General features: G+C 42.2%; 1 pseudogene; it reads left to right on the forward strand.

The window, feature by feature from the left end:
* The first annotated feature begins 5,803 nt into the window (after positions 1-5,803).
* Positions 5,804-48,889, forward strand: LOC130101523 (uncharacterized protein K02A2.6-like; annotated as a pseudogene).
* Positions 48,890-72,089: the final 23,200 nt, after the last annotated feature.

Below are 72,089 nucleotides of genomic sequence, written 5' to 3' on the forward strand. Positions count from 1 at the left end.
GTGTTAGGGGTGTCGTGTCGCCAGAAACCCGTTTCGACAGACGCTTCCCTTACTGGCTGGGGCGCGGCCATGGCCGGCCGCATTGCTAGGGATCTGCTGCAGGACCATCATCATTCTTGGCATATAAATTGCCTAGAGATGTTGGCTGTGTTCAGGGCTCTGAGGAGCTTCCTCCCAGACATCAAGGGTTACCACGTCTTGATACGTTCGGACAATACATCAGTGGTAGCTTATCTGAACCGACAAGGGGGACTCAGATCGCGGCCTCTATTCAGATTGGCGCATCAGATTATTTAATGGTCCTAAGGGAAAATATTATCTATAATAGCAATATATGTCCCGGGGGTTCAGAATCAGGGAGCAGACATCCTGTCGAGACAGGGGCTGAGGCCCGGGGAATGGAGACTCCATCCAGAGGTGGTGGAGTTGATATGGCAGAGGTGTGGACCAATGGAAGTGGATCTGTTTGGGTCTCGAGGGACGTCCCACTGTCCACTTTGGTTCTCCCTCACTCATCTAGCCCTGCTGGGGTAGGGATGTGACGGTGAGGATTTTTTCACACCGGTTAATCGACGTGTTACAACACCGGTAATACCGGTATCACCGGCGGGGGCTTTTAAATCGCTAATTTAAAGGCACATGTAAAATGCGTGCATTGCACGGGGATGCATGCATAATGGTGGTCGTGCGGAGCAACACTGTTTTGTTATTGTGCGCTGAATTGCCGCTCATTTGAAAACGAAACTATTTTTTTACATCGCTTATAAAAAGCTGGTGCAGCAGTGTGCACTTCACTTTCACTTATATACATTAGCGTCGGTGGATTTGAACTTGTCTTTAACTCAGGCAATCTCTCACGACACATTAGAGCCACAAAACGGTAGGCCTATTGTTTAATTTTCTTTGACTGACCAAATTTGAAAGCTGAGACTTTGTTTCATATTAAATATTACCTGCTCGGTCCTGTCTGTCAGCACGTTGTCAGTGTCATATGGCTACGTGAGTTGCACGTATAAAATTAAGTTAACGAACAACCTTGATCCATCAGGAAACGCCATAGGTCGCTGAATTTCACTGCGCTTCATGAAGAGTTTTTCTTTTGCATGAAGAAGCCGTTCGCCGGAGATGTGTTAAAGATAGCAGTGTGCATTCATGATTATTAGGCTACCGGTTTAATAATCGTCCTGGCTCCGGGTCTGAGTGAGTCATTTACTCTCTTACCTTTGTTCTTTGATTAACTTTAATGACACTTTAAGACCAGCTGCTGACAGAGGGATCGACACACGTCCCATTTTCTCACAAATCTCTACGTTAATTTAAGACTTTATTTCAATCATTTAAGACTGCTCTTATGAGGAAACTGACATTTTGGCATAATTTGTGTGTGCTATGGTTTGTTCAAGCCCGAGAGAGAACTCGATACTGACGCGCGTCTTTTCTGTGGGTCGGGCGCGCGTGCGTGTGTGTGTAGGAAGGACAGCGTGGTCTCATTAGTCTTGTCGCGCTTACTATCATTCACATTAATAAGAGCGTGATCATACAACGGTAGTCAACGGGTGACAGAAAAAAACGGATACTGCGAAATTGCGTTAAATATATAAATATATGCCTATATATATATATTATACATATATATATATATATTTTTTTTCTGTGTTGCGGTGGACAGTGAGGAAACCGGTGTTGCGCCTGAACACCGTGTAACACCGGTAACACCGACTACCGTAGCAAGCCTATGCTGGGGTTGGATGCCATGGTACAGGCCTGGCCGAGACTTCGCCTGTACACGTTTCCCCCGATTGCTCTGCTCCCGGGAGTCCTGGAGAGGATCCGTCAGGGGGGCATCAGTCTTCTTCTGGTAGCCCCGTTTTGGCCGGCCAGAGTATGGTTTTCGGACTTAATTTCGCTCCGGAGGGCACTATATTCCATCCTCGTCTGGAGCTGTTGAAATTGTGGGTCTGGCCTCTGAGGGGGCTCAGTACCTAGATGCTGGTCTATCATCTGGGGTGGTCGAAACCATACTTATCTCTAGGGCTTCGTCTACTAGGAGATTATATGGCCTCAAGTGGAATGTTTTTCCACTTGGTGTAGAGAACTTGAGTTAGGCCCAGTTAACTGCCCAATGGCTTCAGTTCTGGTGTTTCTTCAAGATCGTTTATCTGCGAATCTCTCCCCATCCACACGTAGGGTGTACGTGGCTGCCATTGCGGTGTTCCATGCACCACTAAATGTTGGGCCTTTGGGGAGGCACCAACTGGTCATACTATTTCTCCATGGTATTTGGAAGATGAGACGGACAGTCAGGTCCAGGGTTCCTTCCTGGGACCTGGCGGTGGTTCTCGAAGGGCTATCCCTGGCTCCCTTCGAATACCTCCAGTCGGCTTTGCCTAGGACCTCACGTTCAAGACAGCCTTTCTCTTAGCTATTTCTTTAAAGAGACTGGGAGATCTCCAAGCCCTGGCATTATCGCCAGCTTGCGTGCACCTGAGACCCGCAGTGACAGCTGCTGTCAGACTCTAAAATGAAGAGTGACTGGAGTGACGCAAGTAGCTTTTGCAACAGAGCGGTCATTTGAAGTCGAGGACTTTTCTCCCCAACCTTCACCTGAAGTGGAGGAGTTTAAATTGTCTGTGGACACAGGGCCATATCAATTCGAGCCGCTAGCTCAAACTGCGGTCTTAACTCCCGCATCGTGATCGGCATCTGATGAGTTTTGTCGAGTTGATGTCAATAGCGCGCGCTCTCTGTAGGCATATATTCATATTGATATTTTGCCGCTATGTGAAAAAATCCAGCAAAATGCGCTGGCGCATTTGTGGACCCCAGAGGATTAACTTTAGCCTAACCATAAATTGTGATTAAAATATACATGATCACTCACATCAAGACGCCGCTGCGCGGTGGTGGAGTACATGTAGGAGGAGCAGTGTTTGGCACTGCGTCGCTTTTCAGCGCAAGCTGTGTGGAGAAGCCCATTTCCACCTCTATTCCGTTACCATCCTGACCACTGTACTAAATACAGATAAATCTACGCTAACTTGAAGCTATCCTACTAACTAACTAACTAGGCTACACAAAATAATCTAAATAACTATATAAATGCTATGCTAAATAGATGCTAAAATACTCTATCCTGATCGTTTTCAATACTCGCAATTCCAACTCCTGACTTGCTACAGTGGTTTTGACGAAACAAGATGGTTTTTATACTGCCAAGGGCGTGGTAGCTCGTACCAAGGGCGTGGTGAGCTTGAACCTGCTTACGTCAGCTCTCACCGCTTACATCACAAAGCACCGCAAACATCCAATAGGAAAATTCAACTGCACCGTTCAAACTGAAGCGGGCAGCACTCAGACGTTTTTACACCATATATTGTAGAATTAAAACACTTTATACCCAAATTTCAAAAAAGTTACTCGAATCAATGATCAGCACTAATAAAGCCCCATTCTTACAGATCATTAACTAAAAAAAGTTGGTTTAGGGTTTAGTTACCCTTTAAGTTCTACTTCCGCCCTCACTACCCTCAACTACTCTGACGTTCCCATGTTGAGTGAGCGATTGCAGTGCTCTTGTGCCTGCGAGAACCCGCCACCTGGAGAAACTGTCAGAGATTTCCATCCAAACTAGGGCTGCCCCCGACTAAAGATATTCCTAGTCGACTAACACTCCTGCATTTTAGCGATTAGTCGAATAATCGTTCATTTATGATATTAATAAAAACTTGCGTATATACAAGGAAAGGTATAGTCCAAGTTGAAGTTTAACACTTCCATATGACAGAAAATGCTAAAGCGTGATATTAGCGCGTTCAAAATGAAAATTAAGCGCTTAAAACAGAATAGTAAAGCGTTTAAAGTATACAGCGCTTGCGACACGTTATAGGCTAATTATAACATAAAAACAGCAATCAGACTGCCTGTGCATTTTAATAATATTATCAAAAATACAAACTGTAACAGTTACATGTAAAAAAAAAACAGTTTTGAATAAAATAAAATAAAATTCGTTCTTTAAAATAAATTAAATAAACTTATTAGTAACTTAGGCCTAGTACAAAACAAGGCAAAAAAAAAACCCAAAATAATACTGTAGCAAAAACGCTGTTTGGTATAAAAATACAGTGGAAAATTAAATTAATATAATTTGTATATTGTTCAAAAGGAAAATTAACAAAAACGAACAATTTAATAAATGCACGGCACATCGCAAAAAAACTTAGAATAAAAAAAGAAGGCGGCAAACAAATCAACAGCCTAAGTATTTGATTAAATTGTTTAGAACAACTAGGCTATATTTAAGACAAAATGTGGAACAAATAGGCTAATTTAAAGAACACTAATACAAATGAAAAATATCAGAGCAAAGCCGCAAACTGCCATTAAGACGACGGATGAGACAACAAATTGCAAACATCAGACTAATTTTTCTTACAGAATAAAAAACAACTTCTGCATTATATAAAAACGAATAAATAAAAATAATATTTTTATATTTATTTATTTGTATAGCTAGCCTACCCGTTATAAAAATACCCGTTTTTTATATAGCCTTACGGATAGCAAACAGAAACACTACAAAAAGGAAATTAAGCATTCTTACCTAAGCTTTCAATTCGATTTTTTTTTTTTTTTCATATTATGTGAGAGGAACACCAGCTTGTCATTGTTGGGAAGAAGGGAGCTTCTCGACTTGTTCACAATGAAGCCGGCCTTTGAAAAGATGCGCTCTGATGGAGTGGATGTGGAAGGGATACAGTGGAGGCGTTTAGCTGCTTTAGCGAGCTTTGGATATCGATGTTAAATTTTTTTGCCACCATGCCAATGGTCCCGAATCAACCTTTGTTTTATCTGCCAAGTACATTTTTAGTTCATCCTTCTCTTCTGCATGCTCCTCCTCATCAATGGCCATCAGCATGGATATCTCGGCCTGCTTTTCCTTTTTCGGTTCGGGCTCACCCTCCTCTGCAGGGCTAATGCTGTCATGATCACTTTCTGGCGCAGCTTTCTGTCAGATCCGACACTGTGGAGTACGCATCTTCTCGTTCGTGTTGGTCAAAGAATGACAAGCTCTTAAAACGTGAGTCTAAGACAGCAGCTTGTAGGCCTATATAAATGCTGGTCGCGATATTTTCCGTCAGTTTCCGTCTTTGATGTCATGTCATACACTGACTGCGCAGCCCCTGATTGCGTAATTTTTTCACGTGATTTTTTTTTTGCGACTAACCGACTAATGAAAATGTATTCGACCAAGCCCTCCTCATATCGACTAATATTTAGTCGACTATTTGGGGGCAGCCCTAATCCAAACCATGTAAGTTCACGTCGTCCATGACAGCAAGATGCCACATATGCCTCAGACATGTACAAGGGTAATTCCGACCCAGCACTAGGTGACCAGTTTCGCCTATGTGCGTCAAAGGTCACAGTGCATGCATTTGGTTGGGCGATGTCCACCTTAGTGTTCCAGGAGCACTCCAACTTGGGGTTCAACCTTGCGGCGATGAAGAATGCTGAGAAAGGACGCTTTCTCAGAGCCCCATCTTCTAAGGGCACCTATTCGCCAACACCACGGGGTGACTCTTGCAATAGAAGGCGATAGAATATCACGGTGCGACTCGGCCACCAGCATAAAGAGCAGTCCACCGAGGTCCCACACCCCGTCTGCCCACCGCCAATGTCCTTCGCCATTGGTGCTGCCTGCTCGCCTTTAAGCACTAAGAACCCAAAAAACAAATTCCTCTATTGTCGCTGACCGATACTATTGCGGGCCTTCAGATCAAGGTAGGTGTTTTAACGCCTTATGGCCACCGAATCAGGATGCAAGGCTTTCTATGTGGCAACACGCTGCCTCACCACGAAGCACCCACCACAGGTATGTCAAAAAATTGTTGCTTCTCTGTGCCCCTCAGGCAGTTTGGACGCGTGGCTAGTCCTTCCAACCCCATTGTGCTGGCTTCATAGAATAATCCGACTCGACTACCCGACTGCGCCCTGCCCAGGTTCGACGGCGTCCTTTTTCCCTCAATCTGAGGTGAAGAAACTTCCGTCCTTTACGCGAAGTTAGAGACTTTTTCTCCAACCAAGATGAAGAGAGGTTTTTACAGGCTTCATTCCATCATACCTTAGACAGGTGGTGGGTTGCAGCCAATCATAGACCTATCGAATCGGGTTCTATGTAACCTCCCATTCAAAAGGTTAATTCAGAAACGCATTTTGACATGCATTGCTGTGAGCAGCCAAGGTTTCTACACAAGCATCCAGGAAATTGTTAACAGAGAGAGATAGTTAGGAGTAAAAAAGCTGAATACGTAAGCAGTGCTTAACCGGTATAGTCCCAGCTGACATCAGCCTTGATCAGTCTCTGAAAATGGTGTGTCTAGACTTCATTTGTTGTGGTAACTCATTCTGAAAATACAGAAAGACGCCACACATACACAACACTTTGCTTCTGAACACTGGTCTGAGTTTCATCTAATCACAGGATTGAGCGGTTTGTTTACATACTCTCATGTAATTCAATACACCATAGTAGCCTTTGCTGTGAGTAATTTATCAGCGACCAAACTGCTCATAAATCATACTGCGGTCATGATACATTCATACATACATTTGTCATCTTGCTTTTTTATCTGCCAAATATCTGAATACTCCTCTTGCACATTTGTATGCCTTTATCAAGAACTGCCCTTGTGAAAAAGAAGTACACTTTAGCATACTTGTTCATTTTTATGGAACTAATATATGTGTGAACTGAACGTAATATTTTTGGATAAATAATTGACTGTAAATGGCAATTCAATTCAAATGTATTACAGTTTAAATGTATGTTAAATGCAATTAATTGAATATAGTTCTTTTTGGCCGACTTAAGTAGGACTTATAGACTAGAAGGACGTAGTACTGATTTTAACATTAAATTGTATAACTTTGTTACCGTGACAACATACATAAATCCCTAAAATGATCATAATGATAACAATAACAACTTTCCATATAGTCAACATCTTGTAACAAATGATGTCAATTTAGCTTAACTTTTACACAACCTTTCCTTACATATTCCTTTAAAAAGCGACAAATGATATTGATTTCAGCGGGATAGGCCCACTTTTTGTTATGGTTTTATAGGGTTTAATTCCTGAGTTGTATATCCTGTGACATTTGGATAATGCTGAAAATTCACTGGAGATAATAATGACAAAAGGAAGAGAAGTTTTTTCTAGAGAGGTCTTCCAAATATGGTAATATATAAAGGAAAGCTTCCTTTAAATCTAGACCTGGAAAGATCCCAATGTCAATATTTCCCGCACAAGAAAATTTAGCAAACTTTAACTTCCATGGTCCAGGACTCTTGCCCAAATAGATACTGTAGTTCTCCTTACCACACTTGAAATTATTATCTTTCTCTTCCTGCTCTTTCAACATCATTAAAAATATAAATCTATAATTATAACTTTCCAAACAGGCAAGTAATTACACAAAAGACACTGTCAAGCCTTTCTGGGCTATGGGTTTTGTCCAATAATAAGACTCCCTGAATATTGAATGATATTTCTATACCCAACGCAAGTTCTGTAATGTCCCATGATTTAGCCATAATTTATATAGCTAATGTTATAATTGCCATCCTCTGTCAATCTTTCATTGAGATGACAGTACACTCGGTTTACACTGCAGGTTTACTAAAAGCAACATCCTGTTTCTTGTTTAAGAACACTGGAGGTTAAAAATGTCTCTCAGCCAAGTTGCCTTATTAGTGTAGAACTTTCATCTTGAAGTCTTATCTGGGGACTTGCGTCCCAAGTACAAAATGATACAGCAGAATTCTGTCTTTGGTTTTAGGCCAATGCAAAGGAACAAAATGTGAACAGCAGCGACTGCTCCAGGGCATCCCAGCATGACAGAGGAAAGAAAGCCATTTTTATAGCATAATTAATGTATAAATGCATGCTTTGAAATGCATTCTTTAAGCTTAACCCGTTATGACGCATACATCCACCTCAATTTCAAGAAGTCATCCAAATCCCTGAACAGACACAAAAAGAAACGTTCCTTTAAACAGCACTTGCGCTTTTGAGTAATTGTAGTCATTTCCATTTACCACAGCAAGTTGTGACAACAAACCAGCCCACGTTTGGTCTTTTTCAGTTCGCCCACTCTCACAATGCTGTAATTAGTTCGAAATGGAGCCAGGAAGTCCATTTACAGCATATGGAAAATAATTGGTGGTGGTTACATTCCCTTGGGTGCCTGTCTTTGATTATCCAGGGGTAAGATGAGCCCACTAAATGAAGTGCCAACGACTCAAATCACCTGGCTACTTCAGTATGGCACCTCTTTTTCTTCTCACTGACAGAAAAATCTATGGCTGGTCACCACAAAACGATGTAATTTACGTCTCTTTTCAACCCATGGAGCCCGATGCAGAGTCGCTATAATTGGCTTAGTTTCCAAGTGTCATACACTGAGGGTGTGGAGAGAACATTGACCGGAGAGGGTTTATCTGACTTCGAGATACATTGTTAGCAAACCCTGAATCGTTGCTGCAGAAGTCCATTTTCTGCATTTAGAAGAGATAGCAATATACTCTTATCGTAGCCTCTATTTACATTAAACTAAAAACAGAACACTTTTTATGCATTTGGCCATTCATTTAGATGACAACAGTGTTTTGGGGGCCTGAAAATGCAAACTTTTTTGAAGATCTGCATTTATTTGATCAAAATACAATACAGTAATATTCTGAAATATTATTAAAAATAGTAAAAAAAAAAAAAAAAAAAAGGTTTTCTATTTGAATATATTTTGAAACATAATTTATTCCTGTGATGGCAAACCTGAATTTTCAGCATTATCCCTCCAGTCTTCAGTGTCACATGATCCTTCAGAAATCATTCTAATATGCTGATTAGATGCGTTAAGAAACATCGGTACACTGTAAAAAAAATTATATGATCTATAAGTTATGACATCATATATTTTTACATTGCTTTAACTCAGAAATGATTTATAAATTATACAAGACTCAACTAATTCCTTTGTCAGTTTAATGTTTAATGTTTGCACATTCTTTTGGGAAAAAGTTAAGCCTATAAATTAAAAGAAACAATAACAATGTGTCAATAAAGACAATAAGTGTCTTAGAAGAGCTTCTCTTATTGCTTTTGCAATTGGCTATTTTAAAGCCATTTAGAAATGATGGTTATTACAGATGCAAAACATCAAGAAAGGATATACTGGACTTATGCATCTAGGTAATAAGGACAGGACAAAATGTCCCCGGTATAATAACAAAATTAAACGTACAAATAGGCTCTATCATAATGGAGTAAAATTGCTGGCACAGAACCCGTGCCAATGTAAGACAGCAGGAACATATTAAACATCAACAAGATGTTCTGCGGACTCTCATGAGGCCCAGCTGAAGTGGCAACACATTTAGTTCAGGATTACAAAGTATGCAAGAAATGCAAATTTCCTCATTTCAGTGCTAAAGTAAAGGATTTGGAGCCATTTTTACTTTAGATTCCTAGAATACTTTTTATTCATAAGGCCCTCCAATAGCATGATAAAAAAAATCATCAAAATACTTTAAAATCCTTTTCATTTGGCCGCATAGCCTCAATTCCTTCATATTTATTGCAATATGTTATTTTTTATTTATTACTCCAACGGTTTCCTGCCACCGACTTAAGCATCGAGAACTAATTACCGTAAATTGTGCTCATTAATGTACCAGTGCATTAGTGTGACAATAATCTGACCCTCTCCTCCCCACTCTCACTCCAGTGTGCACAGTGTCCGCCGCTAATGTGAGATTCAACAGTCTTAAAATAGCGCAATTCTCAGAAGTAATTTGTGATCCTGATCTTCTGGAAGTGTGAGACTATTTAATGAGCATTTCTCTCTCACTTGTAAATATTGCTGCAGATCTCACAATGACATTAATGAAGGCATGATGAAGTAAAATACACATACAGTATATATTTCTGGGTAGATTACTCAGAAATTGCAGTCTGTTACTAATTACAAATCAATACAAATTATAACGGAAATTGTAGTTAGCAATGCAGTCAATTAGAATACACATTTTAGGTAATGTAGTCGGACTATTTTTGATTGTTTTTACATTATTTTTGACCTAACTCTAATGTTTATCACATAGATTTGAAAGAATTATTTTGTACCATATTGATCTAAAATTACAAACAGAAAGAAAGACTTTCCATTCTTTGTTATCAACAACATTAAACATCACATCACGTCAGGGTTTCCCAAACTGGGCTTTGTAATTAATTCAACAATCTGTCCACCCACCCTTTCTCCAGACCGCCAATCCTTGCAGGGTTGCAGGTCAATCATAACACTGTCAAATTAAAATAAATCAAACAATATAAATACAAACTGAATGTCACGTGACCATCAGAGAACCGTGAACATGCAAATGGACTGTTAAATTATTACTTTACTTTAGGTCAAATGTGTTTTGACGAAGTTTGGGAATCTCTAATGATCAGGAAAATTACATTACACAGCCAGAGTCTTTCAGGTTTTATATATTTTTGTCCAGATTTCCTGAATCAAGATTGAAGATCACAAAGTAACTGTAATCTGATTAGGAGTATGCATGCATGTATGTATGTATGTATGTATGTATGTGATGTACAGTATGTATGCATGCATGTATGTGTGTGATGTACATGCATGTATATATAATGCATACAACTATATAATATTTATGCATTTGTGCTTCATTTGGATTTGTGTGTATTCATGCCAGTGCACAAGACTGCAGTGGTCCTCTCCAAGGAGCTCGCTCTGCATTTGAGGAGCACATATTAATGACTGTGAAAATCACTTTACCCTTCACGAGCCCTGCATCATACAGAAGCAGAAACAATCCTCCATCCAGTCACAGCCGATTTAAGAGGCATCTCTGAGGAAATCAAATCGCATTCGGATGTTGACACTCACATTCTGCATTAATTGCAGGCATTAATAAAGACATAGGCGAGTGTGCGTCCATGCGTACGGTAATTAAAGAGCAGGTCTCAATCTTCTCTCGCTCACTCTGCGCAGTGCTACGGATAACCTCGTCTGCTACAAAAACATGACGGATGAAATATTGCATGAGGATTGCTCAGCTCACTCTAATATGAAGAAACGAGGACCTCGATGTGCCCTCTGCCATGTTCCACTATCGCTCCCCCTGTGGCTGCACACTTGTCCACCAACTGCAGCCAGTCAGATTAATCGTTGGCAACGCGGTCGCCCACGCGCAACTGGCAAAGTGGGTGGGCGACAGGTGTCATTTATAATGTATGGCTTCACCTGAGGGGGCGGCATGATTTCCAATTACTCCTCACACCTCTAGGGCCTCGCTGAGTAATTATGCAGGAGCCAATCCACTACAGAAACTTGGGCAGATAAAACTAAGGTCAACTTAACCAGAATTTGAAACAAATTTGCTGTCAGTTATTGAAATGTGCACTGGAAATTTTAAAGTCAGTATGCTAATGTATAGTGTCAATTAATTCTAAACAAAAAGTTGCAAAAACAGTGTTTCTTATAGTAAAAGCAGCTGTTAAAAACATTGTTAACTGTGAATCCTAAATTAAACACTTGCAATGCAAATTAAAGGGACATTTTCTGACGCTCATCATTTATGCATCTCTTTTCCATGTTGTCTTTTTTTCTATTGTAATATACTGGGTCACATTGTTTGGAATAATTAGGGGTTTTTTTTATGTTTGTGTCTCTTTTGCTCACCAATGCTGTATTTATTTGATCAAAATGCAGTAAATCAGTAATATTGTGAAAAAAATGTGAAAAAAATATTGCAATTTGAAATAATTGTTTTCTTACATTTTAACATGTAATTTGTTCCTGTGATGCAAAGCTGAATTTTCAGCATCATTACTCCAGTCTACAGTGTCACATGATCCTTCAGAAATCATACGCTGATTTACTGCTCAAGAAACATTTATTATTATTATCAATGTTGAAAACAGCTGTGCTTCTTAATTTTTTTGTAGAAACACCGTGATACATTATTTCAGAAATTTTTGATGAATTAGTTTAGAAAAAAAAATGTAAATCTTCATTATGAGTCCTAATCATAAATACAGTGCATATTCACAATAAAAGTTTAAATAAATATAAAAATAATGATTTAAACCAAGTTTTACTCCTGATATAAGCATTTGGATTAAATATGCCATTCTCATTAATGGAGTTAAACACTTAAATTACATGAAATCATTACTGAGAAGTTACAAAAATTTGGTATATTCAATCAATATAAATATTTGTAGTGGATGTGATGCTTTTGAACACTTTTCCTGTGGCATGCTGTGTTTTAATGTTTTAACTACGGAGATAATTGCTTATCATGCTAATAGCATTGTCTGAGAAAATATTTTCGTGGAAATAATGCACAACAAAGGCCTATCTGTCTCCATTAAAAATATAAATCAATTAAAAATACTATTTGGCCAGTGGAAAAGATTGAGAAAAACTTTCTGAAATGTATTTTATACTATTTGATTTATTTATTCAAAAACAAGGCAAGGATAACCTACTAAATGATTTTCATTAATGTAATGTGACGGCACATCCGTATTTCATATTTTCCTAATGTCTTGTACTGTTAAACATGTTATCACGTGGATGAATAATCATATGCAAATTATATGCAGATGAGGATATGCATAGTAAAACTAGGCGTTGTAAGCTCCATATATGGTTATTTCGGAGAGGAGACGCATGTGCACACAATCTTCCACTGACTGGGATTTATAAAGTTAATTCTGCGCAGGGTCTGGCGTACGCACGGTTTTATAAGTCTGAATATTTTGTGGCTTTCGGGCGCACGTACACTTTTTAATGTAAACACTTTTAGTTTACATTACATTTTGCTAACTTTATGACGCATTAGTATTATAAGAATCTTGTAGATTCTTTTTGTAAACACCCAATGAAATTAAACATTCAAATGCCCTGCTAGAAGACAATGAGTCGTAAAAACTCCCTCCAAAGGGGCAGCTTCGCATTGGCTCACACACCTCCAGAGGGTGTGACATCTTCACGCTTTAAAATCACTGATCATCAAGATTAGCTCTCTCTTGTCCTTTTCGCTTGTCCTCTCTGGTCCTCTTGGCCTCTTGCTCTCTTACTCTCTTGGTCCTTCTTGAGAAGTAACGTGAAGATGAGGCTGAACTAGAAGTCCCTCAAGGACTCCCAAGCTTGTGCCAGGCTGCGGCCTTGTCTTTCCATTCACCAAAGATCCTCTGACTACCACTGGTTCTCTCTCATCAAGACCACATCAGCAAAGATCAACCAGAGCCTCAACAAATTTCATCAGGACAGTTTAATTCAAATGGACGAGACATGCAAGTATCAAACTTAGTCTCATTATTTGATACATCAAGTATCCTTACCCCTTTTAAAGAAGGGCGTGTTAGAACTAAACTGATGGTTTGCTCAGGCTGTTGATCTGCTGAACATCAAACAATGCTATAACTTCTTGCTTTCCTGTATTCTGCTTCAGCTCTCTTTCCCTTGGTAAACTGTATGCATGTATGTATGTGTATGTTAGAGTAGTTTAAATGTTTAGTCTAGTTAGTAAAGTCTTTTTCATATCACACGTAAAGTTGTCCGTGTCTCAAGCTCATCTCTGGAGTCACTAATCATAGATCTTGACTACTTGATCTTAGTATTACTTAATAAGAAAGACATTTTCCATGCCCCAGAAATGTACATTTCTATTAATTAATTAATCACCAATATTGAGTGTTCACGGGATGAACCGAGTAATTGGTTGTAATGTTAATGTAGCTACATCAAGTTAACCCGATTAACTGATCCAAATATTCATAATCAATTATAACAAGTTGTGATTGATTATTAATATTTCATAGAGCTAGTTCGCTACACCGTGCATTGAGGACCTGTTCGCTTCATTAGCGGGAGGACAATGTTTCAGCAAATTGGACTGGTCACATGCTTACCTTCAAATGTGTGTCGAGGAGGACTCCAGGAAGTTCCTCACAATTTCCAAACAGAAAGGGCTATTCCATTACAATCGCCTTCCGTTCGGGATCGCTTCGGTGCCAGCCATATTCCAGAGAGCTATGGACCAAATATTACAAGGTCTGCCTAATGTCCATTGTTACCTGGATGACATTCTGGTTACCGGGCGGAATGAAGCTGAACACCTGGAAAACCTGGATGCAGTCCTTGGACGACTGGAGCAGTTTGGCTTGCATGCTGAAAAAGGGAAATGTGACTTCTTCAAGGACTCACTGGAATACCTGGTTCACATAATTGATGCGGAAGGTTTGCACAAGTCACCTAAAAAAGTAAGTGCAATTGTCAATGTGCCAATTCCATCAAACATCACACAGCTGAGATCATTTCTCGGCCTGTTAAACTATTACGGGAGATTCATGCCCAATCTGGCAAACATAGTGAATCCCCTGAACGCCCTGCTGTGTAAAGGGAAACGCTGGCAGTGGTCTGCAGAGTGCGATGCTGCCTTCAGAAAGGCAAACGAACAACTGGGGTCACAAAATGTCTTGACACACTATGACCCTCAGAACGCCATTCGGCTTGCATGCGACGCATCACCTTATGGCATTGGTGCTGTCATTTCCCACATGCTACCCAGCGGTGAAGAAAAGCCAATAGCCTTTGTGTCGTACACACTTAGCAAGGCAGAACATAATTATGCACAGATTGAGCTGAGGCTCTGGCCATAGTGTTTGGGGTCAGAAAATTCCACCAGTATCTCTACGGACGGAAATTCACGCTTTTCACAGATCACGCCCCCTTACTACGATCTTTGGACCGCAAAAAGGAATTCCGTCTATGGGGGCTGCGCGTATGCAAAGGTGGGCATTACTTTTGTCTGCGTACAACTATATAATAGAGTACAAAAGAGCTGAGCATAATACAAATGCTGATGGTCCTTTCCGTCTGCCGTTACAAGCAAAGCACAGTGAGAAAAAGGATGCCTAAGAGATGTTTTACCTCGGACAGATGGAGAAACTCCCTGTCAGTGCCACTGATATCCGAAGTGAGATTATGAGTGATCCAGCCTTGTCTACAGTCGTCGAAATGGTCATAAAAGTTGTCAACCTGACTGGTAATAATGAAGTCTCACCTTTCATCTCCAGACACAATGAGCTGTCCATCCAACACGGGTGCTTAATGCGAGGCATGAGGGTCGTTGTTCCCCTCAAGCAGCGTAAAAGAGTCCTGGAGGAACTGCACAATGGCCATCCAGGAATTGTCCGAATGAAAGCCATTGCGCGCAGTTATGTGTGGTGGCCTGGTATTGATGCTGACATAGAACTGTATGTAAAAATGTGACAGTCATGTCAACAAATACAGAAAATGCCATCCCAAGCACCCCTCCACCCATGGGAGTGGCTAAGCAAACCATGGGAGCGCATACATGTAGATTTTGCATGTGAGGGTCACATGTGCATAGTCGTGGTTGACGCACATTCGAAGTGGCGTGAGGTGCAGTTGATGACATCAACAACTGCAGAAAGAACAATTGAAGTTTTGTGGAATCTCTTCAGCCATTATGGACTGCCTGAAGTCCTGGTGAGTGATAATGGACCACAATTTGTCTCTCAGGAGTTTGTAACTTTCCTGAAGGCCAACCATGTGAAACATATCCGTTCCGCCCCATATCATCCAGCAACCAATGGGCAGGCTGAAAGGTTTGTTCAGTCGCTAAAACAAGCACTGAAGACATCTAAGGGCTCTTCTACTCTTCAGAGACGGCTGGAAACATTCTTGCTGACGTACCGCAACACACCACATCCGACGACAAGAGAGTCCCCTTCCTTGTTGTTTTTGGGATGACAACTGCGCACACGTTTGGATGCCTTGAATCCCAGTGTGACAGCTGCCGTGCGACTCTCACAGACCTCCCAGGTCCTCCACAGAGCTGGCAGTTCGAAGCCAAGACAGTTTGGAGTCGGTGATGCTGTGCTGGCTCGTGATTACAGAGGGAGAGAAAGATGGACATCAGGTGTGGTGACGGCTCAAAGTGGTCCAGTATCGTATACTGTGGATGTAGGAGCTTCTGCGGAATGGCGACGCCATGCTGATCAACTCTTGTCCATTCCAAAGCAAACAGCTGAAACTCTGGTGACACAACCACCTGACATCAGTGATGTGTCTGTTCCTGTACAGACCTCTGTAGATGACACTTCTTCGGCACCACCAACAAGGGAACAAGATGTTAAAGCCCAATTTATACTTCTGCGTCAAACTCACGCCGTAGCTACGTCGTAGGCTGTGTGTAGCGTGCGTACCCTTCGGCGTACCCTGACGTGCACCTCTCCAAAAATGTAACATCGCGCCAATTCTACGCGGACGCAAGTGCTGTGATTGGTCTGCTAGAACCGCTCTCCGGGTTTCACATGCTCCCTCTGCATGTGTAATTGTGCGTCAACGCGGACAATGACGCAGAAGTATACATGAAAACCAACGCGTAGTCTATAGCGTAGAGGCTCCGGCGTAGGTCCGACGCAGAAGTATAAATCAGCCTTAACAGTGACACATCAGTAGAGTCTCAACCATGGCAGACTCAACATTCCAGCAGTGCAGGTCAGACGTTATCCAGCCAGAGCGATTAAACCGCCCGACCGTCTGACATTATAGAGCCATGAGACACCCCTGCTGGACTGAACTGTAATTAGTTATATTAGTGAGCCTGCTCTGACATGGGGCAGAATAATCCCCGAACTGGCTCGAGGCAAGAGGCAGTCTACCCTCTACCTCTAGAAAATAAAAATGCATATTTTTTGTGTAGCTGAGAATGCATTGTTTTCTTTGTTTCTTGATTAAGAGGTGAGGAAATGTTCTGTATGTAATACTGCTATTCCCCCATTGTGCCTGTAGGTGGCACTGCCACTTGTAATTATTAGTTGTGTTCCTTAATAATAAATTCAGAAGAAGTAAAATATCCCTGAATGTTGGCTGTGTTATTTGAACGTGATTTACCCCGAGTGTTTTATACATGTTATTTCAGTGGGAAACATAACACCATCTATTGCAAAAAATCTCCCCTATTGTTTGTGCTTTTGGAACCACAGTGGTCCACAGCACAAAATGCACTTCATCAGTTAATTGTATTGATGCACCTAGCTTCAGCATGAGCTCATTGGTCCACACCCAGCTCCAAAATCCAACAACACTTCATATTCCATGGAAAAGGATCTCACCTAAATCCTTTGCACAATCATTGGATGTGGAAGAGAAAGAGACAGATGTATTACAGATTAAAGGATTAGCGTCAGACCTGCCTCTATCTCCTAATTCGAAAGCCTTAAGCCTCCATCAGAGCCCAGAAGGGCTCATCCAAGGTGCTGATCTGGCTCATCCGTGCTTGTTAAGAGAGCTAGATCCTGACAAAGCCACATCATAAAGCTAGGGAGATTTGGCAACATCCATATTACTGACACAATTTTTGAGTTCTGGAGAAGATGCTATGGTCCTTGATGCCAGTGACCTCACGGATAATCGCGAAGAAAGATTAGACTGAATGAAAAGACGTGGGAGTGTGGAGGAAAACACCTGTGTCAATCTATGGAGAACTGCATCAAGGATTCTGTTTAATTCTGACCAACTGCAGGGGAGCACAGTTTATCTCATTTTGTACTTACTAAACTTTTGAGGTAAAACATAGTTTGAACTAACTTACTACTGCTTTCTGGTGCTATTTCTCATTGCGATCACAGTAGTCATTCTTGTTATAGATAGATGCAGTTAAATGATTGAAAACCACAAGCTGTACAAGCCTGGCCTATGAGTCCATGCAACCCCCTAGTTTTGATGCCTGGAGGAATATGACATGTTGAATATACTGTAATTATTTAGCAGCTGAAAATCTTATGACTTCTGAAGTGGTCTAAATCTCATGTGTGAAATGTAGTCTGGCTGGAACATGGCTGAGAACTTTTAACAACTTTCTAATAATAATATTAAGAGCTTTTGATCAGTGTTTCTCAACTGGTGGGTCGCGACCCAAGTCGTGGAGTGTGTAGCCAAAGAATCAACATCCAAAAAACCTTATCCTAAATGTTTTTCTAATGCGATACTTTTATTTTGAAAGATGTGCTTGAACGCTGTTAAGCCTTCTGTTTAATAACAGTTTAAGTAAAGAGTGTCTGAGAAAAACGCATTGTCCAGATTTAGTATCTGCTGTCTGATCATGAGTTATCAGGCTATGTCAGTGTCATTATTGTAATGTGATATTTTATTAACAATTCATTTAATATTTTTTATTGAAAGGCCATCAATGGAGAAGATGCATTTTGCAGCAAGACTGTAAAACCGAACAGTGAAATTTATTAAAGGTGCCCCAGAATGTTTTTTTTTATTATTTTATAATGTTTCCTGGGTTACCCTTATAATGTTAGTATGTTTTTTAGATAAAAAATAATCATAATTTAGAAATAAATGGCATTTTTCCTAGCCTGCTTTTAGCCTCTGATTTGAACACTCTGTTTGAAGGGGCGTGTCTGCTGTGGGATTCAGTGTAACCGCGGCCACTGCTGTGATTGGCTGACATGCTTGCATATGAAATAGCTACGCATTACATGTGAAACTCTCTCCCGAATACTTTTACCACTGCTATTATACGTTTTTACTATAACAGCTATCGCGATTAACGAATCGTGAGATGTTTTTAAAGTATTTAGATCTATTCCCATCACATAAAATGTTGCCGTGATGAGCATTGAGCAGATGACAGTGTGTTGATCGCGAGAATGAAGATCTTATCATTGCAAAGCAGTTTCTGCACTCTCTCTGCTTTCACCAATGCAAACACGATGATGTAAATACATTAAGAGCTTCGTTGTGCAGTAACGTGCGTCATTGATTTCATAACGAGTTTGGCAAGTGTCCAGATAAACTCGCGCTGTGTGGAAAGATTGTTCTTTGATCGCTTTCTGTATATAATTTGTTCACAATTTAAATACGATTATTTTCATCCTACTAAAAGAAACGATGTGAAGCTGATATTTTAGTCACTGGCTTGACTTACTGATGCATAAACAGTATTGAACGATTTTGAGAGAAAGATTACCTGTCTGAACTTGAACAATTACACATCAGAAAGTGTTGCTTGGTAGCTCGATCCGAGGCCAGCTCTGTATTGGCCCAAGTTGAGGAAACAGTCGGTGAAATGTTTGGAAATTTCCAGAGAAAATAAAATGAACCCATTGTTTCTTCAGAGGCTCAGATGAAGGAACTAAAAAATACTTTTGTGTTCATGTGTACATCCACACTGAGCAACTGCCATGCTTCGGCTGTGCAGTTCCGCCTGGCATTGAGGGCTGGCATTATGCAAATATTTGGAGGCGTACATATTAATGATCTCGACTATTGCGTCACAGTCGGTATTGTGTGGAGAACCGATCGTTTTTCAGGGGTGTTTTTCATAAACATGAATTAAATGAGAACGCGAAAACAGTCCAGTTTGAGATTCACTCTATGTCATGTCCATGCACTGAACTCTTGTTATTTGACTATACCAAGGTAAATTCAATTTTGAATTATAGGTCACCTTTAAATGAAATGAGTTAATTTCTCTCAAATATAACTGACAGTTAATTATATTTAAAGGGATAGTTCACCCAAAACGTTAACATTCTGTCATCATTTACTCACCCTCATGTCATTCCAAACCCTTAAGACTTTCATTTCATAAGACTTCAGAACACAAACGATGATGTTTTTAATGAAATCTGAGAGACTTCTCTCCCTTCATTGAAAGTCTGTTCACCCAAAACGTCTCAGGTTACGACTGTAACCATAGTTCCCTGAGAAAGGGAACGAGACGATGCGTCATCGACACTTTGGGAACAGCGTGAATGCGTCTGAGCATCAATGTCAACTAGTCCAATGGAAAGAATGAGCGTCACGGGCGGGTGACGTCATGACCAGGAAGGGATAAGAGCACATCCGATGAAACGCGGCATTAGCTTCAAAAAGTCGAAGCAAGTCGATCACAGGGATGCAGGATGTATGGCAGGGTGACGCATCGTCTCGTTCCCTTTTTCAGGGAACTATGGTTACAGTCGTAACCTGAGACGTTCCCTTTCGAGGGAACTTGCGATGCGTGATCGACGCTTTGGGAACGAGAATACCCAAAACGCCAGAATTCCAAGTACCTGAGTGTCAGTCTGTTGAAACTAAGCACTAAGCACCTGAGAACCTGGGGCAGCATCCAGGTCTAAGCTGTAAAACCTAACGAATGTGAGTGGTGAGGACCAGCCTGCCGCATCACAAACGTCTTGAAGAGAAACTCCAAATAGTAAGGCTTTAGAGGCCGCCATATACCTCGTTGAGTGAGCTCTGACCGCCAAAGGACACAGCTGGTCAGAGTACTCGTATGCAAGTGAAATAGCCTCAACTATCCACTTACTAACCGTCTGTTTAGAAGCAGGAAGACCCTTCTTAGGTGATCCAAAGCAAATAAATAACTGGTCGGATTTCCTCATTGAAGATGTCCGATGAACATAAGTATCCAGTGCTCGCACTGGACACAAGAGGTTCAGCCTTTCCTGGTCCGCAGATGTAAAAGGAGGAGGACAGAAAGTCTGCAGCACAATAGGCCTCGGAATCAAGGTCGGCACCTTAGGGACGTATCCATGTTTCGGATATAAGAATGCCTTGACCATCCCCGGTGCAAACTCAAAGCAAGTGGGGGAAACCGAAAGGGCCTGAAGGTCTCCAACACTCTTAAGGGATGAAATAGCTAGCAGAAAGATAGTCTTAAGGGTAAGAAATTTCTCTGAAACCGAATCTAAGGGCTCGAATGGAGCCCTAGACAGGCCTTCTAGTACTATTGCCAAATCCCAAGGTGGCACCCTAATGCGAGTTGCAGGCCTCAGCCTCAATGTGCCACGAAGGAAACGTGTAATCAGGGGGTCTTGACCCAACGATGTACCCCCCACCAGGGTGTGGTAAGCCGCAATGGCCGCCACGTAGACCTTAAGCGTGGAAGGACATAGACCTGACGTAAAGCGCTCCTGCAAGAACTCGAGTACTGTGCTCACAGAACAGTTAACCGGATCCCACTGATGTCGGTGACACCATACAGAAAAAACTTTCCATTTCAGCGCATATAGTTTCCTAGTAGCTGGAGCTCTGGAGCTTAGAATGGTCTCAACAACCTCAGTTGAGAGACCACTCTCTATGAGTTGGGCCCCCTCAGAGGCCAAACCCACAGGTTCCAAATCTCTGGTCGGGGGTGAAATATTGTGCCCCCGGCCTGAGACAGAAGGTCTCTCCTTATCGGGACCTCCAAGGGAGGGCCGTCGAGGAGAAGAATTAGGTCCGCAAACCAAAATCGGCTCGGCCAGGGTGGTGCTACTAGCAATAGGCTTATTCCATCCTGGCGGATTCACTCCAGAACTCCTGGGAGCAGAGCAACAGGGGAAATGCGTACAGACGTAGCCTCGGATACGTCTGCACCATAGCATCCAGCCCCGAGGGGGCTGGTTGAGTGAGGGATAACCAGAGTGGACAGTGCGTCGTATGCTGAGACGAGAACAGATCCACTTTGGCTGGCCGTAAAACTCCTATATTTGCTCCACCGCCTCGGGGTGGAGTCCCCTGGCCTCAGCCCCTGCCTCGACAGGGTGTCTGCTCCAATATTCTGGCCCCCTGGAATATACACTGCCCTCAGACAACGTAATTTCCTGAGGGACCAAAATAAGAGGCCACCAACGTGTTGTCTGTGGGACAAGAACCAGATTTTCCTCCATATAACCAAGGCGCGGGGATACTGCCGCGTGATCTTGATCGTACGGAGTGGGTTTCCCCTCAGGGAGAACCCTCTGGTCCTGAGCCACCACTGTACCAGAGCAACACATGATGGCCTCTCAGGTCTGGGAGGAGATGTCTCAACGCATTGAAGACGACCACCATCTCTAAGCAATTCACGTGCCAAGAGAGATGATGACTCCTCCACAGACCCTGAACCGAGCGGCCTTCCATTACCGCTCCCCAGCCGGTGAGGGAAGCATCTGTCGAGATAGCAACTCGGTGGCAAAGAGCTCCCAACACCGGACCCTGGGTTAAGAACCAGTGTTTCCTCCATATAACCAAGGCGCGGAGACACCGCCGCGTGATCTTGATTATACGAAGTGGGTTTCCCCTCGGGGAGAACCCTCTGGTCCTGAACCACCACTGCAAAGGTCTCATGTACAGCAGGCCAAAAGGAATCCGGTTGGACGCCGCTGCCAAAAGACCCAACAGTCTCTTGAACTGTTTTACAGTGCGTGACTGGCCTAGCCTCAGCTCTTTTGTGGCTGTCAGGATAGCAGCTACACGAACGGGCGACAGAGTGACCCGCATCGTCACTGAATCCCATACCACACCAAGGAAAGTGGTTCTCTGTACTGGAGAAAGCACACTCTTCTTGGCATTGAGCCTCAATCCCAACATCTGCATATAAGCGAGAACGACACCTCGGTGCCGAACCGCCAACTGCTCTGATTCCGCAGAATCAGCCAGTCATCTATGCAATTCAGAATGCGTATGCACTGCAGCCTGGCGGGGCCAGAGCTGCATCTACGCGCTTCGTGAATGTGCGGGGTGATAGAGCTAGACCGAAAGGATGTGCCTGATAATGGTGTTCTTTGCCCCAAAGAAAACCTCAGGAACCTCCTATGCTGAGGGAGGATGGAGATATGGAAGTATGTGTCTTTTAGATCTATCGTGACAAACCAGTCCTCAGATCTGATTTGAGTCACGATCTGTTTGAGTGTCAGCATCTTGGAATTGAGTTCCAGCACCAAACACTCCAACAGACGAAGATCTAGTAAGTGACGCAGCTCTCCATCCTTTTTTGGAGAAATGAGATAACGACTGTAAAGACCCGACGCAATGTCGGGTGAGTACACCTGCTCTATAGCTTTTTTTGCTAACAGGGCCTTTACCTCTTGCTCCATTACCAGAGCCTGCTCGGAATGCACTAACGTGAGCAACACCCCGTTGTAGCCTGGAGGACGAGAACCAAATCTGCCTCTTACTACTAACTGCAGGACCCATAGAGATATAATTGGCAGTAGCTAATGCGCTGCCAGAAAATCTACCAAGGGAACCAGCCCCTCGAGGCTGGCCTCTGGTGTAATAAAGACAGCCAGCTCGGGGACCTGAAGCATACTGGCAGGAACCACCCGAACTGACTGTTTTCGAACCCCCCTCAGAGGGCGCGAGTCCGACGCAATGTCGAGTTGACGCTGCGCCAAAAGCTCGCTTGGAGACCACTGCACCCCGAGCACCAAGGGTGGCGGGTTGGCAGAACAGTCCCCTGAGGGCACCGAGATGGAAAGGGCACCGTATAATGAGGCGTACACCATTCCACCCCAATTGGGGCTGCCCTCACCGGTCTGACGCCGTGTGCCAGACCTTTTCCTTCGAGCCGAAGCTTTCTCAGCATGAAGAACGGTCCTCGGATCCGGCTTCTGCTTTGAAGGCTTTGGCTGCTGTGTTGTGTATGAGAAACTAGACGGCTGGAGCTGCTCACGCCCAGCAGCCCCAGGGGGTTGGACATAGCGAGGGAGAGATTATATTGTATCTTTCTCCATGATTCCCATCAAATTGAGCCAGAGGTGTCTCTCAGTGACCACAAGGGCTGGCATCCCTGAGAGATAAATCTGTGGCCCGACGAAGTTCTCAAACCCCATCGGGCCAAACTCCCTCACTTCTGTCCAAATACTACAGCAGGTCAGCCTGATATGCTTGTAGCACTGGTATAGTGTGCAAGCAGGCTCCTGCTAGACCAACTGCCGTAAATGCTTTTCCCACTAGATTAAAAATAGATTTCTTTAATGGTTTAGTGAGAGAAGCCGACGCCTTCAGGGTCGATACTGAACCGGGAGACAGATAGCTCGCAAGCGACTCCCTTAACCCCCTAATATCTGAATATACATGAATGTGGGGGCTAAAAAACAAGAAGAGTAAGGCTTTTTCCATGATCTAGACAGCTCGCTGTGCAGATCGGGAAAAATGGAAGGCCCCGTGATGGAGGTGAACAAATAGAGGGAAGGAAACTCGTTTTATTTTTTAGAACGAGTGCCCCCTTATTTCTGCTGGCCATTAAATATTTAATTTATCTACAGCCTTACTAAACACCTCCACCAGCTTATTTTTATATATATATTTTTTATATATAATATATAAACTATCATATATATATAAGGCTTATATATTTCTCATACGCTGGGGAAAGAGATGGCAAATCACTTCCCCCATGATTGTGTACACTTTCAATGCCCAGCACATCTACCTCCTCGGAGGTAGAGCACTGAAGCATTGATTTCTCTCCCCGGGCGGAAGAGACCGCAGCGCGGGCTTCCGAGACCGGCGAGAGAGCACTGGATCCCTCATGGAAAGGGAGGAGATAAGATCCGCGGACCCGTCTCCAACCCCGTAAAGAGATCCTATTCGCGATCCACAGGAATGCATTCTCCGCGCTGCCTCGGCAGACGCGGGTCCTGTCACCCTGAGAATCGCGAGCCCGGCCACTTTCCTCGAAAAGTGACAGGCGGGAGTGGAGCATGCGAAGCGAAAGCTTCTCACAATGTTGCAATCAGCCCCCCGGAGGCTGATACCGCATGCTCCACTCCCAAACAAACTACACAAAGCTCGTGTGTGTCCCCACCCGTTAAATAACGCGGGCAGGGAGAAGCACAGAGTTTGTAAAGTTGTTTCGCCATAACTCTTCCCAATAATATCGAACAAACAACAATAAATAGACAGAGACCGAGTAACACAGATCGCTTGCTGAGACACAGAAGCTAATGCCGCGTTTCACCGGATGTGCTCTTATCCCTTCCTGGTCATGACGTCACCCGCCCATGACGCTCATTCTTTCCATTGGACTAGTTGACATTGATGCTCAGACGCATTCACGCTGGGGGCGTTCCCAAAGCGTCAATGACGCATCGCGAGTTCCCTCGAAAGGGAACTCTGACAGTTCAAAACATTCAGATCGTAAAAATAAATCCATATGAATCAAGCGGTTTATTCAAGTCTAATTTAAGTCAAGAATAGGATTATTTAATTTATAGCCTTTATTTTACATCTGAACATTGATCAGCTAACATAAACACAAGCTCAACCGTACATGCTTGATGTACGAGAATAAACCGTTCTTGCAGAAGCTCATGTGACACGCGAGAATGAACCTCATTGGTTCTCCCGCATCAAGCAAGCATGCTTGAGCGTCCGGTTACCATATATAATGTGCTCTATGTACGTTTGCTGATCAATGTTAAATGTGAAAAAGAGGCTAAATTAAATCTTCAGAGGACTTGGATTAAAATGCTCGATTCATGTGGATTTATTTTACAATCTCTTTATTGACGTTTTGAAGTGTCACCGTTTTGAGTGAATAGACTTTCAATGAAGGAACAGAAAGCTCTTATATTTCATTAAAAATATCTTTATTTGTGTTATAAAAATGAACAAAAGTTTTTTAGGTCTTTTAAAAAGTCTTTTACATTTTTAGGTGAACTAACCATTTAATAGAAAAATGTTATGTGAACTCAATAACTTTATTATTTTAAGCTGAGCTAAAAGTTTGTTTATGCCATGTTGGAACTGCCGTCTTAACTTAAGTATTTTGATGTGACTGATTACCTCAAATGTTTTGAGTTCTGCTAACATATTAGAGTTTATAGGGGCTAATGGGGGCAACGCTAATCTTGACCTATTGGCTAAAGCAAATATGTACCTTAAAACTCCTAATTAAAACAAGCATATAACTCCTCAGTGTAAGCTGATTTCACCTGCACACTACATCCTACCATCCAAATTTTCACAAAATTGGGATTCTGTTTAATGACACTCCTTTTCAGGAGTTTGTACATTTGTGGAAATGCTTGCCAAAAAGTCCAGTGAGGCCTCTCCTCAAGCTTCCTTCCAGGCTGACAGGCAGTTTTTGGAGGACATACTGTGGTCATGAAATGCCTGAATTTTAAGCAGAGCGAAATAAAGGACAACCTTTGCCTCAAGTGTTTAATTAACATATGGATAGGGTCTTTCACCTGCAAGCTCGGCCCCACTGGGACATCTGTCCGATTTCTCTATATCTAGCCCACGGGTTATGACTATCTGGAGTGACTTCTCTTTCCAATGAGGTCTGACTTAGGACTCTCACTCAAGAGCCCCCGAGGACTCATTAGCAAGACAGAGCAAGAAGATCCCAGCTTTCTATTTCTTGCCATCTTGGGCAGATGGACAGGCAGCCTAGGCAGAAAGAGAATAAAATACTGATAATCCATGCAGTTTCTTTAAAATCCCTTGATCCTAAGCCCACGCGAGAAATAGTGTCAGCTACTATCGTGAACCTGTTATTGCTCTGGATGAGCATTTTAACTGCTTATTGGCTCATAGTTATTTAGCATTTATCATTTTCTTTTCTTTTTTGGCAGAAATGTACATATCAAAGAGAACATAGTGTAAAGTCTTAAACTACACCAGCATATATTTGGGATTAAACGTTTTTGCCACCTTTGAATACTTTTAAATATATTTTGCAATCTGTTTCAAAAGAGTCTTGCAAATGTTTTTCTTGACCTATTTTCTTGACCTATGAACTATTTTGTTTGAGTTTTTTCAGTGAAACTGCGTGTTCTGCCATCTTGACCAGGTCTCCCTGAAGAAGAGATTGTGATATCTCAATGGGATCTCCCTGGTTAAATGATGGATGGATGGATGGATGGATGGATAAATACCTTGTAAAAATTTTTTTAAAAAGACCACACACAGACCACAGACAGTAACAGACAGTCAAACAGATGTTCATCCTGATATCGCAAGACACGAGACAAGACAAGTTACTAGAGATTACATTAAAATCAGCAACAATAATGCTAATAACACTATAGCAAATGGTTGAATAAAGCATTGTTAAATCTAAAGAGATTAATTTAATTTGCTCTGCTTGTTGGTTCCAACATGAGGAACGTCTCAGGTTACGACTGTAACCATAGTTCCCTGAGAAAGGGAATGAGACGATGCGTCAACGACGCTTTGGGAACGCCCCCAGCGTGAATGCGTCTGAGCATCAATGTCAACTAGTCCAATGGAAAGCATGAGCGTCACGGGCGGGTGACGTCATGACCAGGAAGGGATAAAAGCACATCCGGTGCAAACCGGCATTAGCTTCGAAATCGCCGAAGCAAGCCGATCACAGGGATGCAGGAAGTATGGCAGGGTGACGCATCGTCTCGTTTCCTTTCTCAGGGAACTATGGTTACAGTCGTAACCTGAGACGTTCCCTTTCAAGGGAACTCGCGATGCGTCAACGACGCTTTGGGAACGAAAATACCCAAAACGCCAGACTTTCAAATGCCTGAGTGTCAGCCTGTTGTCACTGCACCAAGCACCTGGGATCCTGGGGCAGCATCCAGGTCCACGCTGTAAAACCTCACGAATGTGAGCGGTGAGGACCAGCCCGCCGCATCACAAACGTCTTGGAGAGAACTCCAGATAATACGCTTAGAAGCCATACTCCTAGTGGAATGAGCCCTGACCACCAAATGGTTGGCCAGAAGACTCACAAGCAAGAAGAATAGTCTCGACTATCTATTTGCTCAATAGGTTGGATTTTCTCGACAGAGAAGTCCGATGAATATAAGTGTCCAGTGCTCGCACTGGGCACAAGAGGTTCAGCTTTTCCTTGTCCGAAAAATGGGGGAGGACAGAAACCTGCAGCACAATAGGCCTCGGAATAATGGTAGGCACCTTTGGAACATATCCATGTTTCGGGTAAGATTGCCTTGGCCATCCCCGGTGCACTCAAGGCAGGTGGGGACCGAAAGGGCCTGAAGGTCTGACTCTTATAGGGACAAAATAGCTAGCAGAAAATAGTCTTAAAAGAAAGGAACTTCTCTGAGACCAAATCTAAGGGCTCGAAGGGAGCCCCAAATAGGCCTTCTAGAACTATTGCCAGGTCCCAAGCCAGCACCCTAGTGCAAGTTGCAGGCCTCAGCCTCAAAGTGCCACGAAGGAAATGAGTGATCAGGGGGTCGCGACCCAAAAATTTACTACCCACCAGGGTGTGGAAAGCCGCAATGGCTCCCACGTATACCTTAAGCGTGGAAGGACATAGACCTGATACACAGCGTTTTTGCAGAAACTCGAATACTGTGTTTACTGAACAGTTAACCGGATCCCACTGACGCTGGTAACACCAAGAAGTGAAAAACTCTCGAAATAGTGAATATAGTTTCCTCGTAGCAGGAGCTCTGGAGCTTAGAATGGTCTCAACAACTTCGGTTGAGAGACCACTCTCTATGAGTTGGGCCCCCTCAGAGGCCAAACCCACAGTTTCCAAATCCCCTCCCGGGGGTGCAATATTGCATCCCCTGCCTGAGACAGAAGGTCTCTCCTGATCGGGACCTCCAAGGGTTGTCCGTCGAGGAGAAAAATTAGGTCCGCAAACTAAATTCAGCTCGGCCTGGGTGGTGCTACTAAATAGGCTTATTCCATCCTGGCGGAATCACTCCAGAACTCCTGGGAGCAGAGCAACAGGGGGAAATGCGTACAGACGTAGCCTCGGCCACGTCTGCACCATAGCAACCAGCCCCGAGGGGACTGGTTGAGCGAGGGAAAAAGAGTGGACAGTGCGTCGTATGCTGAGACGAGAACAAATCCACTTCTGCCTGGCCGTAAAACTCCCATATTTGCTCCACCACCTCGGGGTGGAGTCCCCTGGCCTCAGCCCCTGCCTCGACAGGGTGTCTGCTCCAATATTCTGGCTCCCCTGGAATATACACTGCCCTCAGACAGCGTAATTTCCTGAGGGACCAAAATACGAGGCCACCAACGTGTTGTCTGTGGGTCAAGAACCAGAGTTTCCTCCATATAACCAAGGCGCGGGGATACTGCCGCGTGATCTGACGGAGTGGGTTTCCCCTCAGGGAGAACCCTCTGTTCCTGAGCCACCACTCTAACGGTCTCATGTACAGCAGGTCAAAAGATATCTCATTGGACACTGCTGCCCTAAGGCCTAACAGTCACTGTTCCAGAACAACACATGATGGCCCCTCAGGTCTGGGAGGAGATGTCTCAACGCATTGAAGACGACCATCATCTCTAGGCAATTCATGTGCCAAGCGAGATGATGACTCCTCCACAAGCCCTGAGCTGAGCGGCCTTCCAATACTGCTCCCCAGCCGGTGAGGGAAGCATCTGTCGAGATCGCAACTCAATGGCAAAGAGCTCCCAACACCGGACCCTGGGTTAAGAACCAGTGTTTCCTCCACATAACCAAGGCGCGGAGACACTGCCGCGTGATCTTGATCATACGAAGTGGGTTTCCCCTCGGGGAGAACCCTCTGGTCCTGAGCCACCACTGTAAAGGTCTCATGTACAGCAGGCCAAAAGGTATCCCGTTGGACGCTGCTGCCACAAGACCCAACAGTCTCTCGACCTGTTTTACAGTGCGTGACTGGCCTAGCCTCAGCTCTTTTGTGGCTGTTAGGATAGCAGCTACACGAACGGGCGACAGAGTGGCCCGCATCATCACTGAATCCCATACCACACCAAGGAAAGTGGTTCTCTGTACTGGAGAAAGCACACTCTTCTTGGCATTGAGCCTCAACCCCAACATCTGCATATGAGCGAGAACGACACCTCGGTGCCGAACCGCTAACTGTTCTGATTCCGCTAGAATCAGCCAATCATCTATGCAATTCAGAATGCATATGCACTGCAGCCTGGCGGGGCCAGAGCTGCGTCTACACGCTTCGTGAATGTGCGGGGTGATAGAGCTAGACCTAGAGGAAGTGCCTGATACTGGTGTTCTTTGCCCCAACGAAAACCTCAAGAACCTCCTGTGCTGAGGGAGGATGGAGATATGGAAATATGCGTCTTTTAGATCTATCGTGAGAAACCAGTCCTCGGATCTGATTTGAGTCACAATCTGTTTGAGTGTCAGCATCTTGGACTTGAGTTCCAGCACCAAATACTCCAACAGACGAAGATCTAGTATGTGACGCAGCTCTCCATCCTTTTTTGGAACAATGAGATAACGACTGTTAAGACCCGACGCAATGTCGGGTGAGTACACCTGCTCTATAGCTTTCTTTGCTAACAGGGCCTTTACCTCTTGCTCCATTACCAGAGCCTGCTCCGAATGCACTAACGTGAGCAACTTTTCGTTGTAGCCTGGAGGACGAGAACCAAATCTGCCTCTTACTACTAACTGCAGGACCCATAGAGATATATTTGGCAGTAGCTTCCGCGCTGCCAGAAAATCTACCAAGGGAACCAGCCCCTCGAGGCTGGCCTCTGGTGTAATAAAGACAGCCAGTTCGGGGACCTGAAGCATACTGGAAGGAACCACCCGAACTGACTGTTTTCGAACCCCCCTCAGAGGGCGCGAGTCAGATGCAATGTCGAGTTGACGGTGCGCCAGAAGCTCGCTGGAGACCGCTGCGCCCCGAAGCACCAAGGGTGGCGGGGTTGGCAGAACGGTCCCCTGAGGGCACAGAGATGGAAAGGGCACCGTATAATGAGGTGTACACCATTCCACCCCGGTTGGGGCTGCCCTCACCGGTCAGACTCCGGTGGCGCCAGGCCTTTTCTTTTGAGCCGCAGCCTTCTCAGCGTGAAGAACGGTCCTCGGATCCGGCTTCTGCTTTGAAGGCTTTGGCTGCTGTGTTGTGTATGAGAAACTAGACGGCTGGAGCTGCTCACGCCCAGCAGCCCCAGGGGGTTGGACATAGCGAGGGAGAGATTATCTTGCATCTTTCTCCATGATTCCCATCAAATTGAGCCAGAGGTGTCTCTCAGTGACCACAAGGGCTGCCATCCCTGAGAGATAAATCTGTGGCCCGACGGAGTTCTCAAACCCCATCGGGCCAAACTCCCTCACTTCTGTCCAAATACCGCAGCAGGTCAGCCTGATATGCTTGTAGCACTGCTATAGTGTGCAAGCAGGCTCATGCTAGACCAGGGGTCGGCAACCCAAAATGTTGAAAGAGCCATTTTGGACCAAAAATAAATAAAAAATTCTGTCTGGAGCCGCAAAAAATTAAAAGCTTTATATAAGCCTTATAATGAAGGCAACACATGCTGTAAGTGTTATATTAGCCCTCTAGTATCAAAATGATAAGTAGGCTACAAATTAGAGCTTAGATCGGGCCCAAAAAATCAAGCCCGGCCCGACACATTAAACGTAATTATGAGCCCGAGCCGCATTTTAACCCGACCATTTTTTAATGCGTGGGTCGTTATAACTGACGTTCTCAACTTTCTTTCTCCCGCCCGCAACATTTATGTTTTGTCCCGCTCCCGCCCGCAAATAGACTTTTTTCTGTACCTCCAAATACTTTCGAGTTAGCCTACGTGTCGCCACCATACATCCTCCTGATAAATTATTTGTTATTAAAGCATTAAAACACAAACCACTGTTAATTTAACATAAAAGCAAGCAGTTTACTATGCGTGCATGGACTGAATGCGCGCAAAGTGCGCTCTCTTAATAATTCCTAAAAAGCTGACAGTTCATCGCGATCTCACACATCTCTGTTATTATCAATGAAGCTGACTGCACAATGAATCTTTCATAATATCCACACGTTGTTCGTTATAATTAGAGGATTTGCCAGCATACAGAATTCAGCACTGAACAAAAAAGTCAGTTTTGAGCGTGAGGGGAGTCTATCTTAAATGCTTCTGATTGGCCATTGCGTTCAAGAAATCAACACATATATCTGTGATTGGCTATATCGCTCAACGCTGCAAACATGTTATGAATAGAAATTCTGGCCTGTAAATCGTTTCTATTTTGTTTTAGTAGAGTGAGTGCATTACCGCATGGCCCGCGCTCGCACTCGGCCATCAAATCTAGTCCCGCGCCACACTCTATTGCGTTGGGAGTGCTCAGCTATCTTTCTCTTTTTCCCCTTGGGATCCATGGCCCATGACACACCCGCCGGTTTGTTTGTTTGTTTGTCAGCCACCGGTCTGGCATCACGCCGATCTGACAGACACGTGTGTCACAGTCTATGACGTAAATTCTTCGTTGACAGAAATGTTGAAATTAAATATTTATTATACACATTTTTACAACGTTGAAAAACTTTAAGAATGTTTGTCATGTTTTTCATCCTACAGAAATTATATTAAAACAAAAAAATATTTTTTCCATTTTCAAATTTTTGAAAAAGCTCCAGGGAGCCACTAGGGCGGCGCTTAAGAGCCGCGGGTTGCCGACCTATGGCCTAAAAGAACCTCCTGAGCATTTAACTTCTTACACCAGAAATTCAGAGTCTGTTGTTTGCTAGTTCAAAAGATGTCCAATCATCTGTTACAAAACTAATTTTACAATTGTGTGATATAGCTTTTAACATAACACTTCAAAACATAAGAATGAACAAGATGTTAAGTCAGGAATAATAATGACAGGCATTTGAATTATTAAAAAAATGGATTAATGTGCATTATGTTTTATAATTATTTGATCTCTCATGTCATCACCTCTTTGAGTTTTTGAACAAATCAGTTGATTAAATTATTCAATGTCTCGTTCATAAAAAATATTTCCTGAATAAATCAGCGGAGCATGATACATCCAACATTTTGTACCTTTATATCACCTTATTGGACACATGAAATGTTATTAAGGAGTTAATCATAATCATTATCCTTGGAAAATGAATATAGATGCAAAATCATTAAAACATTATATCATTACATTGGATTGCATCCTCTGTACATATGCAAATCGGTTTGCTCCATTTTACAGTGAGGTCACTTCATCATGGCTCATGGAGTCTCGACAGGGAGCTTGTTTGAGGAGCAAGATGATGTTCCTGCATCATTAAAGATTACTGAAATACAATGAATTTTATTTTGACTTGAATCAGCAAAAGTCAAGTCTTTTCCCTCCAGTGACCAATTGACAACTATGACAGAATCATTGAGTCTGTGAGTTGGAGAACTGGTCTGATCAGTCTGATTTGTAAATGAATCATTCAGACCATTGAACTTGTCACTTTGATTGACTGATTGATTGATTGATTGATTGATTGATTGATTTCTTGATTGCTTGATTGATTTATTTATTGATTTATTGATTTATTGATTGATTGATTGATTGATTTATTGATTTATTGATTCACTGTAAAAAAAACACAACTTGAAAAAAATCCACACTGTTAAAATCTCGTACAAAAAAAAAAATCGTGGAACTAATTTCCACTAGCTTTTTCTTGTTGACTCAACTTTTCTAAATAACAGTTATACGAAGTTGTCTGTGACACACACACAAAAATCGTTTAGTTGACTCAACTTGACATTATTTGTTTTCTGGAGAGATGCAACTATTCTGTAACAAATCTTTTGTAGTTGAACCAATTAAAAAAAAAATTGTCTATTAGAAACAGAAGTTCTTTTTTTTATGTTTGGTCACCATTTTGGTGATGAGCGTTTCCTTAGTTGGTCAGTTTGACTCTTGGCGTTCATGTGATTTTGTGGTGTTTGTAACAGTGTTTAGCAAAACTTATAATTTGTTGCAAAGAAAGCCATAACAAAATGATCAGGTGATCTAGATAACAGCATCAAAAAGAGAATAGGTCACTACTCTTATTCCTAATCAAAAGATATTATTTGTGAATAATATATTAGGTTTACCAACAAAACTTTCATGCAACAGATTATACATTCTGAATTTTGATTTTTAAATACGTTGTGGGAATTTTTTTTATACACACACACCGACATCAAGAATCAGCATATGAATCTCAATAATGGTGACATGTTTCATGCCACAATGCCTGCTGGGAGCCATGATTTTAATACTATGGTGGCTCCCAGCATGCATTGTGGCATGAAGCATGTCACCATTGTTGAGATTTATATGCTTATACTTCGTGTCTGTGTGTGTGTCAAAGTACTTTTTTTCCCCCATAATGTATTTCAAAATCAGAATCCAGAATGTCTGATCTGCTGCAAAAAAAGTTTTGCTGGTAAAATAGTAATTTAAAAAAATCACTGGTCAGAAATAAGATTAGGGATTTATTCTAGTTTATGAGGCTGAAAACTTGATCATCTTGGTTTCTTTCTTATAGCAACAAATTATGTGTTTTTTTTAAACACTGTTACAAAAAGCCAAACTGACCAACCAAAGGAAACGCTCATCACCAAAATGGTGATGACCAAATGATTTTCAATAAAAAAAAATTCAATAGACAAAAAATGTTGAATTGGCACATCTATAAAAGATTTGTTACAGATTAGTTGCACCTCTCCAGAAAACAAATAATGTCAAGTTGACTCAACTAAACTTTTTTTGTGTGTGTGTGTGTCACAGACAACTTATTTTCAGTTCATATAAATGTTATTTACAAAAGTTGAGTCAACAAGAAAAAGCTAGTGGAAATTAGTAGTAAGATTTTTTTTTTTTGTACCAGCTTAAATTTTTTTACAGTGTTGATTGCAATAACAAAAATGACATTTCTCACAATATAGTAATACGAATTTAATGGAAATATGCTTAATTGAAAGCATGAAAACAATGCCACAAAGACTTTTCGTTCATTTTGGGGTAAAATATAGACACATTTTCTTTACACATTTTGTTCACACAAGTTCACTCATAATACTATAAGACATACTGATACAGTCTTGATACAATGATTTGAATTTTCCTGACTTCATCCTGTTCCGGTTAGGGCTCAGGACAAATCTCTCAGTGAGCTCCTCATAGCAGACAGGATTCTGGCAGTGATTTCATATCTGTCAGTTTTATGACTCACCGAAGCTGGCAATGATCTGCAGAATACTCTGAATACAGAGACTATTATCACGTTTTATCTCTGTGGGGTGATGTTGGATTTGGATTTAGTGTAATGATTTTTGTCTCCATTTACACATACAAGCTTTGAAAAATCGAAGCATTTGACACTAGAATGATCTTACATAAATTGAGTTGGAAGTCATGGAAGTGACGCCTCCAGTCACAAGTCTCTCTAGTAGTTGACATGAATGTTTATGTGTTCCCTCTGATCATATCTGTCATATCTGCCTTTTTAATGATTTTTTTTTATATAAATCAACACTCATATGTTCTGAATTCACCAGTTCTTCCATGATATGGAGAGTATCGATACCGGTGCTCGTTATTACAGTAAACTAAATTCTACCAACAGTGATAACGTTTTATGTATTATCATATAGTTTTACATCGAGTAGTATCTGATAGTCCTACAGCAGATTGTCTCTTCTGAGTTCTAAATTTATGCCATATATGATAGGAATCGGTTGCAATTCATCATACTGTGATAAGTGTGTAGAATTTGAGGTTGCATTTTGACCAAGGATGGGGTTTTAAATGTGTCACGTGTTTTAAGTCATGCGCACACACTGCACACTCAGAAAGAGAGAGAGAGAGAGAGAGAGAGAGAGAGAGAGAGAGAGAGAGAGAGAGAGAGAGAGAGAGAGAGAGAGAGAGAGAGAGAGAGGGAGAGAGACATGTGTAAAAAGCTATTTAAGAAAAAAAATGCTAAAAAGGAACAACGACAGAACTGTAGTAACTGATGGGATTGTCTTATAAATTGACTTAGGAAGAATGTTTTAACAATTATTAAAAAGAGTTTATACAGGAAATTCCATATTTGATTTTGGAATCTGGAAACGCTTATTAACTTCATATATAACATATTTTTATTTGATTGTGATAATATCTCATCACAAAGGTCAACCCCTAAACTTAATCCTAAGGGGGGTGTGAGCAGATCAAACAACAATGATATGAATTTGCCGCAACTTTGCAAAATTTTGACATTTGTGAGTAACACAATAAATAAATGGCAAAAAATCTGCCATTCATATCCAAAGAGGAAGTTCATGACCAACTGGTATCCTGTGGTCTGAATTTCTTCTGTACATTTTTATATAGATGGTCATAGAGCTCATCTACAATTCTGTTCAATATTAGTAATTACAGATAATTACATATTAGACTAATTTGTCATGCAGCAGGTGTACACACACACACTAATTTGCATGGAGTTCTTCTTAGGCAACATGCATTTTAAGCACTTTGCTCTCAAGTCATTTCCAGATAATTGATCAAATGTAGGCCTATCCATATTGAATATATATCAATATCCATATCAGATCCCTTGTGTATCATTCATGGCACAGTGGCTTGCCCACTAGTGTAGCCCCACCTTGTGGTTTGAAATGAAAATGCATTTGTGTGAAGTTAAAAGTACTTAATTTACACTAAATCGTCTCACTAGACATAGATTTACTCAGAAAACAGAATGTTCCTCTAATTCTATCATATGGTTCCAGATTGAGCATTTTTGGGAATCAATTCCCAAATTTCTAGAAATGTTCTCTTAAGGTTAATTGTTGTCAACATAAACATTCAACAGTTTTAAATCTAAATTTCATTGTATGAAAAAACAAATGCAGGTTTGGAACAACATTCTTTTAATGAGAAAATCAAAATTTTCTGGTGAACTGCTCCATTATGAATGGAACAGAAACATCTCTGGCTAATTTCCGTGATATAAATTGCCTTCACGGACATTAATTTTTCTTAGATAAACCTTCACTTTTTTAGGTGCCTGAAAATGTAAACTTTTGAAAACGAAATCCATAGTGCAAGCTTTGAAAGCTGTTACGGTTATGTTGAGTTAGTTTCTTTATCAAGGACTTTTAGGTTGCTCATCTTTTGTTGCTGTTTCCTGTGTTCTCTGTTCCTGTTTGATCATAAGTTGCAATGACAATTATTAATTTATTATCACACACCTCTTTGCAATTCAGTTCGTTATCACTGTGTATTTAAGTTACTTATGTTGCTATTCAGTTGTCGGTTATTGTTTGTGTGTAGACACAATGTTACATTACCTGTGGATAATCTGAGTTTGTTTGATTAAATAGTTTTATTTTTGAATTCTTCTTCATCTGATCTTCTTCTCTGGACTATTCACTGCGATCGTGTTATTGTCTATGCGTTTTGTGTATGCGTATTACGTGTTCAGTCTATAGGCGCATAGTTTCTTCACAAAGTGACATCGCCAACTACTGGCCTGGCATGAATAATGCAGTGATTTACGTCACTTTCGCGGATCCGTATGAATGGCGATCGCTTTGACAACGATGTCAACCGGTGAAAAATGCAAAGGAAAAACTACTCCTTGTTTAGTACATCATAAACGTACCCTTAGTTTGTTAATTCCTGATTCCTGCTTTCCCTGTGTCTAGTTTGTTTCCATGGTTACCAATTATGTTCACCTGTGTCTTGTTTAGTTTGTAGTTGTCCTGTGTGTATTTAAGCCCTCCGTTTGTTTCAATTTATTGTCCTGTGTTGTCTTTGCAATGTTAGTAAAGCTGTTTCATTTGTCTTCTCCTATGTGCCAGTTTCACGTTGTTGTCTTTGATATTCTGTTAAAGTACATCTACGATTAGATCCGCCTCTCATTCTGCTCCTCTTCCTTCACCTGCCTGTAATACTTTGGCTATGTTCAGACTGCCAGCAAGTCAGATTTTTTGCAAATCCAGATTTTATCCAGATGGCTTTTTAAAAGTCTGGACAGCCAAAAAATAAATAATCAATCTGAATTTATCCACATTTGGAAGTGGTTGGAAATGCGATTCCAATCAGATTTTTACAGATGCGTCTCCATCTGGATGCTCTAGCTAGCAGGTCAAATCAGATTTCACACAACACACAATGACAACATCAAAACCAGTGGCGGGTATGCCAGAAGTATTCAAACGATATGTTCAAAGATTTCGGCTGTGACTACAGCATGGAACATATTGTATATCCCTCATGTTTCTTGGTGACACGTAAGTGGATATGCAACCATATGCTTTAGATAACATATGGTTCCTCATGGGATGCTGGAGGTCATGTAGAATAGTGATAAATAGTAGACTCATGTAACACAGTCCTGTCATCTTTGCACACAAGCATGGCACAAACATTATAGACTGCAGTTCACATTCCCATCATGCCACTAACACTCTCACACTTTGTCTAGCCTAAATTCAGGAAAGTGTCATGATGCTCCTAAACTGTGAAATGATATGAAACCCACTAGAGGGACAACAGCTGAGGGTTAGTCAAGGACAAACACTCCAATGCTGCCGACATTCCCTCCTCAACAGTCCAGCTCAGTTAAATTGGTTCTGTCACTTACAAAGCTATGTGAATCTCTTGGGAGAGACTTGGGTGATAACAGGCTTATCACATGGGGATAAAGAAAAAAATGCAAGCCGAGCCTAGATCAAATAAAGCATAAAGAGTGTCAGGTGAGAGAGAAATAAAGGTTGTATGAGATGTGTATGTTTAGTGAAGTGATAAGTAATGTAATGATTTGGTTTAGTTATAACAACACATGGACAGACAGACATATTTATGTGGAATAATATTAAGTAGACCTGGCTTGGATCATGTGACTGAAACAGATGCTTATATGTGAGATTTATAAGAGAAATAAATGAACAGTATTTTTTTCCTTGAGGAGAGTAAGATTACTAATCAACAACCCAATTACATCAGATTTTTTCTTTATTACTCTGCAGTCAAATCCTAAAGTAAAAGGCAAACAGGCATAAAATCGACACACACCCTCCCTAACAGTCGAATTGAATTCCTATTCAACCTTGAATAAACTGTTAGCCAAGCATACTCTATTTCATGCCCTGCCGGCTCATGAGGGTCCTTTATATTTTGCTGTAAAGTATCTTGCACGTAAAACTACATCATGACTTTCCTGAGCAGTTGAGTGGAATAAAATAACACAAATGGAAATTTTTTACCACTAGCATTTTCAGCCTCAGTGGTTTAATGTTGTCTGTCAAATAGCCAACAGTTTTTGGCTACTTACTGTGTTAATCCATATTACAAATTCATATATAAGTTTCATACCCATTGATCCAAATTAGTCCTATTCCTGACACGTCACTTGTTTCGCATTTGGACTTTTGTTTAGTTTGAGTTTACAGTTACTGTTTTATTGTCTTTTAAGGTTTTATTGAGTTTTAGGCTGTTCTGTTCCTGTGTTTCCTGATTCTTGTATCTTGCTACCTGTGTAATGAATATTTATTAAATTATCTGCACTTTAATCCTCTCTTCGTCATCTTTGAATTCATCCTCGTTATAACCCAATACTATAGCAACACACATGAGAAATCCACATTGATATAAATGTAGTCATTAAGCTTAAATGAACTTTGTCTATCTTTCACATATTTTATTACATTTATTATTATTTCTGTATTAAAGACATTGTGTACCCAAAAATTCAAACATCTCAGACTTGCGTCAGCTCCAGTTTGGATCCAGCCGATGCCAAATTTCGGACAACGCCAATGAAGATTTCAGATGGTGCCAACTTTGGACAGACATACAAAACTGTCAAATAGTATTGCCTAACATATTAGTTGTGCCTGCTTAACTGAAAACATGACATTAACTAACCACATAATATGTATTATATCATAGCTGTAAATTACATGAACATGTAGAATGCAGAGACTTGACTTATCAACTTACTAACCACCCCAAACCACCCTAAAGACCATATATATATATATATATATATATATATATATATATATATATATTATATATATATATATATATATATATATATATATATATATATATATATATATATATAAACACTTAGCAACCACTCTCAACATCATGGTGTCAAGCTTTGCATATACATGTGCCAGGAGTCAAATCACAATTTACCATTACTACAAAACTGATCATTTTAATTAGACAAAGTTTTATGTGAAAAATATATTATTGACAAAAAGAAAAAACTAAGATATGCTATTTTCATAAATATCCAGTCCTTGTGGTGCAGAAGCACACAAGTTAAAACAGATGGGGGAAAAAAATAATGAGGACACAATTGCCTAACAATTGGCCTCTACTAGAGAATCATTAAAATGACTTTAATTATTTAAATTGTGAATCTGACGCTTTTTAATGTATGAAGAGATGTTTCAGAGATGTTAGAGATACATTTTAGCAAACACATTAGGAAAGAATACAAAACAAACGTGTTGAGCTAGTGGCAACGATGGGTGAAATTAGAAGTAAAACTAGCATCAAACCACCTTGACACCATAGGCGGAGTTTGACATTCGAGCCAGGGGGGGCAAAAAAAAAATCATAGTAGCATTCATTCATTCATGTAGTAATCATTAGGCGCGTTTCCATTACAGATTTGCGCAAAACCTTTGCGACTTTTTCTAAATGTCCATAAAAAAACTATTGCGAAATGACGGCGTTTCCATTAATTAACCGATGTTATGCGACTAAAATGTATTTTTTTCCTCTCGCGATAAGTCATTCCAAAAATCATGGTAAACGCATGGTAGGTTTAAAGCCTAGGCTATATATCACAGCCACCGCACTAGACATTATTATTATTAATGGAAGGAGACGTGGTGTTATTCAAGCATTAATGGCAGACCCTTAATACTGCGAACGGCACATAGCCTATAGCCTAAGAGTTCCTGGCTGTTTCTCCCTCATTTCTGCTCCGAGGTCTTGATTGTGGCATTTCTTTGAGGTTTAGAATCCAGTATTCCTGTAATTATTGTTTCTTTTATGAATTTAATAAAGAACTCTGTCTCGTATTATGTCCAAACGGTCAGTGTACTTTTGTGTCCATTCGTTTTTCCTTATTTAACCCGTAATTGCAAAACGAAAAATAAACGGTTGTATTTTTAAAACGCAAAGTCGAACACCAAAATTTTAATTTTAACTGCTACACACCAAATGCTGCGCAAAATAATTAATATGGACGAATTTTCAGATTTTTGTTTATGACTTTTTGCCCCTTTATTAAACATTTAAAATATTGACAAATTAATATGAAAAAAAATGTAGATTTAACTGGTTTTCTAAGGCCAAATTAGAACCTGGAAATTATATTTTTCCCGTAGTGCTGAATGAGAAGATAACCACAGGCTATACAGAAAGGGGATTTATAGGTGAGTTATAGGCTATAATAATTAATAAATGTGTCTGAAAAAATAACAAGGCATTTTAATTGTTTATTAATAAAAAATCAGTGTCGGCTAAAACATATCTCCATCTCCGCTGTAAGGATGCACCTTTAGAGAGAAATGCACCTCTCATACGGATTACATAATCAGAAGGTAGGCCTATTAGCTTTCGATTCGAATTTGTTCGTTTTAAAGTGGACATTTCAAGCTTTAGCTTAGGCTATTTTGTTTCAGTTATAGCGCTTCAGTTCACGGAGACCATGAAGCGCGCCTGATTGTTTTATTTTATTTTACAAAAGCACAACGTTTTCTTGTTATTGTGAGTGTACACAAATAAAAGTAGTTGCGAATAATGTATTATTATTTTCTGACCAGAAATGATAGAGTAGGCTAGCCTATTTTAAGTTGTTTCCACTGTTGATAGGAAAATGCAAGTGTTCGCGCCCGCGCCCCGCGCCTCCGTGCCATCCAGTGCGCACTCCACATTCCGCACACACACTTGGATATGCGTCAAAATCTTGTTTAGCCTATTTGTGATCATCTTAGCCCTGTATTATGAATGATATGTGACGAATTGCTTTGTTCCTTTTTTTTTTTGATAAGCGTCTTCTACATATGTAGCCTAATAAATGTTATAATAATGATGATAATAATTATTATTATTATCCCCGCGTCTTCTCTAAGTCAGCTGACTGTAAATCCGCAAAACCTGTTTCCATTGCAGTTTTTTTTTACTAAAGCAGTATATAAAATCAGATGTGTATTACCTACCACCATTTAGTTGTTTTGTGTTATTTAAAATATTTATAATATATATATATTTGTACAATGCAAAAAATTTTTTAAACGGGTTTCAGCCACCAGGGGGGGCAATGCTCCCCCTGCCCCCCCCCCCCCCCCCCCCGCAAACTCCGCGCCTGCTTGACACTGGCTAAAAAAAAAATCTTTGAAGGAGACTTCTGAAAGAAGCCAAAAAGAGGAGGCTTTAAAGCAGCTGCAGACTTCAGAGAGCTTAGAAAGTAAAGGTGCACCATATGAACCATGAAGAGTTCTGCATATCACAGAGCCACAAGAGTGCAGCCACAAAAGAAGATCTCAATGCACAGTGTATTAAATCTGAGTTTTTGACCAATCTGGTACTACATAATTAGAAAATATCAATACTAAGTTAAAGGTGACCTATTATGGAACTTTTACAAAGTCTTAATTTTGTTTTTGGGGTGTAATAGAATAGGTTTTCATGTTTGAATGTTCAAAAACATACATTTTCAAATATTTTATATATTGTTGCAGAACCTCTCTTTAGTCTGTTTATAAGGCTCTGTTTATTTATTTATTTATGAAGCCCCTCCTTCCGAAAAGCACAATGTGCTCTGATTGGTCAGCTGGACCAGTGTGTTGTGATTGGTCAATTGCTTCAAGCATGTTTCGGAAATGTCCATAATCGCGAGTTTCAACACTAACACAACTCAACCAGGTGTCACCCCCCTTTTTTTTTCTTTTTTTTTGCATATGCCTTGGACAGGAATTATCTGAAATAATCTGAATTTTCCCAACTCCTACTTGGAAATTACATCTGGAACGCTGCTTAAAGTCGGATGTCTGACCTGTGAACTCAGGGCAGATCGATTAACCACGACCTCAGCAGGACACGTCATTTGATGCCACTTTCAAGATGGCAGCCAGTCCTGCTTCCAATGAGCACAGCATGGACCAACCTTATGTTAACCATAAAAACAAACTTTAACATTAGACATTTCGTTATTTAATGATAGACATATAATGATACCTTATTTTTTTGTTTTTCGTCAGCTGTTTTTTAAAAAGTTTATGTAAAGTTTATGTTAACCTAGCTTTTTCTGTTTTCTGTTCAATACAAAAACAACAGAGCTTCACTGTTTTTGCTCCCTGTCATTTTGCTTTATTTGATGTTTGATTCATCGCGGGATCCCTTACGCATTTATGCACATACGCACTCTTCAAAAACGGTGCTGATCGCTGAATATATAGATTAAAATGTATAAATGAGTGAAAGCCTAATAGCATGATCTATTTAAGTCCACATGTAATTTTAACTAGAAACTATGCTTCTAAATACACTTCAAGAGCTGTAGTTCAACCACAGAAGTTTGCGACACTGTTTGCGAATGTTCATTGGAACAATGATTTTGGGAAACGCCAAATCGTTCAAACATGTAAAGGTGGAATTGCGACCAGTTGGCTAACAATGCTTTTGGGAAACGCACCCCAGGTTGGATGTCCACCTTTGAGCAGCATTCCAGACATAATTCCCAAGTAGGGGGAGGGAAAAATCCAAATTCCGAGTTGTCTGGATGGCAGCATAAATCTAGGTGTTTCAGAAACAGTGCAGATATAGAGAATAACTGCCTTTGGAGTGGAATTTGTGCTTTGGAACTTTGAAGACCTTTTTCATGCTCATACAGCAAATACACACTAAACAAAGTTGAAAATGTAAAAAAGCATATGTCCTCTTTAAACCTCTTTGTCAGAGCATTTTTTAATTATTTACTATTTAAGTAAATGAACTACTCTTGAGGTGTGCTGCTTACTTAAGATAACCAAGTGTGAAATAGTCTTAGTTAAATTACAGTGACCATTAGTGTTCAGCATCAGCCTTGGCTTTATCCAGTCGACTGGTTAAACTGATTTAAATCAAATCAATGGATTAAGGAAAACTATTGATTTCAGCACTGGGGACATTACTGCTGACATTCTCAAACACTAAACTAAAACTAAAAAGCTCAGAGTAATACACCACTACATTAATGACACCCTCAGTTTATATTCATATGTATTTTCTTTTAATTATTTGAAATGTACAAAATAAGGACAGACACAAGACTTTGGCTCACAGAGAGGAAATAAGTGGAATGTATCAGACATGAAAAATGCAAGTTCTTAATTTAAACTAACAAATTAATTGGTGATATTTTATTTAAATATTGCAGTGAGATGACACACAACTGGTGTGCCGCAGTGTAGTCAGTCTGTACATTTGAAGTGGATTTTTAACTGAACCTTTCTGCTGGTTACATTGTTACACCAGAAAGTGGCCACAAATGACTGTAAGTTATTGAATCATTAAGTCATTGAATCATCAATTCAACCATTTTTGTATAAACTGATTAATTGAGGAACGAAACAAGTGTCTGTCGTTATGTGTAACGGTGAATAATTTGCTCAACTGATTCTTTCAGTACTGATTCATTTTCTGATCTACTACTGCGAGTTGCACTGAGATGCGTAAAGGTTGATTCTGTATGATTCTGCATTATTTGTGTAAAGAAATTATTACATTCGAGAGCAGATTGTATTTGCGTTCTCTATAAAACTGCTGAAATATATACATTCTACATTACATTAAAATATATAGCTCACAGGTCACAGGAATCAACAACTAAACCCCTGTGTTATTGGGATACTTAAAAAAACACGTAGCAGACATGTGGGGGGAAGTATATTCAATTTTGAGATAAATAACATTAAGTTTCAGCTTTGTTGAATATTGTAGATATTATTGACACATTTAAAGTTTAAACATGAAAAAATATTTCTGCTATGTCTTTGAGCTCACAATATGCTAAACAAGAATCTGTTTCTGGAAAATTGCAGTAACAAGGCATGTGGCCATGACTTTACCTTGGCGAGGCTTGTTGCTTTGGTAACGAGATTTAATGAATTAAATGTGTAATTGCCTTAATTTTGTGATGTTTACATCCTTGCTCTCATAAAGTATATTGAGTCAGGCTGTATTTGCAGTTCATCTAGTTTGATGGTGTAGAGAGGGACTCATTTTCCTCACCATTACTTCACAAGCCTTAAGATGTTTCTCTTCCTCTGCAGAGCGTCATGTAAAATCATACCGTTTCAGATAGAATTATTTAAAGTGGTTTGAAGACATTTCAAAGTGGTTTCTTTTTATTTATATTACTGACTGATGGAGGAATATTCAGATGGAGAATGGAGCATTGATATTGATAATGTATTATTTTTTATGTGGTTATAGCCATTGTACATATTATACATATTTATACATTATATACTGTATATATATATTCTTTATTTTTTTATTAAAATGTATTTATTTGTAATTAATAAAATGTATAGGTTGCAAAATGTTCCCACTATTATAATAAAATATACAACACACTGTAACAATGTGGCTATTAGTCATGATGTTTACATGTAATTTATTTATTTTTAATTAATAAATGTAGGTTGCAATAGTTTCCCATTAGTTTAATTAAATATACAACACATTGTAAAAACATTTTGCAGGGAAACTAAACTTTACTTAAATGAATTAGTTTTGTTAGAAATATTATCAACCTGACTAAATGTGATCCAAAACAGCCAGCAAAGAGTAGGCAGTGACCGTGTTGTGTCTTTGGCATGCTGGGACATTCATACTGTTAATATTCTCCTTGCCAGACGTGTTGCTATGATACAGTTCAGAGAATGAGCTGCTTTTTATATGTCGTTTTAATCCATATTAAGTGAAAAATATGTGTTTGACTGAATTGCTTTTAACAAGTTTCGCCATTTCGCCAGGTCTCTTAGGGTTAAAGCAGATGTATGTTCACATATGCAAAGCACGGCTGAACAGGCCAGGCTGAGTAAATCTCGATCCCCCAGATGACTGTTGGATTTTCTGCCAAAACATTCCCATAAGGCTGCTTATAATGCAAATCAATGCAGATTATTCCGGAGTCCAGACAGTAGCACGGATTACATATCAGATTATGCCTTAGGCCAGGAGGGTTAAGAATGTAATATGACATAATATGACAGCGCAAAAATCCAAAATATTTGCTTTTTACAGCAAGATTGAACACAAATCGATGGAGATGGAGGAACGATAAACTAAAGGTCAAAAATACAATCACACACAGAATTGCCTCATTTTTTTCTGTCGCTTTATGGTCTCAGAATCCATCTCATCACCTGCTGGGACTCTTACACCTGGATGCTCCGTGAATGAGGATTCATTTTCTGTTCGCTTCTCCATATTCCCGCAGCATGCTGAACATTAAAAAACCCATTGCATGTTTTTGTTCTTTTTCTTTTTCATTTGTTAAAAATAGTTACATTAATCTCATGACTTCCCATGTCCAATTTAAGGCTCACGGCTTCTGGTCATTTCAAACATTCAGATCTCCAGTGGCTGTTTATTTGTCCTGCAGCATTATGTTGAAGGGCTCAGTGACAGTGCAGCTCCGTTGTTCTGGGCTTTATTGTTAATTTGCATATAAACAGCATTCTAAGAGCTATTGATGCATCGGGAGACATGGTGTCCATTGTAATTCATGAGCGTTTTCCTGAACACACTGTATTCCTATTCCTCAGCTATCGGACTCTCATTGACTTTCATACAGGCCATGCAATATAGCAGGTTCAAAACAGTTGATCCCTCACAAAATGATAACTGTGTGTGTTTCGGGGAGAAAAGGACGTGTGAGCGCATGCTGAAATGGATTTCGGATGGATGTGAGTAGGTGTTTGGTGGTGTGCTTGCTATAAAATCCATTTCAAATTAATAGCAATCATTTGACATTTCAATTGACATTTCCCCTGTTTAAGAGACAATAAAGAGTATTTTACCCTGAAAGGATTTTGTTTTGTTTTTGTAATGACACTTTTATCTTGCTTATAATACCAAATCAATAAATAAAAATGTCGGCATCAAATATCGATTTGAATTCATCATTTGTAAATTATCTTAAAGCTTCTGCTAAAAAATAGCCCATTCTAATACACAAAACAATCTGCCTAGCATCAAAACAAAAATATTACAGTAAAAAAATAAGGAAAGTAGTGCTTGTTTTACACTGTAAAAAAAAGTGTATTTTTCAAAGTTGTAAATGAAGATTATTACACTGTAAATAAAACAAAGATGGAGTCTGTAAGTTGCAAATACCTTTGCAGCGATATAGATCTTATATAGCCCCAGCTCATCGTATTCTGTCTTCCAGTTCCATAGCATGAAGGTAAGATCTTAAGGATTTATGAACCATTTTAAAATCTTCCCGGTCTACTGACATTTGCTACATTACAATGCCCATGATAACTTTCGTTAACTCTACAATAAGTAAATCCACTTCACTAGCTAATTACACTTCGACAGTGATGCCATATAAATAAACGTCTCGGGTTACGACTGTAACCCTTGTTCCCTGAGAAGGGAACGAGACACTGCATGGAGGACGACACTTTGTGTAATGCCCCCAGCGTAACGGGTCTGAAGTACGTATAAAACAAATCCAATCCTGATTGGCGCTGCGTCATGACGTAACATGTGACGGCATACACGGAAGCTATAAAGGGACACCGCCACACAGCAGAGTTAGCTTTTGCGATGAAGCAAGTCGCTCCCAGGCAGCGGGAGGCGTGGCAAGGGGACGCAGTGTCTCGGTCCCTTCTCAGGGAACAAGGGATACAGTCGTGAACCGAGACGTTCCCTTTCGAGGGAACTCGCACTCCGTCGATGATGACACTTTGGGGAATGAATACCCACTATGCTACAATGAACCCTGCATGTCCTAGTGTGAAGCTGTCTCAGGGACAACTTTAGACGAGAGCACTCGTGCACCCGGCGTAGAAGGGAGATCCAGACTGTAAAATCTTGTGTATGTGTGCGGAGTGGCCCAGCCAGCTGCATCACATACCTCTTGGATAGGGGCCCCTGAAAGGAGGAATCTAGAGAACCCTTAAAGCCAAATATGAAGGCAGACTGCGCACTTGATAGGCAAGGGAAATTGCTTGAACTATCCAATTGCTGATGGTATGCTTAGAAGCAGGGAACCCTTTCCTAGGTGGCCCGAAACATACCAACAACTGATCTGACTTCATCCACTGAGAAGACCTCTGAATGTAGATATTAAGTGTTCTGACAGGGCAGAGCAGATGAAGTCTCTCATCTTCCGTCGTCAGGTGGATAAAGAAAAGCCTGCAGAACTGTAGACCGTGCCATATTAGAAGGCACCTTAGGCACATAGCCTAGTATGGGATGAGAGATAGCCTAATCTCTACCTGGAACAAACTCAAGGCATTCGGGAGATATAGAAAGGGCCTGGAGATCTACCACTCTTTTAAGATAAGTGATGGCTAGGAGAAAAGCTACCTTTTGTGTGAGGTTCTTGGCCGCAGCCAAATCCAGAGGTTTGAAGGGGGCAGCAGCCAGCCTTTCGAGAACCACTGCCTGATCCCATGTGAGGACTCTGGTCCGAGTCACAGGCCTCATTCTCCATGCACCACAGAGGAACCATATGACCAGCTTGAGCCTCCCCAAGGGTCCGTCACTTAAAGGAGTGTGGAAAGCCGCAATGGCAGCCACGTACACCTTAAGTGTGGACGGGGTAAGATCAGCAGAGAAGAGATTCTGTAGGCACTGAAGCCACCGGGCAGTTAACTGGATCCACACCACGCTCTTTACACAAGTTCGTGAAAACCCTCCATTTCAGGCCGTACAATTTCCTTGTGGTTAGAGCTCTCGACCACTCCTGCCGACAGACCGGCTTCTGGGTACTGGGCCCCCTCAGGGGCCAGACCCACAGTTTCCACAGCTCTGGACGAGGGTGGAATATTGAGCCCTCCACCTGAGGGATCCCTCCTGATGGGGATCTCCCATGGAGGACTATCCAGGAGCGATATTATGTCTGTGAACCATACTGGGGCCGGCCATAACGGGGCTACTAGAAGTAGACTGACCCCGTTTCGCCGGACCCTCTCCAGGTCTCCCGGGAGCAGAGTAATCGGGGGAAATGCTTACAGGGGCTGCCACGCCTGCATAATCGCATCCAGCCCCAGTGGAGCTGGATAGGTTAGATCGAACCACAGAGTACAGTGGGTCGTCTCTTGGGACGCAAAAAGACCCACTTCCACTGGGCCGAACTTCTCACATATTGACCTCACCACCTCGGGGTGAAGTCTCCATTGCCAGTGCCTCAGCCCCTGCCTTGACAGGGTGCCTGCTCCTCGATTTTGGTCCCCGGGAATGTACATTGCTCTGAGCACAGGAGGATCTGATGCACCCGTCTGCATAGAGGGCACAATCTCAGACCCCCCCACAGATGATTCAAATAAGAGACCACCGACACATTGTATGTCCGTACAAGAAAGTGGTGGCCCCTGAGATCTGGGATGAAATTGCTTAGAGCCCTGAAAACGATGGTCCTGCCACAGGCCTCTCGCAACTCAGCCTTCCATGACCACGCCCCAGCCCATGAGGGATATGTCTGTCGAATCGATATTTCGGCGACATGGCGCTCCCAACACTGGGCCTTGGGACAGGAACCAAGGTTTCACCGCTCCATGGGAAAATGAACCATGGTTTTGTGATTGATTGTTATGTTTGTATAGTTTTCCAACAAATATCACAATTAAATTGTGGATAACTTCGTATCTATAATGTACAGTATAAGAAAATTACAAAAAACCTACCACTCCGAAACGTCCTGTGAATTCGTGCTTGCAAAGACTGTGCATGACTGTTCGTTAACACTGACTACGTTTACATGTGCACCAATAATGTGGTTATTTCTAATAATCAGAGTAAGGTCTTCGCAGTAAGATGATTATATAACAAGAGCAGATAAACATCGCAATCCTGGGTTTGCCTGCGCTGCATTGCGTTCTTTGCGCCGTCAGGATGAAGATACGGAGCAGAGACTGCGCAGCGAGACTTTATAAAAGGGCATAATAAGACCCCTTTAAATCAGGAGAGTAGACCACAAATGTGCAGTATTGTTACAGTGGAATACAAAGGTTTTTTTTGAATGGAAGTTCCCTAAACCGGAAGTGTCTCACATAATCTAAAACACAGTAGGCCCGTCGGGAAAAAGGTGGATAGTTTAAATTAATACATTTTTATTTAGTAATTTTTTGCATGACACATTGACATTACAGTACAGAATGGCTCTTTCAACATTATCCTGAACATTGCATAAGCATTAATTTCATGAGTCTTAGAACAGAAAAGAGGCTCTCGAGAGCACATAACCATCATATTTGTTTGGTTTTCTGAAAAAATATACACCTGTATTATTAATTTATAAATCAAATTTTAGCTAAATGTTACTTATTTTATTTGAGTTATTTTAATTATATAACTAAAATAAAACTTCAAATGTTACCTTCTGTAACACGGATATTAAGATGTAAACCCTTTCAAATATGATAAAAAAAATGTAAAAAATGAAATACGTGAAAAACAAATAATAATAATTCTAAAGCAAATTTGTGTAACTATCCAAAGGTTTATTTTTATTTTTTTAAAGGTTGATAGCCTACATCCTTCATTATTCAATACACCTCTAAATGTGTAAATCCACTGCACTCATTCAGTTTACAAGTCCTTGCAAGTAGATAGCAAGACTTGGGTATTAAGCTTAAAAAAAAAAAAAAAGATTATTCTGATAAATGGAGTCAGACTATGTCCTTCAGGAACCTTCACGGTACATCAGCCTGTTTAACAACAAGAAGAGCTGTTTTGCCAGCTTTTATTGGCCTGAAATATGGAGGAGGTTTTCATTAGCACCAACTTCATCAACTATAAACTGAAAAAGCTTTATTGCTTTCGGGCGGCCACGGTGGTGAAGACCCTTCGGGCGGCCACGGCGGTGGAACAGGAACAGACCCCGGCTCAGGTACAGGAACAGACCCAGGACGGACCAGGCACTGCAGGCGGTTAAGACCCTTCGGGCGGCCACGGCGGTGAAAGACCCTTCGGGCGGCCACGGCCACGGCGGCGGAACAGGAACAGACCCCGGCTCAGGTACAGGAACAGACACCGGCTCAGACACAAGAACACACAGTGTGGCGGCGGCCAACTTGTCCAGAGACACTGGCTCGGCAGACGTGACGTGAACAGTCTCTGGCTCGGCAGACGTGACGTGACGTGACGTGAACAGTCTCTGGCTCGGCAGACGTGACGTGACGTGAACAGTCTCTGGCTCGGCAGACGTGACGTGACGTGAACAGTCTCTGGCTCGGCAGACGTGACGTGAACAGTCTCTGGCTCGGCAGACATGACGTGAACAGTCTCTGGCTCGGCAGACGTGACGTGACGTGACGTGACGTGAACAGTCTCTGGCTCGGCAGACGTGATGTGACGTGAACAGTCTCTGGCTCGGCAGACATGACGTGACGTGAACAGTCTCTGGCTCGGCAGACGTGACGTGAACAGTCTCTGGCTCGGCAGACGTGACGTGAACAGTCTCTGGCTCGGCAGCACTGGTTCGGCAGACGTGACGTGAACAGTCTCTGGCTCGGCAGACGTGACGTGAACAGTCTCTTGTACGGCAGGCACGACGTGAACAGTCTCTTGTGCGACAGGCACGACGTGAAGCAGCTCAGGCTCGCGTGAAGCTCAGGCTTGTCGTGGTGAAGCTCAGGCTTGTCGTGGTGAAGCTCAGGCATGTCGTGGTGAAGCTCAGGCATGTCGTGGTGAAGCTCAGGCATGGCATGTCGTGGTGAAGCTCAGTTATGTCGTGGTGAAGCTCAGGCATGTCGTGGTGAAGCTCAGGCATGTCGTGGTGAAGCTCAGGCATGTCGTGGTGAAGCTCAGGCATGTCGTGGTGAAACTCAGGCATGTCGTGGTGATCTGGCTGGACGTGAAGATCCTCAGCCTTGTCCACCAAACCCACAGTAAAAGCTGAGCCGCTCAGTTGCAGGGCTAAGTCAATATAAAACTCAAGAGTCCAGCTAGGGTCATGTAATGGCATAAGGTAGCTGAGTGGCTCAGACAGTCCTCCGCGAAAAAATATCATCAAACATACCTCGTCCATGCAAGTCAGATGAGCATCCTTCAGAAAGTCCATCACATAATTCTCAATTGGTCGATCTCCTTGACGGAGACACATAATTCTCACTGCTGGATTCATTTTGGTATCACTGCTGGATCTTGGTGTTGCGAAGTATTCTGTCACGCAACTGCTCAGACACACGACGGTTAAGATCCATATGCAGCTTTAATAGGGACAATCCAGACACGTAATCCAATAAACAGGCAAAGGTCAAATACACCGGTAGGCAGTCCAAACGAACAAAACAGGCAAAACATACCTACCGCTATGTGCAGACTTATTCATTATGTAACTGGTCCGACTTGACCGGCTCTGAGTGGGATTCAAAACGGCTTCTCCGGCATGGGAAGTGCAATCTCTAAAAAAGACGCTAAAGAAAACAGTCTCTCAGTGGGCATGTCAAACTAACGTTCAAAGACTTCCGATTTTAGCCGAGGATCAGAAGATTCTTTTAGGATTTGCCAAATTTTGTCTCAGACGGCCAAATCGCGGCCAAAATCGCACAGTGTGCAATGGCTTTACACTTACACGATTACAAACTTTAAAACCCATGTTCATATCCAATCTTTCCTTATCCTAACCTTTTTAGAGCGTTTAAAGCTAGGAAACGTCTCGGGTTAGAACTGTAACCCTCGTTCCCTGAGAAGGGAACGAAACGCTGCGTCGGAAATCGACACATTGGGGAACGCCTTCGGCATGAAGCGTCTGAAGTCAACTATTCAATCTCGATTGGCGTAGCCTAATCACGTCACTCATGACGTCGCATGTGACGGAGAGCGGAAGCTATAAAGGGACACCGGAACAAAGCAGCGTCAGCTTCTGATTGGTCGAAGCAAGTCGTTTTCAGGGCGCGAGCAGTGTGGCCGAGGGACGAAGGTTACAGTCGTAACCCGAGACGTTCCCTTCCGAGGGAACTCTCGCTGCGTCGGAAATCGACACATTGGGGAACGAAATGTCCACTGCGCCACACTGAGAGAATACGCCCTGGTGTGAAGCATCTGGCACACTCACGGACGATAGGAATGAGAAGGCAGATCCAACCTAGATTGTCATAAGATTTGGTGTAAGAAGGGGAGGTCTGGAGCCGGTGGCTCAACAGACCCCATGGATGGGAACCCCAGACAGTAAAGAAATATTAGATGAGAGGTGAAGGCAAGAGCGCACCTCGTGTACCAGTTATGAGAGGTTTCCGTAGATAACCAACTGTCTAATTGAAAAAGGGGGATAGCTCCTAGCCCTTGATACATATCTAGATAGATCTAACTCCTACCAGCCCGAGGCCTAACATAGGGGCCTCCCAGGCTACGACCTTGACCATCCGACACATGCGATGGAGGATGGATTACCTGAAGAATCATGATACTGCCTACAGGCACCTCAGTGTCAAGGCAGAAATAAAGTAGAGTGGCTGCCACGTAATCACGTAAGAGGGGGCAGCACCACCACTCTTCCAGGGAGCAGGACGAGCAGGAAGCAGACTCAAATAGATTCTTATATGATGAATACCCTGGAGAATCATGATATTGCCAACAGGCACCTCAGTGTTGAGGCAGAAATGAGATGGAGTGGCTCCCATGCCCTCGAGTAAGAGGGGGCAACGCCACCGCTCTTCCAGGGAGTAGGACGAACAGGAAGCAGACTCAAGATTCTTATATGTATTCTCATATAACTCATCCCCAGGACATGACGGGTGCCAGGGATAACCCGTCAGCCTGATGCCAATAGGCTAGATGACAGGATTCATCCTCCAATCTACAGGAACATGGAGTTTTTTTAGTGGGAATGTCCCTACGAGCTCACCCTTAGAAGCTTGCGGAGGGCACTAAGGCCGCCACAGAGGCCCTAAGCATGAACGGGAGGTCACGTTAGAGAACAGGATGGAACGCCAGTACTGAAGCCAGTGGGCAGTATTTAACTGGGTTCAATGCTTTACCTAACCTCTTAAAAATATTTAGTTCCTAGTAGAGTGGGGTTCTAGAATAGATGACCTAACCACCTCGATGGAAAGGGCAACCTATTTATGGGTTGATCCCCCTCAGGGGCTAGACCCATAGTCTCCATAACTCCGGCCGTGGATAAAATATTGTACCATAAGCCAGGGAAAGAAGATCTCTCCTAATAGGGACTCGCCAGGGAGGACTCTCTAGGAGACTTATAGGGTCCGAGAACCGAATTCGGCCAGTACGGAGCTACAAGGAGTAAACTCAAGCCGTACCTCCTGACCCTTTCCAGAACCCCAGGGAGCAGAGCGATCGGGGGAAAAGCGTACAGACGTGACCTCAGCCACATCTGTACCATGGCATCCAGGCCTAAAGGAGCTGGATGTGAGAGAGAGTGCCAGAGCGGGCAATGAGTGTTCTCATGAGAAGCGAACAGGTCAACCTCCGCTCGGCCAAACTCTCTCCATATAAGCTCAACTACTTTAGGGTGGAGCCGCCATTCCTCGGGCCTCAGCCCCTGCCTCGACTGGATATCTGCTCTCACATTATCAACCCCAGGAATATAAATAGATCTAACAGAGAGAAATTTATCCTGGGACCATAGAAGAATCTGATGCGCCAGTCTAGAAAGAGGGCGTGACTTCAGGCCTCCTTGGCGGTTGATATGAGAGACCACCGACATATTGTCAGTCCTAATGAGAACATGATGGCCTCTGTGGTCTACAAGGAAGTGCCACAGGGCAAAGGATACAGCCAACATCTCCAAGCGATTAATATGCCATGAGAGATGATGGTCCTTCCAAGTACCTCGGGTGTAACGGTCCTCCATAACCGCACCCCAACCCGTGCGGGACGCATCTGTAGTCAAAATTTTTCTCTGACATGGTGCTCCCGAAGCCGGGCCTTGAGACAGGAACCATGGTTTCTTCCACATGACAAGAGCACAAAGGCATCTGCGCGTAACTCTGATCATGCGAAAGGGGTTCGCCAGCGGAGAAACCCCGTGGTCCTGAGCCACCACTGTAAGGCCCTCATGCGGAGCAGACCAAAAGGAATTACGCTGGAAGCTGCAGCCATGAGGCCCTAAAACTCTTTGAAAGTGTTTGACGGTGATGGCCTGGCCTAACCTAATACTCTTTATTGTGGTTAAATTAGTATTTATACGAACAGGAGACAATTGTGCCTGCATCGTGACTGAGTCCCACTCTACTCCCAGGAATGTGGTTCTCTGAAGAGGAGTTAAGGAACTTTTCTTCTTATTGAGTGTCAACCCCAAGCACCTCAAATGACGCAAAACAACATCTCAATGTTGAATCGCCAGTTCTTCTGACTGAGCCAGAACGAGCCAGTCATCTATATGATTTAGAATACGGATCCCCTGAAGTCTCAATGGAGCAAGGGCAGCATCCATACATTAGTAAAGGTGCGAGGAGATAAGGCTAGGCCGAAAGGAAGAACCGTATATTGATAAGCTTTTCCCCCCAAAAGCGAATCTCGGAAACTTCCTGTGATGGGGTTAGAAGGGAACGAGGAGTTAAGGAGCTTGTGGATCTATCACGACAGACCAGTCCTCGGAGCTGGTTTGACTGACATTCGGTATCTTGAATCTAAACCCCCTCGGAGGTTGATCCAGTACCCTGAGATCCAAACCCAGGCCTAACTCCCCCTCCCTTCACAGGAACTATGAAGTGCCGGCTGTAGAACCCAGGCTCCCGTAAACAAAGAAGAGCCCACGTTGAGGTCTCCTGTGTTAAGAGGGACTAGACTTCCTGTTTCAAGAACCGACCCTGCTCGGGGCTGGCCAACATGTGAACCACCCCTAGTAGATAATATTTTTTATATTAGTTCCACTATAAGCAGGACCCCCTAGGCTGTATTTTGAAGACCCTTCAGGGTGTCTAGATATGTCATTATGGGGACCAGTCCCTCGAGACTGGCCTCGGCTACAATTTTTTAAACGGCTTCGGTGACCTAAAGCAGCTAACTGGCAGGAACTAACCGAAATATGCTCTCTACAGACCTCCTGAGAGGCGGCGAACTCGACAGGGCCGCAACGTCTCCGGGCGGACACTGCCATTTGTGTTCGGTGGAAGCCGATGTGTCCCGAGGCCCCATCGGCGGCGGGAAGCAAACATCGATTCCCTAAGGGCTGCATAAGGGGGCGAGACTCTTGTACTCGCCCTCCTGGGGGAACGCCCATAAGGGTCCGCGTGTTACGACAAGACCTCTTGGTCAGGACCATCTTAACCCGAGAGACAGTCCTCAGACCTATCTTCGGTATGGAGAACCTTGTGCGAGAATGTTTCCTCTGGCCCCAAGCCTTATATGGGGGGGCACGAGAGGCAACCTTCTCAAAAAATATGAGGAGCTGGCGGCTGTCCCATGAGGTTGCCCCCTGGCAGCAACCCCATGAGACCTGGACTGACAACTGGGGATATCTGCTTGTCGCTCTGCCTTCTGAAGCCTCTCGACAACGGTTCTTGTCGCGTCGCCAAAGAGGCCAGAAGGCAAAAAGGGGGGCATCGAGAAGGAAGGCCCTGTCCTTCTCCCCGATCCCCAAGCAATTTAGCCATAAATGTCTCTGAGACGACTAGTGCTGCCATAGAACGGCCAATGGCACGGGCTGTCTCTTTAATAATACAGAGAGATAAGTCAACCACTCTACGAAATTCAGTAGTACTGTTGAGTGAGACCTCCCAGTTATCATCCACCTCTTTGAGAAGGTCAGCCTGGTATGCCTGTATTAACCCTATCGTGTGTAGGCATGCACCAGCTTGACCCACCGCCATATATGCTTTCCCTAACAAATTCAAAGTATGAGATTTGGAGGGAAGTGTCTGAGCTATCAGGGGTGACGCAATGTCAGGGAGAAAATATTTTGCTAAATATTCCTCTACCCGAGGCATATCACCTCCTAACCATTCTTATTATATTCCCAAATAGATGTAAATATATACATGGGGGAAAATAATTAAGATGAACATGGATTTTTCACGATCTCGACACCTCAGTATGGAGATCAGTGAAAAAGGGAAGGCTCTGACACGAAGATTGTGACTGGGTCTGCAGGAAGCGCTCATTCATTTTATTTTTCTTAGTCGCTTCCTGCTCGACAGCCGCGAGACCTGATGCACTGGAATCGCGAGCCTGATCTATTTGATTGAACAGGCTCAAACGCGAGCGGAGCTCTTTCATATAAAAAACTGTTTGCACAGACAGCGCCCTCGAGCGCTGCCTGTGCATGCTCCACTCCCAGACAAACTACACAGAGTGAGTGTGCGTCACCCTCGCTTAAATAATGCGGGCAAGGGGACGCACACTGACTGAATAGTTTCTCCTCATTATTCGCCATGATATATATATTTCAGAGTGACAGACAACACAAAATAAGACAAACAGGTTGACACAGAAAGCTTGCTGAAGACCAGAAGCTGACGCTGCTTTGTTCCGGTGTCCCTTTATAGCTTCCGCTCTCCGTCACATGCGACGTAATTGAGATTGAATAGTTGACTTCAGACGCTTCATGCCGAAGGCGTTCCCCAATGGGTCGATTTCCGACGCAGCGAGAGTTCCCTCGGAAGGGAACTGAACACTAACTTTTGCACTACACGATTACATGCAAACTCCACAAAGATACCAGAAAGGGACTGTTGAGTGATTATACAAAGTAAACCCACAGAAATTAACATCTGTAACACATGAAGCAGAAGTTTATTCAAAATTTACAGTTCAAAATTAACACACTGATTTACGGAGGAATTGATAAGCACTCAAAATTATTTCCATGGGAATCAAGAGATTTCGATGTCACGCTCATTTTGTGCTTTTAGAAGAGCATGGAATTAAACCCTTTTTGGAAGTTCAGGTAGAGCTTTAACTGAATGTGCAATGGCATTAAAAGCAGATCATTAATGATATTTACACTTTGATATTTCAAACATAGCATCTGCGCCTTTCATATTCTCCCTCTTGGATTCTCACACTCACAGGGATCAACCAGGCTGAAATATCTAGTGCGGAAGAGAACATCTGGTGAGCGCAGAGTCAGAAGAGTTTCCAGGAAAGTCTGGCCTTTTTTCCCAACGTGCTCAAAGGACACGAGCCCCTCTGATAATCGAGTTATTTTAGGTAACGAGATACCATGTCCGACACCACAAAAGAAAAAAACAAGGATCAACAGGTCTACGAAAGATAAATGGAGTTAGTCAGACTGCAGGGACCTTCATGGGGCATTGGATTGTTTGAAAACATAATGGCTGTTTATGAAGCAGAAATATAAAAGTTTTCATTAGCATCAACTGCACCAACTATAAACTGAAATAAGCTTTTATGGAAATCAAACCTTTATTTCACCTTTACATCACATCAGCAGAGGCAAGAAACTGTCAATAGGCACCAGTAGTGATGAGCATTTATTACTTTGAAGGAATATTCTAGGTTCAACACAAGTTAAATCAACAGCATTTGTGAAATAATGTTGTTTATCCCTCATTTTCTTATGATGAAGCACTTGGATGGGGCCAATTTTTTGGATGATTTAAAAGTAGAAATGTAAAGCTTATAATTTTATAAAAGCACTTGCATTCACTCTGTTGTCATGGTTATGAAGTTGTTCAGTTAGATACAACTTTACACAGAAAAGCATATATAGTGAATATTTTACACTAAAATCATGGTAACGCATACGGTCTGTACAAGCCGATCTCAAGGCAATTCGTACGTATTTTACGGGGTGGCTAATTCGCACGACCTTACTCGCACAATGTATGCTAAATCGTACATATTTTACGATTTGCCAGATTATTATGAATTCGTACGAATGACCTACCCCTGACGCTGCCCCTAAACCTACCCGTCACTGGGGTTTAGACAAATTGTACGAATTCATACGACCTCACTCATACTGTCACATTGCCCCCTGCCTTTTTGTTTCTATAGATTTTGATTGATTGTTAGTTCAGTTTAGGTGTGTCTTGTTAATTTGCTCTTCAGTTCTGTCTGTTTAAACCCTGTGTTCTGTCTTGTTCTTTGTCAGTTTTTATCGTTGCATTAGTTTGGTTGTTCTGTCCCCGTTCCTGCTCTTGGGAATCCGGAGTTCTTTGTAAGATTTTGATTTCGTTTAATTGCAATTAGATCCTGCTTCCTCCATTGCTGCAACCATTTGTAACACATACGAATTTGTACGATTTGTCTACGAATTAGCCACCTCGTAAAATACGTACAAATTGGTCATGAGATAGCGTTGGTCTGTACGAGTTATGTAACGTTTAGACTTTATGTATTTAATCTCACTTTATTAACCAATGTCTTTGCTGCAGACCTTCGATTATCCAATTCAATCATATTAATAAGCAAAAATGACGGTAACACTTTACAATAACAGTACACGAATAATCATGTACTAATACCTGAATTAATAATTACTTTACTATGAACTAATGATGAGTTAAGACATGTACTAATGAAGAACTTACCTTAACTACGACATGAGTCATATGTATTCCTGTATGAATATACCATCTTAACTATACATTAGTGCATGCTTAATTAATGTATTAATTAACACTTTGGGGTAAACTAAATCAAACATGCTCTAGATTAGAAGAAAGATGTATTAAAAGGGTACAATGTAAAATTGTTCATAAATTTGCCACCAGCAACTGTCACAAACATCAGTGAATGACATTAGATGTCTTATTTAATATTTACATTTAACCTTACTCATTGAGCACACAATAATGCATTTATCATTAAAAACAATTTAATCTCATTCCGTTTAAAGGTGCATTGCGCAAGTCTCTGAGTTTTTGCAGAACTATGCCCCCTCTGGCGACAATCGAAACTGCAACCAGAGGTGTGCACGCTCATGGACCACACGCACAAGCACGCTTGCATGAGCACGAGCTGTTCATAACCAAAGGAGCATCAGCCGCACAAATCTTTTGTTTACAGTCATAATGTCTTCAGAGGTAATAAAGTTATAAATCTGCAAGTCATTTCAAATATATGAAAGGAAAGGCATTTGAGTAAATTACACACTTATGTGTGAGGGGAAAACGGGGGTAGTAGAAAACTTGGGTTTTTAGTTTCCATCAATCTCCATGTTGAACGTTTTATGTGTTTACTGTATCCACTTATGATTGTATTATTATGGAAACACATTCATGAGCAATATAAGCTATTACTTTGTAAAAGCTCAAAATAATAATCATACCATACACAGTTGGTCAACAAAGTACACTCAAATGGCTCAAGGTAATAAACAATCAAATGACACTATGACGTTACCGTAAAAGCCAAACAGGCTAATCCGCCGAAGATTTGTGGGGGTTTAGCCTGTTTTATTGATCTGCTAAGTAGCATATTCCAATAGCAATACATCCTAATTAGGCAATACGTTTTGTCACTCGAGTTGTCTTCGCTGGTACGGAGAATGGCGGCGAATACACAAACCTGCCAGAGATAGCCAGTTGAGCGTGAACGCGCATGACGTCACGCCCAGTCTCAAATTCCATCCCGTATCCCTCTTATTTATTTTACTGTACAGGATTATAGAGGCAATCGCAGTGATCAGAGAAGGGCTCATTCAGCCCATGAGGCAATTGTTTAAGCATGTATGGGTTAGAAAAACGGGAATTTTTAACATGAAATGTTGCGCAATGCACCTTTAAGTGATTCCATTGCTGCCATCAAGAGTGAAATAGCATATCCATTAAACGGATGCAATTTTCAAAATTAAAATCAGTGTTAGCACAGATGATGGTTATTTCTTTGGTTATTTTGTGGATTGGTTTACTGTCTTTATATCATAATGCATTCGGATGTCTTGTTTTCTTGCTCTTCTTTGGGGCCAATATTGACCCTTCAAAATGTGTCCACTTTCCTCCTACCGTTCAGTTCCTTCTCCATCCAAATTCGGGCACAGCAGCTCTGCTCTTCCACTTCTTTTCAAACTACCTAAAAGTACCAAATGATATCTGATTTAGAAGAGCTGAATATGTATAGAACATATGTAATTGATAACTTTTTAAAGATGAACTCTTGGAGGGCCAAGACAAGAAACGACAAAATGATACATTAACAAGTCATGAATTCATGTTACTTTATAAGTAATTAAGGTTACAGTGAGTAGGTTTAGGGATCAGTGTTTGGTGTAGGCAATCAGTACTGTGATTGACCAATAAAATCTAAAGAATTGGCTGCAGGGCGGAGTTCCCGCTGAACTGGTTTGCATAAAAAAATCTCTCTCATGAGAATGTGATGTATTTTGGACATGGGTGTGTCTTCTGATGTCACACTTGGATGTGGGCTGGGTTGGATGTCCACTGCAGGCTGCAGTGAGAAGTTAGCAGTGGAGTGTAAGTTACTATGGTGATGAACAACGCTAAAATCTGAGCCACTTTCAAGGTGCCAAAACCCAGGGTTGGTGCAAACTAAACTGAAACAACTGGCTACCTAAACCTGCCCCAGGTGAGAAAAAGTAATGCAAAAGTTTGTCAAAATAGTAAAATTATAAATCCCCCCCCCCCCCCCCCCCCTTTTATTTTCGATCTATTCTATCTGTCTGTTTCTGTACTATAAATACTTTATAGGCTGTGGCAATACTGTAAATATCAACAATCATGCCAAGTTCTCTATCGGATTCAAAAATATCTTGCACTCATGCACAGTGTGTGATGCATTGTATGATTTGTAAACATACTGTGTTGCAGTAATGAGCTCTGTTGAAAATGCATTCGCTGTGTTCAACATTTCCCGCAGATGTCATAAGCTTTTCAAGGTATAATGGAGCTGAATAATATTCATACATGAACACGCAAATCCATGAATGCATAAATAAAAGCAACGGTAAACAAGCTGTTTTAATTGGCTCTTCTCAGTTTACATAAGCTGAAGCTGTGACCCTGTCCATATGCCCCCCAGCGTTTCTTCAAGCTCAGAGGAAAGTGTGAGCCATGGGTAACGTCCTCTTATTTACCTCTCCATTAGACGGGCTTCTAAATAAATTCACACATCCTTCGTTCTTATTGGTCATCCCTCGCTCTGCATATTGATGTGGATTATGAGTCTACAGAGCTACTGACCCGCTCGGCTGTTTTGACGGACAGCTGCGTGTGGGTGGTTGGTTTGTGGAGATAGACCCAGAGCTTGCTGGTAGACTGGCACTTTGACTGCTTATACATATTTTATATTGCTCAGATCCAACCATTGGCATGTCTACAGTGGACAGTGAACGGATGCCTGGCTGCTTTGTATTTGCACAATGCGATTAATAAATAAACGGCAGGCAACTTTCCCCTCTCTCACACTTCACATTCCTCTTTACTCCGTGGTTACGTGGACAGCATAGGATGAGAGTTTTTGAGTACTGAGAACAAAAGAAACAAAAGTTATCATGACTGATTGGAGCTTACAGCAAGAGCTAGAGAGAAGGTGTTACAAACACTTTTAGGTATTTTAGCGCAGGCTGAAGAAAAAAGAAGATATTTATCCTAGGTGTATTAATATAGTATTTTCCATGATTTTTCGAATCAGATCTTGGCACCAGAAAATTATTTGAGACTTGAGGGTGGGCTCTTTTGACTAGGGCCTGTAAGCAACCATCCAGGGTTTCCCAAAAGCACTGTGAGCCTAAGTTGATCGTAGAGACCATTGGTGGCAATTGTTTACGATCAACCAGAACATCCTATCACACCCTACACTGGAAACAAATGAGTGTCAGCATTTTTCTTTCTTTTTTTACATTACAAATATCCAAACATTCTTAAATAAAGATGCATTTACTTGAGAAGCAAAATTATACAAAATAATGAAATCCTTTTATTTATTTATTTTTGCAGTCAAACCACCCAGAACACCTTGGATGCATGTAATGGACGCAGAGTACATATGTTTATTTACATATGTTTATTATTCTTTAATTCAAAGATATGGCAGTTCCTGTTGTGTTTTTTTTTCTGTTGTGTTATTTTTTGCCACGGTGTAATCCTTTTAAATATTGATGTTTCCTCAGCCAGACCTTGCTGAAAATAGTTATACTGCTCTCATGGCTCTTCAGTCCCTTTGCTTTGGCAATGAATGGCTATTAAAGGACCCCTATTATGCTATTTTAAAGGTTCCTGTTTTGTTTTGGGGGTTTCCTAGGTTTAAGGTAAAAAAAAAAACACTTTAATTTTTTTATTTCTTATAGTCTAAAAATGGTTTGTTCGAAGATTCAGTCTCTCTAAACCTATCTTTCAGGGAGCCTGCTCTGCTCTGATTGGTCAGACGCCCAAGTCTGTTATTGTTGGTCTACCGCTTACAGCACGTGTCGGAAACAAAAAGTCTATTACCATATCTGAATTTCTGGATACTCTGGAGACTCCGTCAGCACTTGATACACAGACCTTTTACATTCACAAACAGCTATATTACTCATGAAATGTACTTTTCGAAAAAGCATAATATAAGCTAATTTATCCTTGTGTACTGAAACTGTCTTCAAGTTCAAATTTTTGCAAAGTCTGAAATCCTTTCATTATTTATTTTTAATTAGTGACCCATTTGCATTTATCATGAGAGATCTCTACTTAGAGTCTGTTAGTGAATATAAAGAGATCTGTGTACTTGTGACTGTGTAAAATTTAAACTGACTCTCTTAACACACATTCGCGAAAGGCCCATTAATAATAGACAATAAAAAAATGTATCACGCGGATGCACACTGGCACTTTCCTCCCGATCTCTGGGACTTTATTTTGGCGGAATGCAGAGCATTTAACCGGAGTGCCCCACAGCGTTGTGCACATGCGTTTAGCCGCTACATGTGTTTGCCTTTTGAGGGAACTCAATGCTGCATCATAACGTTGATGCTTTGGGAACGCCCAAAACACGCCAAATGATTGTCAGATGGCATCCCTATGGCAGCACATGGAGCACCCTTGAGTATAAAGGCTAATTCACACCGAGTCGAAAGACCGCAACAGACACTTCGTCTGGTTTTGTCAGATCAGGGTGTTACCCCTGTCGGAGTCTGTTGGCGTCTGACGGAGCTTGTTTTTGCAGATTGAACACGCTGAATCAGATTTAGAATGTCTGAGAAGTGACGTGCTGTAATCTGGTGACTGTCGGAGCAGTGTAAATTGACCTTAAAAGGGTGCCTGCCTTAGACGTCATCAGCTCTTTTGTCTTCAGGATCCGCTTGTCTAAGTGGGAGGAGCACATTCAGATAATTAACCTAATCAAAACTTTTTTGCATCTAGTTTTGAGGGATTAGACGTGGAGAGTTGAGGCGGATATTATAAAATAAACCGCCTCCTCCTCTCCCTGTAGGGATGTCACGGTACCAAAATTCCAGTAGTCGGTAGAGATACCATTAAAATTTTACGGTTCTCGGTACCAATTTTGGTACCACCGCAAAATCAGTTTGAACCATTTTTCCAATTTAACTATTTGAAGAAAAAAATTTCAATTCAATTCAATGACTTTATTATTTATGACGGTAAATTTATGAAAGCATTGATGTTATGATGAGGTGGAAGCAAGGAGGAAGCAGGATCCAATTGCAGCACACTTTATTCAATAAACTCAAACTACATAAAGACTCAGGCTAGGGCACAAGACTCAGGAACAGAACCACCAACATCAAGGTTACAACAACAAGAACTCACAAAGACTGGACTGAAACACAGGGCTTAAATACAAGGCCAAACAAGCTAAACAAGATAACAAGGGGGCGTGGTATACATGAACACAAACGAGGAGCGGGAAAACTGAACAGGACTGAACCAAAAGCACAAAGACAGGGGGAACACAGACAGACATTACAACATAGCCCCCCCTCTATGGGCGGCTCCCGACGCCCATCAAAAATAGAGACATAGTTCGGGAGGGTGGTGGAGCGGAGGCGGTCCCGGGGGAGGGATGGAGGGCCAGGTCCGTGCAGGGAACGGGACCGGGGTCTTGCGATGGCGGACCTGGGCCATGGAACATGGGCGGAGCTGGACGAACAGACTGCCAGGGCGGAGCAGGCTGTGGGCGTGTCCACGACGGAGCAGGCTGAGGGCGAGGCCACGGCGGAGCAGGCTGTGGGCGTGACCAGGGCGGAGCAGGCTGTGGACCCTCGGGCGTCCAGGGCGAAGCTGTCGGACCCTCGGGCGTCCAGGGCGAAGCTGTCGGACCCTCGGGCGTCCAGGGCGGAGCTGTCAGACCCTCGGGCGTCCAGGGCGGAGCTGTCGGACCCTCGGGCGTCCAGGGCGGAGCTGTCGGACCCTTCGGGCGGCCACGGCGGTGAAGACCCCTCGGGCGGCCACGGCGGTGAAGACCCCTCGGGCGGCCACGGCGGTGAAGACCCTTCGGGCGGCCACGGCGGTGAAGACCCTTCGGGCGGCCACGGCGGTGAAGACCCTTCGGGCGGCCACGGCGGTGAAGACCCTTCGGGCGGCCACGGCGGTGAAGACCCTTCGGGCGGCCACGGCGGTGAAGACCCCTCGGGCGGCCACGGCGGTGAAGACCCCTCGGGCGGCCACGGCGGAGAAGACCCCATGGGCGGCCACGGTGGTGAAGACCCCATGGGCGGCCACGGCGAGAGGACCCTTCGGGTGGCCATGGTGGTGGCCTACTGCCCCCCCCCAAAAAATTCTTGGGGGTAGCTACGGGGTCGTAGCCTGGAGCAGGCACCGGCTCAGGACCGAACCCCGGCTCAAGAGATACAGGCAGGACCAGGGGTGAAAAGGGCTTTAGGCTGGGCAGGACCAGCCTTGAAGAGGGCTTTAGGCTGGGCAGGACCTGCCGTGAAGAGGGCTCTGAGCTAAGCGGGACCAGCGGCGAAGGAAACTCTGGGCTGGACAGGACTGGCGCAGGATCAGTGGGCTCTGGCGCAGGATCAACGGCCCCTGGCGCAGGATCAGCGGGCTCTGGCGCAAGTGTGTGCGCAGCCCACACACACCACATGGCTGTGGCCATAATGGCCAGTGTTGCGGTCACTGAGGGCTCAGGCGGCGCATGCGTGGCGTGAACAGTCTCTGTCTGGGAAGACGTGACGTGAACGGTCTCTCGCTGGGCAGACGTGACGTGAACAGTCTCTGGCTTGGCAGACGCGAGGTGAACAGTCTCTGGCTGGGCAGACGGGACGAGAACAGTCTCTGGCAGGCAGGTGACTGGTTCAGGCCTTGGCGAGCAGGCGACGGGCTCGGGACTGGACGAGACCAGTGGCTGGACAGGCTCTGGCTGGACAGGCGGGACGTGGATAGGCTCCAGGGATACTGTGAACTGGCAGGGTGCTTCATCAGCCAAGCCCACCGTAGATGCCGAACTCCCCAAGTAAAGGGCCAGGTCAATATATCCCTCTAAGGTCCAACCGGTATAATCGTCCGGCATCAGTTGCGCGATTTCCGCATCCAGCCCGCTCCAGAACAGGTCCATGAGCTCAATGTCATTAAGCGATCCCAGATGGCAGCAGTTCAAAAAGTCCCTCACATACTTCTCGATCAGCTGGCCATCCTGAAACATAGAGGCTAGAAATCTTCTTAGTACCTGGTTGTGGACAACTGCTGGATCCATCGTTTGGTGAGTTCTTCTGTTATGATGAGGTGGAAGCAAGGAGGAAGCAGGATCCAATTGCAGCACACTTTATTCAATAAACTCAAACTACATAAAGACTCAGGCTAGGGCACAAGACTCAGGAACAGAACCACCAACATCAAGGTTACAACAACAAGAACTCACAAAGACTGGACTGAAACACAGGGCTTAAATACAAGGCCAAACAAGCTAAACAAGATAACAAGGGGGCGTGGTATACATGAACACAAACGAGGAGCGGGAAAACTGAACAGGACTGAACCAAAAGCACAAAGACAGGGGGAACACAGACAGACATTACAACAATTGAAGGCTACATGCTGTTTAAATGAAAATAGATGATATTGAGAAATATTGCAAAAAAATCAAGTGAAAAATAAGCAACCTTCTATGCACACATTATTATTATTATTATTATTATTAGTAGTAGTATTTTTAATTAATGGAGACGTAGTTAAATCTATTGTACAGTAGCCTAATATAATTATTTCTGTCAATTTCTTTAAGTTAAACCAAACTTTTATTTTGACGGGTTGCCGTGAAGACCTTTGAGTTTCTGTGCGTGTATGATATGACGATAGTTTTTCTCAAATGGAAACGGTAAAATGCTCATGAAGTGACTCTCGGAGATGAATTGAATCATGAATCATGTCATCATATCGTGAGGCAGCAGAGACTGAAAACAGCGCGAGCGTCACTCGTGCTTCAGTGTGTGTGTGTGTGTGTGTGTGTGTGAGGTAACGTTAAATGAAACCACAAATTCATTCACAAAGAGACAAGCAGAACATGCAGGGTTAATATTTAAATAGTCTTTTTCCAGATTAATATACACAGCAGCGCCGCCGGTCGCCATGTCTCAGGGCTTTCATGAAGCGGACGCAACTTCACGCCCTTCGTGCATGCATGTGCATCCAGAACCGGGTTTGACCGGGTACTCGATACCACCGGTACTTGGTACCGTGACGTTTAAAAAAATTTAGGAAGTACTGAATATTTTGACAACACTACCTGCCTGCATACAATTTTGTGAGCCTTCATTTTGTCCGTATTTTCACATTGATATGTCAAAATCTTGGAATTTTGTGTATCGTTCCCACAGTCAAATGGCTTGTGTGGTGGTGTGCGAGGCGAGCAGCGATGCGCGAGAATGTGCTGGGTTGAGAGTTGTTTGCGAGCTATCTCTCCCCACGTTGTATTCTCTTTGAAGCCTCCAATTCAAGTTACTTGGCTCTTGAGGGAGCTGAATGCAGTCACTGTGACAGAATATGGTGAGAGAGCTCAGCTCTCGCTCAATTCTTTTCTTCAGAGATGATGTTAATTGGTGCAATAATCTTGCACTCTGGCCTTATCAGACTGCTTGTGAGATGATCGTAGAGAAGTTCACAGATATGTGGTCTTGGCTAGCAGCTTTTCAGGAAATACCCCTCTCTAGAGGAAACATATTTCTCTCTCGCTTTAGGTTCCTCCCCCTTCAGCGTTGGGGTCGGCTTTCATGGACCTGCAGGGTTTTTCCTATGGAGAAGTTTAGGAGCAGATAAAGCTTATCTCTGCTCTGTTGACCTTTTCAGTCTTCTCATTAGAGCAAGGTTATGGTCACTCGCTTCTCTAGGAGAACCTTGATTAACACTTATATGCTGTTTTCTGCCTTAATAAATATGGAGATATGAGTGTATGCTCCTTTCACATTCGCATGGTTCGTACCGGAGGAACCTTTTCATAGTTCCTAGAACTATTGGCGGAAGTACCCGCCAATAGCCAATAGATTTTGGAGTGATCGCACCGCAAGTCAAGTCAAGTCAAGTCATCTTCATTTATATAGCGCTTTTAACAATGGAGATTGTTTCAAAGCAGCTTTACAGAGATAAACATACAATTTACCATAACAGAGATAGTTTTGGCTTCACAGCGATTCTTGAACAATGTTACTTCCAGCCAAAGTTAGTTTTGACTGATTCACCTCCAGCAAAATTATCATTTGTTATTACATTAGGGGCCACTAAGACGACGACGTTCTCTCTAAACAGACTTTAAACACGAACCTGTGACCTGATGGCGTTCACATGCGCATTAAAAATTGATTCTATAGTTATATTCGTTTGAATATATGTGCGCAGGTTTGTAATTTCCCTACAAACCATGCCTAAACAAACTACTTGTCTTGCCTATACATTTGATAAAGAATTTTGTTTTATTTTATCACTTTGTTTTATTTTATCACCGGATTTTCAACAACGCTTTATCTGTAGAGTGGGAAAGGGATCCTCCATATGGAGAAGATAGTTGACACTTCAGCACTGCATTGTCATCGGGTCCAGGCGAATCTCCTTCGTCAGATCTGGATACGGCCTGGATCCAGCAGGCTGCGGGAAAAGCTCGGGATAAAAAAAGACACTAAAGTTAGCGTAGATCCCATTCTTCTTATGATGTAACGAGTACATCTGGATTTAAGGGAAGTGTTCCCAGTTCCAGCTGACCTAATCTATGCAGCCTAACATTGAATTATAGAAGTCTATAATGTATTATGTGTATGCTAGGTCAAAGAGATGTGTTTTTAGTCTAACTTTAAACTGACAGAGTGTGTCTGCTTCCCGGACAATGGTAGGAAGACTGTTCCAAAGTTTTGGTGCGAATGCTTGAAAAAAAAAAAGCTTTAAATAATTATTTTTTCCAGAAAATTACATTGGTGCCTTCAAATCCTTAAAGGGGTCATCGGATATCCATTTTTCACAAGTTAATATGATTCTTTAGGGTCTTCATGTAAAGTGTGTAACATACTTTGGTTAAAATTCCTCAATGGTTGTGTAAAACAACACCCTTTTTACCTCCTCAAAAACAGCTCTGTTCACAGCGACCCGTTTCGGTGCATGTCTCTTTAAATGATAATAAGCAACTGCTCACCCCACCCCTCTCTTCCGTGGGGCGTGTCAACACAAGACAAGTAAAGTACTGCCGAGGGCTGTGTTCCAGTCCAAAATTGTCATGCCCTTCACTTGCTAACTTCCCTCCGTCTTGTTCACTCGGATGTACGTCATTGCTTACGTTGCACGAGTGCCCACTACTGGCGGAAACTGAATTGGCTGAATTGGAACGTCCTAAGCCCTTGATCACTTGGAATCAGCCATGGAGTTGATTTATTATTTACATTTTTTTTCCTTTAAGAATTTGTTTAATGCAGCATCCAAATGTATATAGGTGTATTTGGGTTGTTTTAAATTAAATATATATATAATTAATATATCAGAGTTGTTTGTGGTGGTGGTGATTAGGCGAGATCTGCGGTGACGTCACAATCGTGTTGCATTGTGGTATATGGAGCTGCCTGAAGTGTACATATGAAGTAGACTCGCTCCCTCGGACAAAATCGAGGGAACAAGTGTCTTTCCATATAAACTTCCCTTGTCCACTTCACGAAGTGGAACGCACTTCAAAATGGTGGCAGGGATTCGCCTGAGGGGAAGTGCTAAGGGAAGTTCGCAAGTGCGTGTCTAAAAGTGGACTGGAACGCAGCCTTGGCAGACAGAATACAAATGGCTGAGGGCGGAAATATGCAAATACGGGACAGTCTATCAGTGGTCATGGGCGGAGCATGAGCAATATGGCATCATATTGCTTAGAAAATCCAAACGGCTTGATTATTGAGAGTGTTTAGGCTTTTTGAGGATAAAAAAAGGAGTGAACGGATTTTTTTCATTGTATGGTGGTTGTGTCTACACACTGCAAAGACACATTTATATGCAAACACCATATAAAAGTGAATTTTGCATCCGATGACCCCTTTAAGAAGGCATCTACTTCCAAAAAAAAAAAAAAAAGATTTTTTTATAATGTCCTTGCAAATCAGGCCAAATCCACACATCCAAAGCTTAGCCAAATCTGGCAACCATTATTGGGCCCGAGCTGACTCAATTTTGGCACTTCCTGCTAGAACACGACCGAGTGAGCTGACATACAGCCGCAATTGGCCCGATTGCGCTTGCTACAGCATTACTGTTTTAGAGCAAAATGTCAAGACCTTTAAAAATAAACTACAAGTATCATTCAACACTGGTTCCTGAATCTGTCCTGCAGAACCTAAAGGGGTCTTGGGTACAGACTGTGAAACGACCAGCTCAAACGGAATTCTGGACGTCCTGAGTGCAGTTATCCTGACATGGTGTGCTCAAACACACTCTCACTCTCAAATATTTATGCTCAAACTGTATGAATTTTAAATAAAATGTCACTCATCGTGCATTAATCAAACACTCTTAAGCAAAAACCCCAAATGCTAACCCAGTGCTGAGAAGAGCACTTAAAGTGAATCATTTGGAATCCTCTTTAGTGGATAGGTCTTAACAAAGTTTTTTATGCAGGCTAAGTATTAATCCGACAAAACCCTATTGAGACAACACAACTAGTTGGCGATTTCCTGTGAATTTGTACAATTTGATTTCTATGAAAATGTACGATTAATCTGACATGGTCCCAAACCGGTCTCAGGAGAAACCGTGCAACTACTTTGAGAGTTGGTGGTTTCATATGAACTGATACAATTAGATTTAAAAAAAAAATATATATATATATATATATATATGATTAATCTGACAATTTGTACCATTCTATTTGTATGAAAATGTAAGATTACTCTTACATGGTTCTGTATGGAGGTATACTCTCTTCAAGTGCAATTAAGGCTCTGTGTGTTTCACTCCTTCACACACAGTGTGCGCGAGCCATTCAAAGATGTGAGCCTGAAAAGACGTGTTCGGCGTGTGCAGACTATCTAGTGGACCCTCCTGATGAAAAATGCCGCCAAGGTATACTTTGGGATTTAAGTGGCTTTTTTTTAAAATTGCTAATTATATTATCTGCAGTATACTGCAGATAGGCTATAGCCTACAGCTTTTTATAAATTATCATTTTAATATTTGAAGTACACTACAAGTGCATATTTAATACAATTAAGTGCACAAAGACAATTTGTCCGAATGCATGTCAAATCAGCAGACTGTCTGAAAAGTGAAATGCTGGAGTTAGCCAGAACTGATGAAAAACATGTACAGATGTAGCTATAATTCACTAACTTGCATGGGAAGTCAAACATTGGTATGGGTTTCCATAAGCTTCGGTTTTCACTCATTGACCAAAGGCAGTATATTATATGCAATGTTTGGCTAACAGCCATTAGCCTGCAGCTCTCTTCTGTGTTTACCCAATGAGGCTTAGCAGAGCTGAAGATATCCAGTACCTGGTAATTGGGAAAACTGTGAGGTTGCTGCTAACTCTGTGGTCATCAAACGAGTAGGCCTCTATCACTCATGGCCTCTTAACAAGCTGCCTTCTATGAACTGGCTGCATCGTTCTGTCCCTCTCTACTGGCAGTTGTGTGCTGTATTATGACTGCCATTGCATCATCCAGGTGGAAGCTGCACACCCACTCTCTATAAAATGCTGTAGTTTTAGGATGACAGGTAGGCTATGTCACTCACCTGTGACTAATAATAGGTCTGTGTCTGAGTATCACTCCGCTTGTCAGTTTTTGACCATTTCAGACAGACTCCATATATAGGGATTTTTCAGGGACTCTTTCTGGAGGTTACATTGTTTTGCCAGTAGGTGGTGATAAGTGGCTGTCTTTATGAGTAAGTCATTGAATCATTCATTCAAACAATTTATTCAAAATGGCGATTCATTCAGGAATGAAACAAGTCACTCAACACATTCTTATGGCAGTTCT

The sequence above is a fragment of the Rhinichthys klamathensis genome, unplaced genomic scaffold, assembly GCF_029890125.1.
Source record: "Rhinichthys klamathensis goyatoka isolate OS25496 unplaced genomic scaffold, OSU_Roscu_1.1 h1tg000011l_1, whole genome shotgun sequence".
In the NCBI taxonomy this organism is placed as follows: Eukaryota; Metazoa; Chordata; class Actinopteri; order Cypriniformes; family Leuciscidae; genus Rhinichthys; species Rhinichthys klamathensis.